The sequence below is a fragment of the Ochotona princeps genome, chromosome 24 (genome assembly GCF_030435755.1).
Source record: "Ochotona princeps isolate mOchPri1 chromosome 24, mOchPri1.hap1, whole genome shotgun sequence".
NCBI lineage: Eukaryota > Metazoa > Chordata > Mammalia > Lagomorpha > Ochotonidae > Ochotona > Ochotona princeps.
Window position 1 is genome coordinate 9222626 of NC_080855.1, and position 66660 is coordinate 9289285.

At 54.4% G+C, this 66660-nt stretch overlaps 6 protein-coding genes and 8 non-coding genes across 17 annotated transcripts; 13 read left to right on the top strand and 1 right to left on the bottom strand.

The window, feature by feature from the left end:
• Window positions 1–3141: 3141 nt before the first annotated feature.
• ZNF205 (zinc finger protein 205) lies at window positions 3142–8916 on the top strand. 3 transcript variants are annotated; one of them, XM_058680628.1, is made up of 7 exons: window positions 3142–3435; window positions 3843–3958; window positions 5114–5300; window positions 5562–5653; window positions 6170–6290; window positions 7248–7337; window positions 7526–8915. In XM_058680628.1, the coding sequence occupies exons 2-7, from the start codon at window positions 3902–3904 to the stop codon at window positions 8554–8556; spliced, it is 1578 nt and encodes a 525-aa protein (XP_058536611.1). In that variant the 5' UTR covers window positions 3142–3435; window positions 3843–3901; the 3' UTR covers window positions 8557–8915. The 3 variants fall into 3 exon arrangements, with proteins under 3 accessions (XP_058536611.1, XP_058536612.1, XP_058536613.1); XM_058680629.1 differs by having other exon boundaries at window positions 3423–3515; window positions 3844–3958; XM_058680630.1 differs by lacking the exons at window positions 3142–3435; window positions 3843–3958 and having other exon boundaries at window positions 5181–5300; window positions 5475–5653; window positions 7526–8916.
• Window positions 8917–15483: 6567 nt separating this feature from the next.
• Window positions 15484–19640, top strand: ZNF213 (zinc finger protein 213). Its single transcript, XM_058680637.1, is given in 7 exon segments — window positions 15484–16078; window positions 16152–16661; window positions 17274–17388; window positions 17568–17641; window positions 17790–17950; window positions 18252–18274; window positions 18797–19640. Coding segments are annotated over 7 exon segments (1554 nt in total). The 5' UTR covers window positions 15484–16012; the 3' UTR covers window positions 19402–19640.
• A 1234-nt stretch (window positions 19641–20874) lies between these two features.
• Window positions 20875–24621, top strand: LOC101532621 (caspase-2-like). 2 transcript variants are annotated; one of them, XM_036492965.2, is made up of 11 exons: window positions 20875–20949; window positions 21043–21183; window positions 21269–21464; window positions 21561–21649; window positions 21989–22099; window positions 22235–22402; window positions 22821–23043; window positions 23222–23338; window positions 23601–23675; window positions 24051–24154; window positions 24445–24621. In XM_036492965.2, exons 1-11 carry the CDS (start codon window positions 20875–20877, stop codon window positions 24556–24558), a joined length of 1413 nt encoding a protein of 470 aa, XP_036348858.2. In that variant the 3' UTR covers window positions 24559–24621. The 2 variants fall into 2 exon arrangements, 1 of the variants encoding a protein (XP_036348858.2); XR_009247566.1 differs by having other exon boundaries at window positions 23222–23675; window positions 23965–24154.
• Window positions 24622–25129: 508 nt separating this feature from the next.
• On the top strand, window positions 25130–25202 carry TRNAR-CCG (transfer RNA arginine (anticodon CCG)). The gene has a single exon. It is a non-coding gene; the product is annotated as a tRNA-Arg (tRNA).
• Window positions 25203–28220: 3018 nt separating this feature from the next.
• TRNAK-CUU (transfer RNA lysine (anticodon CUU)) lies at window positions 28221–28293 on the bottom strand. Its single transcript has one exon. It is a non-coding gene; the product is annotated as a tRNA-Lys (tRNA).
• Window positions 28294–28927: 634 nt separating this feature from the next.
• On the top strand, window positions 28928–29000 carry TRNAR-CCU (transfer RNA arginine (anticodon CCU)). Its single transcript has one exon. It is a non-coding gene; the product is annotated as a tRNA-Arg (tRNA).
• A 614-nt stretch (window positions 29001–29614) lies between these two features.
• On the top strand, window positions 29615–29686 carry TRNAP-UGG (transfer RNA proline (anticodon UGG)). The gene has a single exon. It is a non-coding gene; the product is annotated as a tRNA-Pro (tRNA).
• Window positions 29687–30778: 1092 nt separating this feature from the next.
• Window positions 30779–30850, top strand: TRNAP-AGG (transfer RNA proline (anticodon AGG)). Its single transcript has one exon. It is a non-coding gene; the product is annotated as a tRNA-Pro (tRNA).
• Window positions 30851–34606: 3756 nt separating this feature from the next.
• Window positions 34607–34678, top strand: TRNAP-CGG (transfer RNA proline (anticodon CGG)). The gene has a single exon. It is a non-coding gene; the product is annotated as a tRNA-Pro (tRNA).
• A 5452-nt stretch (window positions 34679–40130) lies between these two features.
• TRNAP-AGG (transfer RNA proline (anticodon AGG)) lies at window positions 40131–40202 on the top strand. The gene has a single exon. It is a non-coding gene; the product is annotated as a tRNA-Pro (tRNA).
• Window positions 40203–42400: 2198 nt separating this feature from the next.
• TRNAR-CCU (transfer RNA arginine (anticodon CCU)) lies at window positions 42401–42473 on the top strand. The gene has a single exon. It is a non-coding gene; the product is annotated as a tRNA-Arg (tRNA).
• Window positions 42474–46831: 4358 nt separating this feature from the next.
• On the top strand, window positions 46832–47782 carry LOC101532866 (olfactory receptor 1F1). Its single transcript, XM_004587048.3, has one exon. The coding sequence runs from the start codon at window positions 46832–46834 to the stop codon at window positions 47768–47770; it is 939 nt and encodes a 312-aa protein (XP_004587105.2). The 3' UTR covers window positions 47771–47782.
• A 6770-nt stretch (window positions 47783–54552) lies between these two features.
• Window positions 54553–57674, top strand: LOC101533102 (olfactory receptor 1F1-like). Its single transcript, XM_004587049.3, has 2 exons — window positions 54553–55471; window positions 57652–57674. The coding sequence occupies exons 1-2, from the start codon at window positions 54553–54555 to the stop codon at window positions 57672–57674; spliced, it is 942 nt and encodes a 313-aa protein (XP_004587106.3).
• Window positions 57675–65612: 7938 nt separating this feature from the next.
• LOC101533336 (olfactory receptor 1361-like) lies at window positions 65613–66551 on the top strand. Its single transcript, XM_012927446.2, has one exon. It carries the CDS (start codon window positions 65613–65615, stop codon window positions 66549–66551), a length of 939 nt encoding a protein of 312 aa, XP_012782900.2.
• The last annotated feature ends 109 nt before the right edge of the window (window positions 66552–66660 follow it).

The following is a 66660-nucleotide window of genomic DNA, read 5'->3' on the forward strand; positions in this document are numbered from 1 at the left end:
CCACACTATTACACAGTCATGGTTGGTCAGTTTCGCTGTTAACTTTGTTTTAAAAGACTTATTTTATTTTTGGGCTCGGCGCTGTGGCCTAGTGGTTAAAGTCCTCGCCTTGAACATACCAGGATCCCATATGGGTGCCAGTTCTAATCCCGGCAGCTCCACTTCTCATCCAGCTCCCTGCTTGTGGCCTGGGAAAGGATGGCCCAAAGCCTTGGGACCCTGCACCCATGTGGGAGACGTGGAAGAAGCTTCTGGCTCCTGGCTTTGGATCTGCGCAGCACTGGCCGTTGTGGTCACATGGGGAGTGAATCATCGTACAGATCTCCTCTATATCTGACTTTGCAATAAAAAAATATAAATATTTTTGAAGTGACTTAAGCACAAGATAAAGGTCAAATTTGGGGTTTTTTTTCTACTTTTTCTCTTCTTTTTTTTTAAAACATCAAATAATCTCTAAGATGTGTGTCACACACACATGAAAACCGCCCCCAATACGGTGGGCATGAGGTGAATGCGGGGTCCAGGGGTTCGTGTTGTATCCATCCGAATTCCGAGGCCTGGAGGCGGCCCCCCGCGCCCCGACTCCGGGTCCTGCAAGCAGCCTCAGGTTCCTCACGGGTGGGAACCGGCTCCAAGACTGGGGACTCCGACGGCCACCTCCCTCACCGCCCCAGCTGCCCGTGCGCCAAGCCGGACAGATGGGCACAGCGAGCGAACTGGGACAGCCGGAAGTTATGGTAGCCAGCCGGACTGGAAACGCGGGGACACCGGCCGGCTAAGTCACCCTCCCCCTTTTGCCGGCTGCCCCATGGGGGGGGAGTTGGCGGGAGCGCGCAGGTGAGGGCGGTGGGATGGACGGGGCGGGGCCTCAGAGGATCCAGCCAATCCCCGGCGTCCCCTGTGGGGCGCGAGGGCGAGGCCGGGTTGGGGGCGGGGCTGAGTCGTTGCCGGGACGACGGTTCCCGCGTCGCGTTCTGAGTCCTGGGCCTCGCGGGTTCAGCTGCTGTGGCTTGGACTTCGGGGCGCTGTGTGCTGCGAGGAGCAGCCCCGGCAAGCTGGGCTGCGGCGGCTCTGAGAGTTCTCGATTTTGTTTTGTCACATGTTTTTTATTCCCCGAGACGCTGACCTGTCGAATGCTTGTCTCGGCGCCCTTTCCTGTGGCCTCTTTCTTTCTGAAGGAAGAGACCTCCCTGCCTTGTCCGGCTCCTGCCCGGCTTGGCCGCCTGAGTTAGGACAAGTTTTTGTTCTCACCTCAAGTGTTTATTATCTCCTGGTTCTTTTCTCACTGTTCTTAAAGGCCAGCCGTGAGGATAGCGGTTTGTTTTGTTTTATTAAAAAGGCGTCCCCTCCTCACTCCAGCTTGGGCATGCTTCCAGGAACTGCAGCTCTCAGCTGTTGAGTGCCCTCGTCCACAGCTTGGGCAGGCGCACTCGCCCGTGGTGGTCCTTGTGACAGGCTCCTGAGGTAAGGGGGTCCCTGCAGGAGCACCTTTGAACTGGCTGCGTTCTGCTGGACTTTTTTGAGGATATTATTTTAGTGAGGAATTAAGTTTTTGTCTTTCCTTGGGGAAGAGTCCTTCTGGGTCAGTCCTTGGGGGATCTTAAGTTCTTTCGTTTATTTGAGTCAGGCAGAGAGAGCTGCTACCTGTGCTTCACTCCCCAGTTCCTACGGTCGGGAGTGGAACGGGGAGAGAGCTGGGCTTGAACCTGGGCACCTTGACGTGGGGCACAGAGTTCAGACCATTGCCTCAGCCACTGTGCCAGGTGCCTGTTCCCAAAGTTGTTTCTGGCATCGACTTCATTTGTTGCCTCACCTTGTCAGGTGCTTCTCTCAGCATCTGTGAGACCTGACTGTGTCCTCATGCCAGTGTGGCACTCCCACACAGAAGTTCCGTCTGCCCGCCGTGAACTCTCAGCAGGTCACTGAATGCACAGACATCCTTTGGTCTAGTTTAGGCCATTCTGTGGGAAGGTGGGGGTATCCTAACCTGCCCGCTCCCCCATTGTTCCTGCACTGTCACTTCTGCCCTGGAGTCAGGTCACTTTCTGGCGCCTTCATGCACTGCTGAGACCGTGTGCAGTGAAGGTGGCTGCTGCTTGCTGCTGCACACACTCAGTTGCCATCCATGCTGGCTGACCAAGGGCAGGCCTGGATGTCCTTCTTGTCCCCGCCCCCCACTCCTCCCCAACACCTGACTCTTGTAGACTTTCCCTACAATCGTGACGGTTCCTCTTCTCTTTGAGGCTTACAATGCCTAGAGATACTAGCCAGAGACGATCACCACAGGTCATTTTTCCTTCTTCAGATTGTTGAGAGAAGCAGGCCGAATCCTGGGGCTCCTAAAGGACACATGGCTCCAGAGCCAAGTTGTGAGATGCAGTGCTGCAGGAGCCAGCAGGGGCTGTGGGCACTTGCACGGCAGACCCGAGGGTGGAGAGCACGTATCCAGATATTTAGATGAAAAATTCCATGTTGATTTTATGAACAACTCCCTTAGATGTTTGCAACTAAGCTTTTGTTAAAAAAAAAAAAAAAAAAGAAAAGAAAAGAAATTAAGCCCATGCAAGGACCCTGGTGCACAGTGTGCCTGGCTTGCCAGATGCAGAGGTGCCCGCGGGGCAGTGGCTTCCACAGGCAGTGACTGGCAGTGTTTCCTGAACACACCATGCAGGACCTGACTCCGCTGAGTTGACTCCCTTACACTCTCAGCCCCATGGCACACTGGTAAGTGAAGTACAGTCTCCCACCTGCCCACCTTGGGCTTGAGGGGATGGAGCCTGAGTGGTGGGTGCTGAGGATCTGAGAGCCTGTGGAGGGCTGCCTGCCTCTCTGTCCCTCTGCCCCTGAGCTGAGAGGGTCCAGGCCAGCCGATGTACCCCACATCTCTGAGGATTGGGCTCCAGGGTCCCTGAGCCCGTTTCCCCTGTTCCTTCTTGAGAGAACATTCTCCCAGCTTTAAGGGGATCCAGGTTTTCCGGGTCCCTGCAGGGAGGCCTTACATCCCTTAGACACTGGTCCTGTCCATTGCCCCCAGCTAAGTGCCCATTCTCCTGTGGGGATGAACGCCATGCCCTTGGAAAGATAAAGTTACAGTATTTTTCCACAGCATGCGTCTCTTCCTTTTCCTGTTTTACTGGGATCATTGAGTACGTGCCAAGTACAGCCACGGGCATGAGCCTGTTTTGCAGACCTGAGGGTCAGTTTGTCATCCAGAGCCGGTGCAACCTCTACTGAGGACCCCAGGCCCGGAACCCTCAAAGCCAGGAACCCTGTTGGGCTGCAGCTGACGGGGGAATGGGATCAGGGAGGGACTTCCTGTTGTCCCTAATCCCAGTTTCCACCCAGCTCCCCCCACCCACCCCTGCAGGCTGCCGAGACTGCCTTCCCAGGGGAGGGGCTCCCTGCTACCCCAGGTGCCGGCTCTGCCTCCACTCTGCGAGAAGAGGATGCCGGGGAGGGGCCCTGGATGTTGAGACTGCCACAGCAGCCTGCGTGCAAGGGGGACGGGGTCTAAGGTGGAAGCTGCGGGCTGGCGGGAGAGAAGGGAGCCTGAAGCAGGGTTTGGGAAGGACACTCCCGCCTGAGTGAGGGAGTGGAGGGAGGGGGTGGGTCCAGTGCCAGGGAGGCAGTTGCTGGGAGTGGATCCCACGTGGGGCTCAGAGTCATGTGAATGGACCTGGGAGTAGGACAGGTGGCCCTCCCTCTCCCAGTACCCATCGAAAGCATCGCCTGCAAGAATTGCTGATTGCTGTGTAGTCCCAGCTTTCCCTACGGGCTGTGCTGAGATGTGGGGCTCTTGCTTCAGTAGCAGGGGGTTCATACAAAACAGGGATCTTCCCACAGGAGGTAGTGAAACTGTGTGAGAAACACCTCATTTGATTTTCCTGGTCTGACAGCAAAGATGTCTGTAGATGGCGGCGGCAGCCAGGCTGCCTGGGACCTGGAGGGGTGCCAGCAGGTATGATGGGGGCCCTGGTGAGGGAGGTGCATGCCGTGGAAGGGGGCGGTCAGGGCAGGCTGTCTGGACCCTGGGAGAGGAAGACTCGCTGTGGTTGGCATTGACAAGGAGGTGGCATGATGGGAACTACTTGATGGACTGGAATTTGCCATACAGCTGTTTAGCTTGACTTGTTGAATTCTGTCTTCAGTGGCCTGGAGGACAGCACAGGGGCTCCCTGTCGACCTGATGGGTAGGCATGTCTGTCTGAATAGTGCCCAGGGCACACAGAGAGGCCTCACGCCACCTCCCTAGTCCCTGCTACTTGGGACTGTATCTATCACCTCATCTCTTGCAGCGTGAGCTCCCAGCCCTTCCTGCACCATGGCTGCATGTGTGTCTGTGTAATTACCACCTTCAGGGACTGTGTGTGTGTGTAATTACCGCCTGCAGGGAACCCAGGTCTGCAGTCTTAGAGCCAGGAATCTAAGTCAGCTGCGGGCCAGGTATGTCATCTGTGAGATGTGGGCCATGCACCTGCTGCCCACCTGCCTGACCAGGTCCTTAAGGAGCCTGGAGGGAAGGACTGGGTCCAAGAGGCTGTGAGCAACAGCCCGTGGTGGCTGTGACTGTAATACAAGGAGCAAGAACACCCACAACAACAGGAAAGCAGTTGAGGATGGCCCAAATCCTTGGGACCCTGCACCCATGTGGGAGACATGGAAGAAGTTCCTGGCTCCTGGCTGTTGTGGTCACTTGGGGAGTGAATTATCGGATGGGAGCTCTTCCTCTCTGTCTCTCCTCCTCTCTGTATATCTGCCTTTCCAATAAAAGTAAATCTTAAAAAAAAAAAAAAAAAAAAGGAGAGAAAGAAAGGCAATGAGAGAGAACTGATTGCTGGTTCACTTCTCCAAGTGCCCATAACAGCCAGAATGGGGCCAGGTCCAGGTCAGGATGCAGGAACTTCGTCCCAGTCTCCCTTGTGGATGATGGGGACCCAGGTGCTGGGGCCAACCTCCACTGCCTGGGGATGCCTTGTCCTTGCCCTGTGGTGGCCTGGCATGAGCCTTGTGTTTGGGGGTGTGTCCACCAGACAGGGGTTCTACCCCTGCAGCCTCTGGGCTTTGCAGTTTCACCCACTCTCCCTCCAGTACTTACGGGAACTGTCATTGCTAGGAGCTCAATCAACAAATGCAGTCTGGGTCAGAGGAAACAGTACCTTTAGGAGCCACTGGGGAGTCGCCACACATCAAGGTGGAGCCTGAAGAGTCACGTCCTGAGGAGGCCTCCAAGGAGGGCCTGCAGGGCTGGGTGCCTCTGAGCCGTGGCTCTCAGGAGAAAGCCCTGTTTCTGCCTGGTACAGGTAGGTGAGGGTCCAGAGAAGGCGCTCCCCGGGGAGGCAGCTGTGGCTGAGCCCAGCTGAGGCTAAAGGTCCCTACCTTGGAGGGAAGGGGGCCTCTCACTGCAGCCAGGGGATCCGGGCAGACTAAGACAAGCCCAGGTCTGCCCACCTGACTGTCCGCCATGTCCTCCACAGCCTAGAACGCTTGGCCTCTTCCTGGGTGGGGCCGGGGTGGGATTAAAGGCAGCAGGGATCCTCTCTGAGGACGCCTTCTGCCTGCAGCCCTGCCCTCCCCCCTGCTCCCCGTGCTTTCCTGCGAGGGGAGAACCAGAGACCGGCAAATGGCTGCAGCACTCCTCACCGCCTGGTCCCAGGTGAGCACCCACCGCTGTCTCCCATTTACCCCAGGGGCCAGGCAGGGCCCTGACCTTGGCCCCTAAGTGGTGCCTAGCGCCTCCAGCACTGGCCCTATTTGTGAAGCGGGACGCTATCAAATTTCCCCGTCCCCCTGGCTTGGAGGTGGAGCCCATGCTGGAAAGGCCACTGGAGCCCCCCTGTCCTGGCTCAAGGCCCAGTCAGACCAGGGCAGGCTGAAGGAAATGGGTAAATGCAGATCCTGTGAAGGTCTTCCACTGTGACTCTGGGGTCTGAGCTGAGTGTGGAGCTCCTGTGCTTTGGCTGTGGTCCCTGAAATTCCACTTTGTTCTTGTCCTCCTCCCCACTTGACCCCCAAAAAGCCAGACTGTGAGTGGATGGCTCTCCACCTCAGCAGGCAAACCAAGGGGCAGGCCTTACTGGGGACAGCAGGGTTGGGTGGTGGGTCTTACCGTGTCTGGGCCTCGCTGGGCCCCTCCACAGCGTGTCCTGTAGGGTGGCCATTTTGTGTTCAGATGCCAGTGACTTTTGAGGATGTGGCCCTGTACCTGTCCCGGGAGGAGTGGGGTCAACTGGACAACACACAGCAGGACTTCTACAGGGACGTGCTACAGAAGAGGAATGGGCTAGCCCGGGGTAAGGGCTTGTCCTGGGGTTGCTCCCTTCGGCTCCTCCCCCACCTCCTGCATTACTCTCCAGAACTTTCTACAATGTTTGTATGGGCATGGGAGCTGCTAGCCCAGTGTGCCTGTGGAGCTCCTAAAGTGTGGCCAGAGCAGCTCAGACTCCAGTCTAGCTGCCACGTGTGGCTGCCGCGGTAGGGTTCTCTGAGGGTAAGCTTTGAAGTCCTAGGCCTTTTGATTCCCTTTCAGATTCATTTTCTGGGCAGTTTGTTGTGAATACTTATGTTGAAACAGAACAGAAAACAGTGTTAGTATCCAGGCCTTGATTCAGTATTTAGCCAGGCACATCTGTGCGTCCACACAGAACCACCAGGGGCTCGGTAGTTCTGCCTGTAGCCACCCTGGCAACCTCCAGTCCCCTGCTGGATCACACCATCTGCCCCACTCAGTCCTATAATTTTCTCTGGTTTCTTCACCAATTTGCTAACGCTCCCCAGGACTGAGATCCAGTCCAGGCATGTCCCAGGAGATCAGCGGGGGGACTTGGTACCTGTGTCCAGGTGCAGGTACTCTAAACCACTCCTGGCCCAAAGCCTTCCTTTCCTCCCCAGGGGTCCTGGAGGTCCGCTGCTGTCTTCCTGACCTGGCCACAGCTCCCCTCACAGCTCACGTGGGGCCTTGGTCCCTGACTTCCTGGTTGTCAGGTCTTTGGCCTCTTTGCCTGCCTGACCTGTCCTGTCCTGTTCCTGCGCTTGCTGGGCCCACCATCTGGTGCTGTTGCCAGAGGGAACCGTCTTCCCCTCACCTGGCCCAGCTCCCCTGTGTTCAGACAGACAGAAGCGTGAGCCCGCCTTCCGGCTGAGACCCTGGGTCTAGGGGAGTTTGGAGCCCACTTTGCCCCCTGGCTCCTGGGACTGCCCCCCTCTTTCATCTGGGACGGGTCAGCCTGAGTGCAGCTTGTGTCTCGCAGGCTTTTCCTTCAGCAGGCCTTTCTGGGCTGCCCACGTGCAGGGAAAGGGCGAGGCCTCCGGCTCTGGAGAGGAGAAAGACGCATGTGCAGGTGAGAACTCCTGAAGCCTTGGCTTGTTCTGAGGGTGCAAACCCACTCCAGACCCCTCCTCTGTAGACAAGTCTTGCTTCAGGGTCTCCCTCAGGGTCCTGCCCTCATCTCCCAGCATCCTGTTCTCACCTTTAGCCCTGCACCTCATATCCCTGCCAGTCCTTCTGTGACACCCTCTGTTTCTCCAGAACCCCTGGAGGCAGGGCAGGAGGCTTCTGCCCCCTTTGTGGCAGCCCCTGGTGATGTGAAGCCCTTCCGGAGCAGAGTGGCAGCCCCAGGGGGCATCCTGCAGGGCAGGCAGGAGGCAACTGGTGCTCCAGGTGCCGCGGAGCCTGGTCCCCTTGAAGAGACACAGCCAAAGCCAGGCCAGAAGCCCCAGGAAGGCCATATCCACGAGAAACCCAGCGAGGAGAAGGGCATCCCAGAGAGCGGCGAGGAGGGGCTGGGCCCTGACGGTGAGCTGGGCAAAAAGACCTACAGGTGTGAGCAGTGCGGCAAGGGCTTCAGCTGGCACTCACACCTGGTGACCCACCGGCGCACGCACACTGGCGAGAAGCCCTACGCCTGCACAGACTGCGGCAAGCGCTTCGGCCGCAGCTCACACCTCATCCAGCACCAGATCATCCACACCGGCGAGAAGCCCTACACCTGCCCAGCCTGCTGGAAGAGCTTCAGCCACCACTCAACTCTCATCCAGCACCAGCGCATCCACACCGGCGAGAAGCCCTATGTGTGTGACTGCTGTGCCAAGCGCTTCACGCGCCGCTCGGACCTGGTCACCCACCAAGGCACTCACACGGGTGCCAAGCCACACAAGTGCCCCGTCTGTGGCAAGTGCTTCACACAGAGCTCAGCGCTGGTCACCCACCAGCGCACCCACACAGGGGTCAAGCCCTACCCGTGCCCTGAGTGTGGCAAGTGCTTCAGCCAGCGCTCCAATCTCATTGCCCACAACCGCACACACACAGGTGAGAAGCCCTACCACTGCCTCGACTGTGGCAAGAGCTTCAGCCACAGCTCGCACCTCACTGCCCATCAGCGCACGCACCGAGGCGTGCGGCCCTTCTCTTGCCCACTGTGCGGCAAGAGCTTCAGCCGGCGCTCCAACCTGCACCGGCACGAGAAGATCCACACCACAGGGCCCAAGGCCCTGGCCATGCTGATGCTGGGTGCTGCGGCGGCAGGGGCACTGGCTGCACCTCTGCCTGCCCCCACCTAAGAGGCTAAGACAGAGGGACTGGGGGAACCTGGGACTGCCCAATTGGAGTTAATGTCCAGACAGGTGTGAGGGCCTTGACACCTGGTGGACAGGGGCATGGCAGGGAGCTGGGGAGGAACGGGCATGGGGTGGGGCATGGAGACAGAAGTGGAGTGAGGTACAGCAGGCCCTGGTGTTGTACATTAAAGGCCTTGGAATTCCTGCGATGGCCGCAGCTGTCTCGTTGAGCCCTGGAGGACAGGGGTCTTCTGGGCCAAGCTCCACAGACCCTGAGTCGTCTCCTGAATCTTCTAGGGTTTGGGTGCCTTTACTTAATTAAGGCTGGTCTCAGAGTGTTGGGGCCACAAGTCTACCAACAGGCTTAAGTCCCCGGGCTCAGAAGTGCACATCCTGCCGGTCACCTCTGAGTTCAGGGGCCACCACTGCTCTCTGCTGCTGATGCTGGTTCCAAGGGCACACCTCGACTTGGCCCCTCTCTGGGCACCAGGAGTAGGGCAGGGCCCGTATTTCCCCATCTCAGGTACTGTCTCAGAGTTCTGGTCCATTTTGCAGCTACCGCCTCCTCAGTGCTGCCTGTCACCTGTTTGGCACCTTGGCATATGCCCCTCATAATTTACCCCGCCTGTCCTTCCTGGCTGTTTTATTCCTGGTCTTCCATTGGCTTTTACTGTCTGGTTCCCATATCCCAATCTTATTCCACATTTCCCCCCACCCCAAGGGATGGGCTCAGCCTCTAAGAGGACATTCAGTGACCACTGGACTGCATCAGGGAGGCTGGACAGCCCATCCAGCTCCTGGAACCCACGGCGCTGGGCAGCCACAGCCCAGCTGCTCCCACCTCCTGCCATGGCTTGAAGTCAGTGGATGTCAGACTGAGAACCACAGTTACAGCTGCCAGGCAGGTTGGGACAGAGTTGGTCTAGACGGCACCTCTGCTGTGCACGGCTTTGGCTCTGACCAGTAGAGAAGTTAGCAAGGGGAGGCCCAGAGAGGAGCCCAAGACCCTGCCCAATGTGAAACACCTTTGACCCACATGTGGGCACAGTGTTCCCCGGGACATTGGGCCTGTTGCTCAGTCAGGGGAGGGGCATGGAAATAGCTGGACACCAGGGACCTGCTGCCAGGTGGGAGCGGAAGGATGTGTGAGAGGGCTCAGGACCTGCTGATGGGGAACAGGCAGAATGTGAGGTGTCGGGGTCGTTGGCTGTGGGGGATGGGCAGGATATGGGGTGTCTGAGAGGCCTTGCTGGCTGCTGTACTAGTTATTTTTTGAGTAAGCTAGAAGGAAGTAGATGCTGCCTTTTCACGGCCCCAGTGGTTCAGCCATAATTGGACTTTCCCCACTGGACTCTCGGCCTTTGTTTTTAAAGATTTATTTTATTTTTATTGTAAAGTCAGATATACAGAGAAGAGGAGAGACGGAGAGGAAGATCTTCCATCCGATGTTTCACTTCCCAAGTGACCGCAATGTCCGGTGCTGAGCTGATCTGAAGCCAGGAGCCAGGATCTTCTTCCAGGTGTCTTGCATGGGTGCAGGGTCCCAAGGCTTAGGGCCGCCTGCTTTCCCAGGCCACAAGCAGGGAGCTGGATGGGAAGCAGGGCTGCTGGGATTAGAACTGGCAGTCATATGGGATCCTGGTGCATTCAGGGCGAGGACTTTAGCTGCTAGGCCATGGTGCTGGACCCTCAGCCTTTTTTTCCCTATTGTAACTAACATACCTGGGAGTAATGGAGACTTGTGAAATGCTACCAGACACCGCAGAGCACAAACTTGCACCAGGGATATATTTGCTTTCTGGCTGTGTTGCCAGTCAAGTGGCAGGACTCAAAGCATTCAGAGGTCTGGCAGATGACCCAGGGAGCTATAAACTGCCCTCACTGTCTCCAGGGAGCTCAGAGATCAAATTATCCAGGAAGTTTGTCCTGCTTCAGCAGAGTCCACAGGCGCCTGGCTCCATTAGCCATGCCCACAGGTCACCCCCTCCCCCCAACTGTCTGTGCTTAAGGACCCTTCCAGAAATTACTATTCCCAGACAGATCTGGTGGGAAGCATTTTTTTTTTTAAAAGATTTTTTATTATTATTGGAAAGCCGGATATACAGAGGAGGAGAGACAGAGAGGAAAATCTTCCATCCGCTGTTTCACTCCCCAAGTGAGCCACAACGGGCCGGTACGCGCCAATCCGATGCCGGGAACCAGGAACCTCTTCCGGGTCTCCCACGCGGGTGCAGGGTCCCAAAGCTTTGGGCCGTCCTCGACTGCTTTCCCAGGCCACAAGCAGGAAGCTGGATGGGAAGTGGAGCTGCCGGGATTAGAACCGGCGCCCATATGGGATCCCGGGGCTTTCAAGGCGAGGACTTTAGCCGCTAGGCCACGCCGCCGGGCCCGGAAGCATTTGTTAAGATCAGAACCGGGCAACCTGACAGACACTGGACAAGAGCTCGTGGGGTTCTGTCATGGAAGGGCCTCGCTGTCAGACTGGGTGGTGCTTGCCTGCTGGTGGGTGAAGGGGTTCAGAGAGCAGAAACCCACCACCGAGGCGCCCCTGGGAGGAGGCTCAGGGGTTTGCCTTGGCCTGCCATGGGGTCCTGCTCCCACCTTACACCCCGCTTCTTGGGTCCACGTGAGCCTGACCATACTGAGTTACCGTGCACCTGTGCTGTCAGCAAGAGGGGGGGAGGAGGGAACGGTGTGCCTCCATCTCTGCTCCCACTCCCTTCCCTGCGGCCTGCGAGGGCCCTTGCTTGGAGCTTGCCTAGCTGCCCAGCGGGACCGTAGGATCAGCCACTGCGCTAGACTGCATCCCTCAAGCCCTGTTCTTCCAGCCGTCCCCAGCCAATCAAGTGTCGGGATGGAGCGAGGGGACAGATCTGGCAGAACTGGCCAATCATGGTTGACACTTGTGCTCCTAGGTCCTTCCATGCCCCAAGCCTTACGGTTGCCCAGGTAACTGCTCTGGGCTTCCCACTAGAAACTTCTCACAGTGTGGGTCCGCCACGCCACGGTAGCCTTTGTGGGGCTTCCTCTGAATCGCCGAGCCTCCTCCCTCTGGCCTCGGGTGAATGTTGTGCCAGACTTCTGAGATCCCCAGAAAATCATGGGGATTTGAAGTCTGAAGTCTGTGCTGAGGCATGAAGGCGGTTTATTCAGGTAAACTTAGGTCTCCCATACACCTGAAGCTGCAGCAGGAGTAACAGGGCAGAAAAAGAGAAGGGCCACGGGCCAACAGCATAGGGTTCTTACACATTTCAGGACAATTCAATATAATTATAGTCATGATTGATTGGTCAGTTTTAACTGTTAACTTTCACAAAGAGCAAGTTGGTAGACTTCTATTAGTGGGTTTGAAGCAAGCAACTTTCAAAAGGCACAAACGGATGAGCAATGGGGCACCTCGAGAATGAGTACAATCAGACCCATGTCCTGCAGGCCTGGGGTAGCGGCCACCACCCTTGGTGGCTGGGCTGTTCCCTCTGCTTGCTGGGTGTTTCAGGTCTCCTTCTTAACTAAACAGTGCCATAATTTTGGCATGACATCTTCGTGGAGGCTGTGAACTAAGTGGTCACTGCAACATGGTGACCTCACAATTGCAACTTTACAGCAGAGTTCCTGGGTTACTATCCTGTGGCCCTGCTGCCAGGAGATAGGAACTTAATCCCAGTATCCTATATGGATGTCAGAAATGCAGTGACTTGGACCATCACCTGCTACCCCCCAGGATCTCCATCAGTGGGAAGCTAGAACTGAGAACTAGAGTCAGAGGCAGGAGTTAAACCCAGGAATTCCAATACGAGATGTGAACATCTTAACCTATATTTTAATCAGCAGGCCAAATGCCTGCTTATCTTATGGCCCTTTGATTAGTAGATACACTGTTTTAACTATCTCTGTCATTATAATTTAAGTTTAATGAGAAATTGGAAAGATTGGGATTTTTTTTAAGATTGGGATTTTTTATAGATAGTATATGGTTGTATTTGTGTATTCATCCACTATGACAATTTCTTCCTTTTTTAATTTTTTAAAAGATTTATTTATTTTTATTGGAAAGTCAGATATACAGAGAGGAGGAGAGACAGAGAGGAAGATCTTCCGTCCTATGATTCACTCCCCAAGTGAGCACAACGGCCAGTGCTATGCTGATCTGAAACCAGGATCCAGGAACTTCTTCTAGGTCTCCCACACAGGTGCAGGATCCCAAGGCTTTGGGCCGCACTCAACTGCTTTCTCAGGCCACAAGCAGGGAGCTGGATGGGAAGCAGCGCCCATATCGGATCCCAGCACGTTTAAGGTGAGGACTGCTAACCTTTTTTTTTTTTTTTACGCGGTGTGGGACAGGCAGCTCCCAGGTAAGGTCTTCACAGGATCTTATTGGGGCTATTTGAAAGTGGTGGAATGTCCTAAGCAAGCATGCAAGCAAGCAAGCGCACACACAAAGATATCAATTATCTGCTTCGCTTAAAGAACAAATTGGCTTGTGGAAAAGGGACATTTGTTCAAGTGGCGGCTGCTGAGTGTGGCAGGGCTGGGCGCGTGGTACTGCAGCTGGAGAAACCTAGGCAGGTGTACACATGCTGAAGCTGCAGCCAATGGACTGTGGGCACTGGGGAAGCTCCCCGCACTCCCTCCACCTAACCTGTTCTTTGTGCTTCTGAAAACTATGTTTTGTCTGTTTCCTGCTTTTTGGGCCAGATCACTTAGGCTAGCATGCCCTGCTAGCAACCCTTGGTTCCAGGAAACAATACTGTACGATTTATTCACTCATTGTTCCTGTAACTGCCTCCTGTGGCTGCTTGAGTTCACCCGTTGTTCCCATGGCAGCCTCTCGTGGCTGTCCAACTCACTTGGTTCCTATGGCTGTATAACTAATTTTTGTATAAAAATCCATCTAACTCTTACCTTGGGGTCACCCTCTGAAGGAAAGGAGAGCTGACCCCAACCGGTTGGTTTACCTGCCTCCTCAATAAACTTTGATGTAACATGAGAACCCCGGCCCTGGATCCCTCTTTACCACTCAGTGAAACGTGGAAGAAGAGCACAGACGACGGTGCACGTCCAGCCACAAATCCTGGCCTTTCATCACCGGCGCCTGGCAGCAGACGCGCACAGCATCGCTTTCTCCTGATTTGTTGGCTCTGAGAACTCTCGCTGCTCCTTGGCTACGGACTGGGGGAACGGCAAGTCGCGAGTGAACGGCCTTCTGGGAGCTGTAGTTTCAAAGCCTTGACGTCCCGCCTGGTCTCCCGATTAGCCTCACGCGGACTTCCGGCGCCTTGGGAGGTGTGTTTCCGGGGGCTGGGCCTGGCGGGCTGAGGCAGCTTGGTTTCAAGGTGCGGGCGGAGACCGGAGGCCGGAGGGGGCGTGCTCCGCGGCTGCCCGGGCCGGCCCGCACCCGCACCGCGCTCCCCGCCCAGGGCAGACCCGCCTACCTGCCCCCTCGGCCCCGGTCGCCTCCCGCCGAGCGACCCTGGTGAGTCCCTGGCCCTCTCTGAGGGGACTCTTCAGAGGAGAGGATGGCGCGCGGCACCCTCCCGGGGTTTTGTGAGGAGCGGAAAACTAAGTCCTTGATGTGAAGTAAAGTGGACGCCAAGCCCGACGAGGCTGGGTGGAGAGAGCCCACGTCCAGCACACTCCCCATGCCCACTCCTGTGAATACCGTCTTGGGAAGACTGCACGGAAAGGGCCACGCGCACGTCGTGGCTCACACCGGGGGCAGGGACGGAGGACTCCACTGAGGAGGGATGTTGTCTAAATATACCTCTTACACTCTTAACGGCTATGGTGCGTGTCTCTTTGGCTCATAGGCTAATCTTTAGTGTTGACACACTATGTGGGAGTTGGTTTGTACCCCAGCTGCTCCACTTCCACCAGCTCCCTGCTTATATCCTGGGAAAGCAGTGGAGGACGGCCTAAAACCTCGGAACCCTGCACCTGCATGGGAGAGGAGACCTGGAGGAGGCTCCTGGCTTCTCCAATCAAAATCTTTTTTTTTCCCCCATTTTAAATTATATTTTTGACAATCTACATAGTTAATTAGGGTAAAAATGTTCAAGGGCTACAGGAAAGTGGGTAAGATGATCACTTCCTTATTGTTTCCTTCATGTATCTGAGGTAAAGGGGGATACTGAGGGAGAAGCCTCACCCCGTCTCCCACCTACCCCAGGTGCCCGATGTAGGGCATGCTCTGAGGTTCTTGCTCAAGTAGTTTGATAGTTCACCAGTAATGAATCACTGCCAGTCTCGCCACTCCAAGCACGATGAGGTTGTTGAAGAATCCACTGATTGGCATAATCCATCATAGAGTCTCCGTTTGCCCAGTTTTTCACTGCCAACATATAGCTGAGTCCAATGAAAATCTTTAATTTTTTTTTCTAATTAAAACTCCAACATGGGCTCGGCAGCGTGGCCTAGTGGCTAAGGCCCTCGCCTTGATCCCATATGGCCGCTGGTTCTAATCCCGGCAGCTCCACTTCCTCTCTGTCTCTCCTCCTCTCAGTATATCTGACTTTGTAATAAAAATAAAATAAATCTTTAAAAAAAACCAAAAAACAAAAAACTCCAACATACAGTTTCTAGAAGAGTTGTAAAGAACATGACCAAAGATGACAACGTATGGTACATTCAAATCCAGCTGTGGCTAAATGGCTTGGGGTGGTTTCTGTGAGCCCTTCTCTGACAGATGAATTTTGGAATACAATTTTCAGAATTTGAGCAAGACACTACAGGGCTCATGTGATCTATAAGATAAAACCTCCAGAGGAATCGAGGGCACCATTCAACCGTCACATACGTTCATGGCGTTTTTAACTTAATATACCATATGTGCTAAATATTGCACTGTGAATACAGCTCTGTGATATTTTCCAAGTAGTTTTACAGGTGTCACTGTTTGTATTACATGAAGCGGGATCTGTAGGACGATAACTATATTCCATCAGTTGTCAGTCCGGCCTTGGGTTTGGTGGTGTGGCAGCACCCTGAGTGAGGCTAAGTGCTGTTGCCATAGAAATTAGGCTGGTAGGCTGGGGGAATCATGGGAGCAAGGTTCTATAGTAATGGCCAATAAGGAGGGAAGCCACTGTGGCTGTCAGAGGTTGGAGACTGGGATGCTTGCAGCCTTGGGTTTACTCAAAAATTGGTGGAAAAATTGAATTAGAAGTTTTTATGTTGTTACAAACAGTTTTTAAAATTCCATACATAACTTTTTCTTTTAAAAAACATTTTATTCGTTTATTTGGAAGGCAGTTAGAGATGTCTTCTATCTGTTAGCTCATTCCCCAAACAGTCATAATAGCCGGGGCTGAGTCAGGCCAAAGCCAGGAATCTGCTGCTCCATCCAGGTCTCCAATTTGGGTGGTAGGGGCTCAAACACATGGTCTATCCTGCATTGCTTTCCCAGGCTGCCCCACAGGGAGCTGGATTGTAAGTGGAGCAGCTGGAACTGGAGCAGGTGGTCATGGGATGCCAGCATCACAGGTGGCGATTTAACCCACTGCACCACGATGCTGGCAATGTTTTCATAGTATGTGTTTTCCATGAATTTCCCACTCTGATTCCACACCACCCCCTGTCCTACTCTTTTCTTCTTTCCCCAGGAGTGTTCACATGCCAACCTGGCCATCAAGGGTGATCCCTCTGGGAGACTAAAAAGGGTAATCTCCGGGGCCAGGTTGAGGCTGGCCAGTCCTGAACCTCAGGTGGGGAGCATGGCAGCCCCCTTGGAGCCCCTGGAGCAGGCCCCTGGGGAGCGAGAAGGGCTTCTCATTTTGAAGGTGGAGGATCCATCCTGGGAGCAGGAGTCTATCCAGCAAGCAGACAGCAGGGATGTGGAGACATGCCGCCAGCGTTTTCAACAGTTCTGTTACAGGGAAGTAGGACGGCCTCATGAGGCCTTCAGCCGCCTCTGGGAGCTGTGTTGCCGCTGGCTGCGGCCGGAGCTGCGCACCAAGGATCAGATCCTTGAGCTGCTGGTGCTCGAGCAGTTCCTGACGGTGCTGCCAGGGCACATCCAGAGCTGGGTGCAGGAACAGTGCCCAGGGAGCGGCGAGGAGGCTGTCGCCTTAGTGGAGGATCTGCAGAAGCAGCCGGTGAAAGCCTGGCCGCAGGTGAGGTGCCCCTCCCATGTCCAGGGGTGTCCAGAGAACAGTGGGCTGAAGACAAGGGGTCATCTCCAAGGAGACAAGTCTCCAGAACACTCCTGGGCCAGGGGAGACACTGAACCAGAGGGAACATTAGCACAAGCATGATGAAGCATGGCATCAGGTGCTGAGAGGCGCCCTCCAGGGTACAGGAGGGTTGTTTCATAGAGCAAAGTGGACATATTCCAGCAGGGAGGTTTCAGTTCCACATGGGTTATGCTCTAGGCCAGAGGTGTGCACCCAGTGCCCAAGCATGAGTAGGAAGGCAGGCAGAGTGGTTCATGGGCCCCCTGATGCCTTGCAGGGTGCTGGGCCCTTCACTGCGGGAGCATCTTGCGGTGATGCTTGAGGGCAGAGGGGTTGTGAGGCTCTGCGCTTGGCAGCAGTATCGCCTTCCTCCTTCCTTGCTGAGTGCCTGTGACTCCTGGCCCATGGGGGCAGGTTCTGCTCAATGCTTGACAATGGCTTGCCGCATGTCCCAGCATCCTGAGAGACGTGTCCTGGGCCTCCTTCCCAGGGGTTAGAATTCTGTCTCTGTCTGGTCTCGGTGCTGACCGGCATGTTGTGGTTCCCGCACAGGATGTACCCTCTGAGGAGGTGGAATCTGAGGTGTTGGGCCAAGGGTCTCAGGACGAGGGGCCTCCTCCGATGGCAGGGGCACAGAGTGTGCCCCAGGAGCGGGTTACCTGTGGTGGTGAGTAAGCTTCCATTCTGGCAGGTGCTGGTGGCCAGGCAGGGGCCTGGTCCCTTCCCCAGTACTCCTGCAAGGTCAGTTCTTTTGGTGAGGCTTGGGCCCTGCGTGCAGCTGCGGGGAGGCTATGAGGTATGGCTCCTGGGCCTGGGCGGCTTCTCTGAATTGTTCTTTGCCTGTAGCCCAACTTCCTGTGCGTCTCAGAGAGGCGAGTACCAGAGAGAGGACGGATGCTGGCCTGGCCTCTGGGGTCTGTGTGAGTTTCTTTCCGTGACACCACCATCACCACCACCACAACCAACGCTGGCCCTGCCTCCTCTGTCATGGGCCTCTAAGCCTCTCTGGCTTCCTCCTGGGAGCCCGGAGCAAGGCAGCTCGATCCAGGCCCTCTCATCTTGTTCCAGGGACCTGTGGTGTTGGGAGACATTCCTTTCTATTTCTCTCGGGAGGAATGGGGCTCCCTAGACCCCGCTCAAAGGGATCTCTTCTGGGACATCAAGCGTGAGAACTCCCAGAACGCCACCCTGAGTGAGTATGTGTAGGACTTTTCTGGGGCCCTGATGCAGTGGGGTGAGGTGAGGCAGCTCACTTCCCCTTGGGAAATCCCTTAGTCTTCCCTCCTACAACCCTCAGCCAGTTCCGAAGGGGGCTTTCCTGTATGGTTCCTCTTGTGTTGGTGGGGCCAGGGTGTGCATGTGTAAGATGTGATGGTGTGGGCACGCATAAGGGAGTTTTTATCTTTGGTTCTCACACCTGGTGCGTCGAAATGTCGTCCCCATTTCACAGATAAGGGAGCTGAGACGAAGAGCGATCAGAGAGGTTAGGGCTGTAACTGATCAGACATGGTGGGGAGGTCGCCTCAGCAGGAGTAGGGTGCCCATCAAGCCTGGTCTTTGCTGCTGCCAGCCACAGGGTCCACCCCTCGCTCAGGCAGAGCCCCCTCTCAACACGATTAGACCTTTCACTGATATGGGTTGGCCAGGGCTCCTCCAGGTCCAAATATGAGGAATGTTCCGGAGATGAGCTCACTGGAGCCTTTGAGGGAGTCAGGTCAGCCAATCCTGATGGGCCCCTCTGCGGCCAGCAGGTATCAGGTTGGCCTGGGTGTAGTCAGAGCTGGGGTCTGAGCTAGCTGCAGTGTGAGCCCTTCAGCTTAGACAGACTTATAGGTGTCAGAATTAGCACGTGCCTCCCTGAGCAGGGTCAGCTGAGGTGGACTCCAGGCGCCGCCCTGGAGTTGCTTGGAATTGCTTGCATTTTATCATCATGCTAATGTTCTGCTGGCTGTCTGGGTCCAGGGGTTCTGAACTTGAAGCTGGGGTTCCCCCTTACCCCAGCCTGTGCCAGTGGGGCTCAGGACACTGCCCTGCTCTCTCCTTGCAGGTCCAGGGCTCCAGAGTCCCAGCAAGAGGTCGCAGCTAGTGGCAGCTGTGCGGGGCTCTGTCCTGGAGCTCGGAGGAGGCCGTAGCCTGGGAGAGCGAGAACCGGCCCAGAGTGACGTTGGGCGGCGGGTTGGCGGGGGCGCGGCGGGGTCGGCCTCCCACTAGCCGGCGGCAGTTCCAGGACCTGGCGGCAGAGAAGCCTCACAGCTGCGGGCAGTGCGGGAAGCGCTTCCGCTGGGGCTCGGACCTGGTGCGGCACCAGCGCACGCACACAGGCGAGAAGCCGCACAAGTGCGCCGAGTGCGACAAGAGCTTCCGCAGCTCCTCAGACCTGGTGCGGCATCAGGGCGTGCACACGGGTGAGAAGCCCTTCTCCTGCTCCGCATGCGGCAAGAGCTTCAGCCATAGTGCCTACCTGGCCGACCACCAGCGCATCCACACAGGCGAGAAGCCCTTTGGCTGCAGTGACTGCGGCAAAAGCTTCTCACTGCGCTCCTACCTGCTGGGCCACCGGCGTGTGCACACCGGGGAGCGGCCCTTCGGCTGCAGCGAGTGCGACAAGAGCTTTAAGCAGCGCGCGCACCTCATCACCCACCAGAGCCTGCACGCCAAGATGGCTCAGCCCGTGGGGTGAGCTGCCCTGGGAGGCCCCGTGCCATAGTGCAGCCTGATCCTCCACCCAACGGGCCTGTCCATGGACCCTGGGGATCATGGAGACTGACCCTAGGACTGCTCCAGGAGACCCCCGGCATTTCCCTGTAATCTTGCTGCCTCTTCTGCCTTCTCCCTGTGCCTGCTTCCCAGGCCCAAGATAGCTGGAGAGCGTGAGGACCCTATGGGAACCTCATGCCAGCACTCTTAGCTGCTGCCTATGTGCAGACTTTCAGTTCTGCCAGCCTGTGCAGATTGGCCCCATTTCAGGGGGCTGCCAGACCACTGGTCCCTACCCCTCCCAGCTCCAGGTCACAGCCGCTCTGGTCTGTCCTAGCTGTGAGGGTGTGGGCTGTCTTGTTCTCTGTCCCACATGAGCATCAGAGCCACCCCTGGCCTGTGCGTGCAGTGGCAGGTCAACCCTGGAGACTAACAGTCCAGTCAAGGCCAGCTGCCCTGGAAGCAAGGCTTGTACTTAACATTAGCACTCCATCTGCTCTTTTGTATTGCAGTCTGCAGGCTGGTTTCCATGAGCAGAGGCCGACTGTAGGCCCTGCACCAGAGGGTGTGGAATAAACGTGGAGACTTGCCTCCCACTGCTGTGTCCTTCACATCACTGCCATGGGCTCCTGAGGACCCAGAATTATTGTCTGCCTGGCACTGTGGTCCTATGGACTGGATCCCAAAGAGCAGCAGGAACCCTGGGGCACCAGCTTCTGTGCCCACTTTGCTCTCAGGCAGGACCTGCCCCCTGAAATGAGGAAAAGGGGCTCAGAGATGTGGCCTTTGGGAGTGGGGGCCCCTAGGCTGCTCTCTGTGGATCCAGAGATACAGGCTGCTGGAGACCCTGGCCCTCCTCCCCACCAGCCTGTCCTCTGGCCGGCCTTGGCTGCTGGTGCTCACGGAGGAAGGGCCCCTGCTTGCCACATGACTGAGTCCTTCCTACTTACCTGCTGGTGGCCTTCAGAGGCCCTGGCAGATACATGATGTCGCTTGGTGCCTGCTCTGTGAGCCAGACCCCTTGCCACCATCTAACATATTGCATGGTCCCTGTCACAGTTCCCGTGGGTCACCTTCTGTAGCCGGCACTGATTTGCCTTGGTGGCTTTTTCCCTCCAGGGCTGGGTACTGACATGTCCATCTGGGTGGGGCTGGGGTTGGGGCAGTGGAAGGGTCAGTACAAGGACTTCTTCCGAGCTGGGGACTGGCTTCTCAGAGAGGTACTCAGGTGTAACAAGATCAGATAGGAGTGTGGGCTGGGAGCTAAGAATAGGACTTGGCTCAGGTTCTTAGCTCAGGGAAAGGCTTGGCCCCAGTCAGGAAGTGACCTGCCAGGCCCAGGACCCAGGGTTCCAGAAGGGGACAGAGTCCAGTCTAGATCATAAAGCAAGCTGATAGCTGTGGCGGCTGGTGGAGGGAGAGGCACAGGAGAGCTCAGTGTGCAGAGGAAGCCCCCATGGCTTTCCTGGTGGCTGGGACCCTGCAGGCGGCTGCGCTACTGGCAGACACTCGCGACAGCTTGGGGAGAAAGGTAGCAGGAAGGACGCCCTGGCCCAACCTGCTTCTGACCGCCACCTGAGCCTGGCCCTGCCCTACCCACCTGTGGCCTTGTCTCCCTCCCCAGGGAGAGTACAGCGTGCAGGGCCCGAGGATGGCCCTGGTACTCAGCAGTCCCGGGGTGTCTGCCGCTACAATCACTGCCCTGGAGGACGTGTTCCAGGCCTTGGGCTTTGAAAGCTGCCAGAGGAGGGAGGCCTTGGTCCAGGTGAGCCCTTGCTCCTCCCCTCGACCCCAGTCCCCCCATTCCCACTGTGGTCTCCAGGTCTCAGCCAGCCTTTACTCTGTACCAGAACTTCCTGCAGCAGCTAACTTCATTCAGGAAGCACCTGGATGCCCTTGGAGGTCCTGTGAGCTGTGCCCTCGTGGCCTTGGTGGCCCCACGTGGGCAGCTCAAGCAACCCCAGAAGCTGATCTGGGAGCTGAGCTGTTGTGAGGTCCTCCAGGGCTGCCCCAAAGTCTTCCTGCTGCTTTCAAGTGGCCCTGAGGGTGAGTGGCCAGGATGGGGTGCCTGGCTTTGGGGTGGGCAGAGTAGGGGTGGGTGTCGGCCAGAGCTTTACTGTAGACTGGTGCTTCTCCATCCAGCCGCCCCAGTATCTGGGCCCTTCCTCGCCAGCCTCCGGGAGCTCTGTGGCCGCTGTCCTCACTGGTCACTGCTGCAGCTGCTGACAGAGGTGGGGGCGTTGGGCCCGTTACATTGGTTGGCAGGTGCTTTCCCCACCTGTTCGCTCTGCCCACATGGTACCAGCCTCCAAGCCTTGTTCTCCCTCACCCCCTGGGCACCAGCCAGCATGTCAGTGGTGCCCTTCTTTGCCTTCCTTGTGTATATTCTGGCTTCTCTCGCTGCCCACTTTAGCACCCACACTGGCAGTGGACATCTGCCCTGTTAGACTGTAGGACCCAGGGTGCTGGGGCAAGGTCTGACAGTCTTGAGGGTGGCTGAGGAGTCCCTAGATGACCCCGGAAGTGAGGGGACAGCCCCTCTGACATGGCCTTGGACTGTACCCTCCCAGCTGTTCTGCAGGGTGACTGATGAGTGTGGGGGGAATGTCTGCTGCCCAGTCTTCCGGAGCTCTTTGAGAGGGGCACTGTGCCTGGCAAGCGACGAGTCCTGGAGGCTGGAGGTGAGGGGCATGGTGTGATGCATCATGTGACTGCAGTGGCCCACAGGACAGAGAAGCTGGGAGCCCCAGGCAGAAGATGGTGCAGCGCTGAGTCCGCTGAGGCCATGTGGGCTGAGCCTGCGTACCTCTCCACAGGCAGAACCCGCTCCCAGTGCTCAGTACGACATGGCCGGGGCCAGGGCTGCCCTTCTTCTGGCTGTGACCCGAGGCCGGCCGGGAGCCGAGCATGATGTGGAGGCTCTAGGGGGCCTGTGTCGGACCCTGGGCTTCCAGACCACCTTGAGGATAGACCCCACGGTCCAGGTGAGGGGAAGCCCGGAACATGCGGTGGAGGCTCTGAAGGGATGCCCTAGGACGGGGAAGACTCTGGGCCACTTACCCTTCACAGGAAGTGAATTCTTGAGTCTAATCTGCAGTCGTCACTGCCCTGCTGCTGTCATGGCCATACGGTCACCTGGGTCTCTTTCCTGGCTCAGAGCTTTCCCTGCAAGGGTCTCCCATCAGCACCTGTCCTCTCCTCAGGCCATGTAACTTCCTTCTGGAGCTTCCCTGACAGAGCAAAAGCCCCAGCTCTAGGAGAATGGGCGGACCTCCACATTGCCACAACCCTGCTGGGTTGCTCCCTGGGCTCAGCTTGGCATGTGGAATCCCAGTGAGTGGGGCTGAGGAAGCCTTCCTGGCCCTTGGCCTGGCCCTAACCCTAACCTCACCCTCACTCTAGGCGTTTTGGGAGGAGCTAGCCCGGTTTCAGGAGCAGCTGGACTCCCACCAGGGCCCTGTGAGTTGTGTGCTTGTGGCCCTGATGGCCCATGGCGGGCCACGCGGGCAGCTGCTGGGGGCTGATGAGCAGGAGATACAGCCGGAGGCGCTAGTGCAGGAGCTATGCTGCTGCCCGGCACTGCGGAGCTGTCCCAAGATCATCCTGGTTCAGGCATGCCGTGGCGGTGAGTGGCACTCGGCCTTCTGCTGGCCTCCTCCTGCCCTGGTCAGCTGCCAGCTTTGCTGTTGGGGAATCTTGACCACCTGTCCCTGCCGCATGAACAAAGCCCTAAATCCTCCAGCATGGTGGGCCTACCCGGCCCCCTCTGCAGGCTGCTGTCCACCTCTCTCCTCTCCTCCCAGGGAACAGGGATGCTGGCAGGGGGTCGAGTGCTCTGCCCTGGTACCGGCGCTGGCTGTGGACACCCCCGACCCTCCCCTCCCATGCAGATGTGCTCCAGGTCCACGTTGATGCTCAAGGTGGGTCCCGTCTTGCAGAGCCGAGGCTCAGAAACCTCCAGAGATCATTCCAGGGGTGTCTGCAGAGATCCTGCTGCCGAGACACAGGAAAGGAAAAGTCTTCCTAGAACCCACGGGCCTCTCTCTGGGAAGGCCTAGCACCAAAGCTGGAATCAGCCAGGCAAACTGGCTCTCCTGAGCTCTCATGCCTGTCTCGCCTGCCCTGGAGCCAGATGTGGGGCACCCTGGGATGGAGGAGTCCCAGAGGTTACTCTTTCTGCAGGTGGCTGTCTCAGGGGTCCCACTTCAGGGAGCTGCAGCCAAGCAGACATGCTGATGGTCTACGCAGCCTCTGAGGGTGAGGACACAGCTTCTGGCCTCAGAGGCAACTGGGCTTGGGATTGGGGTGCCAGCTACAATGCAGCCTCCTTCACTCCTACATTTGCCGTGGCAGTGATGGTGAGCCCGTGTTCAGTGCTGACTTCTGTAGTGGGCACCTGTTCCCCCAGGCTGAGGTCTACCAGGGCAGGGCAGATCTGTTGGTTTCCTGGCCCTGCTCAGTGTCCGGCACATAGCAGGTCCACCTACTTGTTCCAGAAGCAGGAAGTCCAGTTCTTGGGACTGACCCAGGACTGCCCCCTTCTCAGCTTCCACCACCAATCGGCCCTTGGGAATCTGGGAAGGCGAAGGTAGGAGGCCTGGTCTGATCCAGACTCTGGGTCCTTTGGTGTAGGCTGTGTGGCCTATCGGGATGAGAAGGGCTCTGACTTCATCCAGACCCTGGTGGATGTCCTCAGGGCGGACCCCAGGAGAGACCTCCTGGAACTGCTGACTGAGGTGTGTTGGGTGGGGTGTGGGTGGGGCTAGGCTGGCCCTTCTCCTTGGCCCCAGTGTTCTGGTGACCCTCCAATGCCTTCAACAGCTGAGACTACCAGGGAAGCAGCGGGGTGGGGGTGGGGGGTGAGGGATGGTACTTCTCTTGAAGGGAGGGGGAGGGCATTGTGAGGGGCAGAGGAGGGTAGGGAGCAGGTGGGGGGAGAGTAGAACGGACTTTGGCGCCTTGGGGCTGAAAGATGTGAAGAGAGCACTTCCACTGGAGGACCTGGTGGGCTGGTGCGGCCCCACAGGTGAACAGGCGCGTGTGTGAGCTGGATGTGCTGGGGCCCGACAGCGAGGAGCTGCGCAAGGCCTGCCTGGAGATCCGGAGCTCGCTGCGGGGCCGGCTCTGCCTGCAGGTCTGATGGTAGCGGCTTGCCCCATCCAGCCCTGCTGTCCTCGCCTGCCGGTGGCCACCTAGGCCGGGTGCTCGGTTATCGTGCAATAAACTCTGTGAATGACTACCGTGGCTCCCGGGGATCTGTGACATAAGTGAGACATCGGGATGAAGCACCTGGAACGAAACAAGTGGGGAACGAAAGGCAGCCCTGGGGGCTGAGTCCGTGTCGAGGGACCCAAGCAACACAGCCAGGCGGGGAGACATGTCCTCACGTCCACGGGGGACTGGGTCATGCCTCTGGTCTCCGCTTCCTCCGGAGACACGGTCGGAAGTCAGCCTGCGGCTCGAAGGCCCCGAAATAGGTTGTTGCAGGGTGGCAGGTGCCCCGCGGCGGGAGGGCCGCCCGGTACCCGGACATGCAAGGGAGTTGCAGCTGAGCAGCCGACTCGCGGTGGTGGGGAAGTGGCTGGGGCTGCGGCAGCTCGGAGCCGCGAGGGGCGGAGCGCTACTCCAGACGGGGCATGCGCGTTGAAACAGGCAGCACGGACGCCTCCAAGAAGGCTTTATAGGAAAAACCGGAACCATCACTTCTGTGTGGCCGCGTGGCCTAATGGATAAGGCGTCTGATTCCGGATCAGAAGATTGAGGGTTCGAGTCCCTTCGTGGTCGCTGCAGGTTTGCATTTTCGTATCGCACAGAATTTTTTTCTTTCAAGACTGTACCTCTACGGACCCGGGCACTCTTCCGCAGCCCCGATACCGGCTCAGTGAACCCTGATCTATGCGAACGGGGGTGAGGCAATGAACTCAGAACTCAGTGCTGGAGTCTGGACGGACCTGTACTCTTAAAAACCCAATAGATGCTGGCGGTGAGGTGATGACTGTTGCCTTTGATGTCCCAGAACCTCACACTTGAACGTGATTAAAATGGCAACGTTTCTTTCTAACTGTATTTTCCATAGTTTTAAAAATGTAAACCGAAATCTAACAGGTGACTTAGACTTCTTGCCATGGGAACGCAACCCTTAAAAGTCTGGTAGTTGTGCGTGGGCCCTGAAGCGTTTGCGTGCTCCGGGACTGAGTTAACGTTTCACTGAGAAGACACGGCCGCTTGTTGAACGTGCTGCTCCGGGAGTCCCGGGAAGCGGCTCTTGGTGCTGAGCGCGGCCGGCATTCCCGCCTCGGGAGCCTCCGAGGAGGAGAGAACTGGCGAGGAGGGAGTGAGGGTCGCAGAGGAGGGCTGAGGGTCTCAGCTGAGGAGGGCTGAGTGAGGGTCGCAGCTGAGGAGGGCTGAGTGAGGGTCGCAGAGGAGGGCTGAGTGAGGGTCGCAGCTGAGGAGGGCTGAGTGAGGGTCGCTGAGGAGAGCTGAGTGAGGGTCGCAGAGGAGAGCTGAGTGAGGGTCGCTGAGGAGGGCTGAGTGAGGGTTGCAGAGGAGAGCTGAGTGAGGGTCGCAGAGGAGGGCTGAGTGAGGGTCTCAGCTGAGGAGGGCTGAGTGAGGGTCGCTGAGGAGGGCTGAGTGAGGGTCTCAGCTGAGGAGGGCTGAGTGAGGGTCTCAGCTGAGGAGGGCTGAGTGAGGGTCGCTGAGGAGGGCTGAGTGAGGGTCGCAGCTGAGGAGGGCTGAGTGAGGGTCTCAGCTGAGGAGGGCTGAGTGAGGGTCGCTGAGGAGGGCTGAGTGAGGGTCGCAGCTGAGGAGGGCTGAGTGAGGGTCGCTGAGGAGAGCTGAGTGAGGGTCGCTGAGGAGGGCTGAGTGAGGGTCGCTGAGGAGGGCTGAGTGAGGGTCGCTGAGGAGGGCTGAGTGAGGGTCTCAGCTGAGGAGGGCTGAGTGAGGGTCTCAGCTGAGGAGGGCTGAGTGAGGGTCTCAGCTGAGGAGGGCTGAGTGAGGGTCTCAGCTGAGGAGGGCTGAGTGAGGGTCTCAGCTGAGGAGGGCTGAGTGAGGGTCGCTGAGGAGGGCTGAGTGAGGGTCGCAGAGGAGGGCTGAGTGAGGGTCGCAGAGGAGAGCTGAGTGAGGGTCGCTGAGGAGGGCTGAGTGAGGGTTGCAGAGGAGAGCTGAGTGAGGGTCGCTGAGGAGGGCTGAGTGTCTCAGCTGAGGAGGGCTGAGTGAGGGTCGCAGCTGAGGAGGGCTGAGTGAGGGTCGCAGCTGAGGAGGGCTGAGTGAGGGTCGCAGCTGAGGAGGGCTGAGTGAGGGTCGCAGAGGAGGGCTGAGTGAGGGTCGCTGAGGAGGGCTGAGTGAGGGTCGCTGAGGAGAGCTGAGTGAGGGTCGCAGAGGAGAGCTGAGTGAGGGTCGCAGAGGAGGGCTGAGTGAGGGTCGCAGAGGAGGGCTGAGTGAGGGTCGCTGAGGAGAGCTGAGTGAGGGTCGCAGAGGAGAGCTGAGTGAGGGTCGCTGAGGAGGGCTGAGTGAGGGTCGCAGAGGAGGGCTGAGTGAGGGTCGCAGAGGAGGGCTGAGTGAGGGTCTCAGCTGAGGAGGGCTGAGTGAGGGTCGCTGAGGAGGGCTGAGTGAGGGTCTCAGCTGAGGAGGGCTGAGTGAGGGTCTCAGCTGAGGAGGGCTGAGTGAGGGTCGCTGAGGAGGGCTGAGTGAGGGTCGCAGCTGAGGAGGGCTGAGTGAGGGTCGCTGAGGAGAGCTGAGTGAGGGTCGCTGAGGAGGGCTGAGTGAGGGTCGCTGAGGAGGGCTGAGTGAGGGTCGCTGAGGAGGGCTGAGTGAGGGTCTCAGCTGAGGAGGGCTGAGTGAGGGTCTCAGCTGAGGAGGGCTGAGTGAGGGTCTCAGCTGAGGAGGGCTGAGTGAGGGTCTCAGCTGAGGAGGGCTGAGTGAGGGTCTCAGCTGAGGAGGGCTGAGTGAGGGTCTCAGCTGAGGAGGGCTGAGTGAGGGTCTCAGCTGAGGAGGGCTGAGTGAGGGTCGCTGAGTAGGGCTGAGTGAGGGTCGCAGAGGAGGGCTGAGTGAGGGTCGCAGAGGAGAGCTGAGTGAGGGTCGCTGAGGAGGGCTGAGTGAGGGTTGCAGAGGAGAGCTGAGTGAGGGTCGCTGAGGAGGGCTGAGTGTCTCAGCTGAGGAGGGCTGAGTGAGGGTCGCAGAGGAGGGCTGAGTGAGGGTCGCAGCTGAGGAGGGCTGAGTGAGGGTCGCAGAGGAGGGCTGAGTGAGGGTCGCTGAGGAGGGCTGAGTGAGGGTCGCTGAGGAGAGCTGAGTGAGGGTCGCAGAGGAGAGCTGAGTGAGGGTCGCAGAGGAGAGCTGAGTGAGGGTCGCTGAGGAGGGCTGAGTGAGGGTCGCAGAGGAGGGCTGAGTGAGGGTCGCAGAGGAGGGCTGAGTGAGGGTCGCTGAGGAGAGCTGAGTGAGGGTCGCTGAGGAGGGCTGAGTGAGGGTCGCAGCTGAGGAGGGCTGAGTGAGGGTCGCAGCTGAGGAGGACTGAGTGAGGGTCGCTGAGGAGGGCTGAGTGAGGGTCGCTGAGGAAAACCAGCTGAGGAGTGAGCACTGAGGCTGAGGGGGAAGGAGCAGAGCAGGGGAGGCTGGCGCTGAGGCGAACCGCGGGTGAAGCGCCGAGCTGAGGCTGAAGAGACCCCCGCGAGGGAGAGCCGGGGCGAGGACTGCAGCTGAGGAGAGGAAAAGAAGGGTCCCCGGCGGTGAGTGGCGCCTTGTACCTCTGCTGTCGGTCGTGTTTCTGGGGTTCACCAGGACAAGTCATCAAGAGGAAAGAAAAGCAGACGCCCAACGTGGGGCTCGAACCCACGACCCTGAGATTAAGAGTCTCATGCTCTACCGACTGAGCTAGCCGGGCGTGCTGCGGGAGGCGGCAGAGGTCATGAGGTTAGAGACCTGGGGCCACGTGGTTTGCGTCACTCGGAATCTGGTCCACCCCTGGGGACGAGTTCCTGGGGGGGCGGCGGCAGGCTGGGGAGGGCAGAGTGGACTCCGCTCACCCACGTCCGGTCGGGATGGTATCGCCGACGGCGTCAGGAATGTGCTTCCGTACACGCTAGCTACACCTGTTTATGATTTATTTATCTCTCCCGGGCTGGATCCCAGAGCCCCGCACCCGAGTCAGAAGCCCGGGCTGGACTGAGCTTTCCTGTCCCGGCCCCGGCCCCGCCGCTCCTGGGTGGCGGGAGGTGGCGGGAGGGGCGTGAGGGGGCGTGAGGGGCGGCAGGGGGCGTGAGGGGCGGCAGGGGGCGGCAGGGGCGGCAGGGGGCGGCAGGGGCGGGAGGGGGCGGGAGGGGGCGGGAGGGGGCGGGAGGGGGCGGCAGGGGGCGGGAGGGGCGGCAGGGGGCGGGAGGGGGCGGCAGGGGCGGCAGGGGCGGCAGGGGCGGGAGGGGGCCGCCAGCGTCCCTGGCCCGGAGCGAGACGCCTGCGCAGGGGACCCTGGGCGGGAAGGAGGGAGTCGTCTAGGACTCGCTGGAGGAGACCCCTTGTCAGCCCCGGTGGCCTAATGGATAAGGCATTGGCCTCCTAAGCCAGGGATTGTGGGTTCGAGTCCCACTCGGGGTAGAGAGAGCTAGCGTTTTAGGTATCATAGCAGAAGTGTGCAGGTGTGTCCCTCCTGGGCGGAAGTTCCACCAGGCCGGTTCTGCACCACACTGGTGTGTCCGAACGCTCCACGGTACCGGTTCTGACTAAAGCCAGATGATGCAAATTTGTTGTGAACTGCTGAATTGCGGTGTCTTTGAGCCAAGGACTGGGAATGGTATGCTTGTTTTTTTTTATTATTTTTAAAATTTATTTTTATTGGAAAGACACATATACCAAAAGGACAAAGAAATCTTCTGACTCCTCCCCCCCATTCAGGGGCCAGGTCTCCTTGCCAGGGTCCTGAGTTGTGGTCCCTGGGAGAGAACTCCGCACTCTCACTGGCTTACCCGACTCTCCCTCCCCAGTGGGCTGCAGCCCCTTGTCACCCGCCACGGAGCTTGAGCGTCGGAAGCCCGGGGCCGAAGCCGCAGTACCTGAGGAAAGACCGAGCGTCCCCAAAGTCAGGCCTGCGGCACTGCACCTCTACAAGAGAGACCGATATTCATGGCACACATTCCGGGGCGGGACCAGAGATGGAGGGTGGAACCGCCAGTCGGATCCCCAAAGACTTCACAGCAACGAAGGGTTCTGTCGGCTCGTTGGTCTAGGGGTATGATTCTCGCTTTGGGTGCGAGAGGTCCCGGGTTCAAATCCCGGACGAGCCCTTCCTTTTAATTGAGTGGAGAATCTCGTGCCAGTCCAGCTCAGGAAGCCAGGTACAACCCATTGAAAGCTTGTAATTAGCGCCTAATTCCTCGCATGTTTGTGGGCCCGGGTCCAACACCTCCACTTTTGCGTACAGCCTAATACCACGTCTCTAGTTTTTCCAATGCTTGTTTGCACCAGCTCCTCCCTCGGTGCTTTCTGTGTAACCCGATGTGAGGGTCTGTCCTTGCCTTGTGACTGTGCGGCACCTGTCACCCCTGTTGTGGGCCAAGAAATTAATAGCGTTTGTTAAGCTGGGCAGGAACAGGAACAGGAACTGGGCTTGTGGCTAAAAACACCTAGACTAATTGACCCATCTGTATCCAATTTCCTGGCTAAATTAGGACGGGGGTTGGGAATTATAGAAGGAGAAGTGAAGGAGCAATAAAGAGAGACTTCGGAGAGACTTCTACCATCACTGGTCTCCTGTCGGTGCTTCATCCCCAGACCTTCTCCCTGTCCGTGTTCCTGGCTCTGCTGGCCTGAGCGCTGCCTTGCTAGGCTCTGGTGACCGCAGGTGTAAGTTCACAAGAACTTTTCAGAACATCCACAGAGCCCAGTTCCTTCTTGAGGGACTGCCAGGGGCCCACAGTCGGGTGAGGGCAACCACAGGACCCCAGTGGTGGGGAGGGCCTGTGCCCCCAGCAAGCCCCGAATGGAATGGGTGTGACCAAGTGGTACACAGGGCCTCCTGGTTCCTTGGGCTTTCTTCTGGCGTGGGGTGGTGAGACCAACATGTGAGATGATTATCTTTGAAAGGAAGGAACGGCTAGCCTGTGGTGCTGGTCAGGGTGGGCCCATGGGAGGAGCCCACAGGGAGCCCACAGTGGAGCCCCCAGGCCTGCTGCGTTGCCCTGAGATGCCCTTCGTGACCCTGAGACCCTCCAGGGACAAGCAAGGTCACTAGGCTTCCTGCGAAGCTTTTTCTAGAATTATCGCATCTGGGTATTCCTGGATATTATTTCTTCAATGTGGTCATCCTATGGGATAGTTTCTGCCAGAGTAAAATCAATGGAGTTCAACTAAGATCATAAACACAATTCCAGCATGTTGGCTCGTTGGTCTAGGGGTATGATTCTCGCTTAGGGTGCGAGAGGTCCCGGGTTCAAATCCCGGACGAGCCCGAGGAGCTCTTTTAGGATGTGTGCATCCCCCAAAGTTTCTGTGATCTCCATCGTGTGCTACTGTTGTGCGGGTTTCTGATGAAGTCGGTGCTAAGGCAAAAAGGTGGTTTATTCAAACTAACCTAGGTCTCCCAGCCCAGCATGGCTGGGCGGGGGAGGGGCAGCCTGCAGGATCCACAGGACTACCCAATAGCAAGCCCGCGAGAGCCCAAGCCCCCCAGTTTTTATACATTTCAGGCTGTTAATTATACAGTCATGACCTAGCAGGCTTCTATTGGTGGGTTTGAAACTAGCAACTTTCAATCAGTACAAATCGATGAGCTATAGGATGGTGGATCTTATCAAACACCAGGTACCTCCTTCCTGAGGAGTGGTCTGCCAGGTGTCCTGCTGGGTGTCACCTAGGCTATTAGGGCTGGAGTTCACACAGCCCCCAGTCAAGCCATTAAGGCAGAATCACAAAAGGCAGAAAACTTCGTTTGTTCACTACCTTGCATTGTGGATTGGGCATCCTAAATGACTGGATAGGATTGTGTTTAGATTTTATGCCCAGTGGTACTTTGTAGATTCTTAGGTCCAGTGATAGTTGTGAGCGGAATGCCCCTACTCAGGAGGGATCACTGAAAAGGTTTGGTCGGCAGCCCGGTATTGAGGTTGTTCCGAAAACTTGCTGCCGGTGGGAGGACGGTGATAACACCATCGCGTTCTCCTACAGTGATTAGTGAGATCACTAAGCACTAACAATAATAGTACTGAGTTAAAAAGAATGCTCAAAATGGAGCTCGAACCCATGACCCTGAGACTAAGGACCTCATGCTCTACTGATTGAGATAGCCAGGATCCCCACAAGGAGGTGTTCCCCCTCCCCCCACCTGTTGATCCTGTTACTTCATACACGTGTCCTGGGGAAAAAGGCACAGCCATGCCCACGTCCCCCTACAGACACTCCGGCAGTCTGGCTTGAGGGGCTACATTTGTTAGTTATTTAAAAAGATTTTAGAGTTCTAGTTCCTAGGATGTTACGATATTATTATGCGCAGTTAATTCCCACAACCTGGTTCTTTACCGTGAGCTGAAACACACCAGACACAACGAGGTATCTTAGGAGGTTTATTCCAACGGGGCAGGAACAGGGTGGAGGGGAAGGGGAAGGGGAGGGGGGAAGGGAGGCCGGAGGAAGACGGGAGAGCAAAAAAAAAAAGCAAGAGAAGAGAGAGAGCAGAGAGACAGAGAGCAGAGGAGGAGGGATAAGAGAGCGGGCCGCACCTGGGGGGGGGGCCTTTTTGTCTTCCAGGTGTAGGGGGTGGGGATTGGGAGGATTGAGGCCAGGCCCCTAGGGGGTTGGCGCCTGCAGGTGAATGCCTAGGGATGATTGGCGAGTGGACGGAGTTGGGGAGGGGGCTGGAAGATTGGGAGGTGGGATTCAGGTGGAATGCCAGGTTACATCCGATTGGTGGATAGCTAGGCCGGCGCGAACTTCATGAGCTGTGAGAAGAAGGAATGGCGCCGGGTCCAGGGAAGGATATTGGAATAACTCCTTACAACATTCCCTGCGAGCTACCTAAGTAAGAGAAAAGGGCCAGACCCTGCAACAGATTTGGGGCCCTATAGTTCCCAACCGGATGTTTGGAAAGGAGAGGGGTGCCTAGGAAAAAGCCCAGGGAGGCCCTCCAGTGAGATGGGCTCTGCCCCAGCGCCCTTGGGTCAGTCCCCTGCGGCCCGTGGGAGGAGCAGTCCAGGCCCGTGGCCAAAGAAAGGGCCAGGCTAGAGGGCAGCTGCAGCGGTGGCCAAACCAGCCTGGGAGGGCCCATGGGTGTCTGAGGGCCTCGGAGCCGGCAGACCCCTTTCATCCCGGCTCCGGTTGGAGCTCGGGGGTCAGCTAGTCGTTCTGACGGAGCTAGCACATGGCTGGGGCAAGGAAGGTCACCGTACACCAAGGCCGGCTCCCTGCCCCAATCCAGCCCCAAGGATTTCACCGGATTCCAGGGCTGCACGGGAGGGAGCTGCGTCCGGCACTACTGACGCCCTAAGCAGATCACCTGCGAGCTCCCGCGCGGGAGGAGGGTCTTGGGGTTGGCAGATTCTGGGGGTGTTTCGCCTTCTGACCCAGCACCCGCATTTCCCGCGCTCTGCTGCTGGACAAGGCGCCGGGCACCAGGCGCTGGCCTTGAAGCGCTGGGATCGGGGACCCTAAAAGATGTTTCTCCATAAACAAAGAAAATTCCTGGTTTCCATAGTACCTGACCTTGGGACAAAAGGCCAGAAAGGTGTCACTGGCCAACTTTCTTGGTCCCTTGCTAATGATAAAGAGGCCAGTCTGAAGCCCTCCCCCTTGGCAATGGCTGGAGACAGAATCGGGCTGAGGCTTCAGGTGGGGAATTGATATGTTAATGTCGCCCTTGTCTCTTGGAGAAGCATTCCTGATAAGTTAAGATATGCACTTGTCTTGGGAGAGACGTGCTCTGGTGAATCCGAGACATGGTGGGGAAAATATCCCTTTATATTTGAGAAAAAAAAATGACTTGGGCACCCAGAATGCCATGCCTACTGCCCAGTCTACCTCCTCTCACATTAGGATGAATGCGCGTGTGTTTGTCTTGGGCTCAGACTGAACAAGGACCGTCACTCTCACTTCCTGTTCCACCAAAACATTGCTGCCCTGCTTGTCCTTCACCACAGAAACCGCAAGAAACTCAGTTCTGCAAAACACAGCAGCGTTCGAAGTTGAACGATAGTTCACAGGGAGTACTGTGGATGCCAAGCATTCTGTTTCCCTCAAGCATTTAATACATTTCTGCAAAAAGAAAAAAATTTTAATTTTTTTTAATTAAGAAAAAACATTTCTGGAAAGTGCTCAGTTTTCTGACAGGGCCAGCCTTCACACACTGCCGTATCTACAGTAGATGATTTGAAAGCTAAACCCCTAGAGCTTTCCTTGGAATTAACACTAACCTTAATCTCAGTTCCTCACAGCAAAATCAGGAGCCCAATAGGGGGCTTGAGCTGTTACCATGGAGATCTAAGAGTCTATCAACTGAGCTAGACAGGGAAGTGCAGCTGGGTTACAACCAGCTATTTAGGATCCTCAAAGTTGGAGCAGCAACGGGGGATATCATACAAAAAAAAAAAAAAAAAAAGGAAAACTGACTGTGATTCTGGAGAGGGACCTGGGCCAGTGCCCCGTTCCCCGGCATTGTCCAGCCGTAGCTACAGGCTTTTGGAGTCAGTGAGGCCATCAGCTTCTCTCTACCTCCCCGCCACTGCCCCCTCCCTCCTGTAGCCCAGACATTGATTGTCAACCCTTGGCCTCTCTGGCTGTGAGCTGTGAGTCCATGACGTTCACTTGGTCATCAGGGATGGGCAGCAGGGTTGCAAGGCTGACCTCCTGGACTCCTGGGCCCCCCTCTCCCAGACCTAGTGCTGGAGGATGGGGGAGGGACTGAGGAGGGCAGGACACAGGTGGCACCCCAGGGCCTGTGGTTCCTGCCGCCAAGGCATGCCTTTCAGCACGCACAGCTGATCCCATCCTGCTGCTGGCCCCCTCTCCTTCCTGGAGTCACAGAGCTCTCCTCCAGAGACTGAGCAGCTCTGTGCCCATCCTGCACAAGGACCTCAAGTCCAGCCAGAGCCCAGCCAGAGCCCAGCCAGAGCCCAGCCAGAGCCTAGCTTAGAATAGGTGTCCAATCCACTACAGAGCTAGAATATAAACTCAGTAATTACCTGATAGAAGATTAGTGGCCATTGTCTTCTGTTAGTGGCTCGTTGGTCTAGGGGTATGATTCTCGCTTCGGGTGCGAGAGGTCCCGGGTTCAAATCCCGGACGAGCCCTAGGGGGTTTATTTATTTTACTTACTTAAAATATCCTGACTCTTTAAGATAAATGAATACCGAGCTTTCTGATCTTAGAAAGCAGAGAAAGCACCGGGCGCACACGCCCTCGGCGCCATGCTGTGCTTCAGACGCACCCAGTTCCTCACAGCAAACGTGAGGGTTAGGAAGGAATCCTGGACGGGGTAGCCCCGGTGCACGCCAACTGGTCCTGGCCCCTGGAGTGCTCCTAACCCTCAAACCCCCTCCATCCCCGCACTCCGCTCGCTGCCCGCTTAACCACGGCCTGCGCAGGCGCAGCTGTAGATCATGCGACCCCCGCCAAGGTGGGTGTGCAGGACCCCGGGCGGCAATCACTAGCGCCCGACGGCTGGGGTCGCATGTGTCATTGCTTGTTGGAAACTTGTTGAATACATGTGGTTGAGTGAGATGCATGATTTTACAAAATCATACCTGTTTATGTACCCATCAGGCCATGTTAACTGGCAGCCTTGGTACACGCTTGGGGAGGGCAAGAGTGGACGTTGCTGGGCTGGGGACATGACCATCATGTGGGCGACAGAGGGCCTCGACCCAAATGCTGATGACCCCTAAGAAAGTTCCCCTCATTTGGGAGACCCTCGGCTGGGCTACCCTCTGAGAAGTTCTGCCATCTATTAAATGTGGGAGTGGCAGCAGGCGCCGCAGGCATCCTGGGGAAAAAACCCAGCCGAGTTGTGGGGCATTCTGTGAGTGCTCAGTTCAGTTTCGTAAAATTTTGCAATTCGAAGGTCAGGAACCTTTGACTGCTTGCCGGGTCTGTGAACCACAACGTTGCTTGGTGGTCGTGGGTCCTCTGGAGGGTAGTCTGCTGTTGTCCCGAGCTAGCCAGAGTGCCCATGCGCTCTCCCTGGGCTGTTCAGGAAGCTTTCTGGGGTTTCCAGTAGCCTGCTGGGGAGTACAACGGGTGGGGGGATTCAGTTCTGGGTCCCATTTTGGGACTCCTGTGGAAGGTTGGGGACAGAGCCAGTCCATGACATGTGGTCAAGGGCTTGGCTAGTGGCGTCTTGGGGTTCAAGCCCTACACTGGACTGAACTTTAATTTTGCTTAGGATTTACTTATTAAAAAAAAAGATTTACTTATTTCTCTGAAAGACAGAATGAGAAACAGAGGGTGAGAGACCTCTTCCATCTGTTGCCTCAATCCCCAGATTACTGCAACAGCCTGGTCCTGGCCAGGAGGCGGGAGTTGCAGGAGTCCTCCTTCGGCCACCCCCTACTGCTTACCCAGGCACCTTAACAGGGAGCTGATCTGGGAGTGGCACAGCTGGAATACCTTTGTTGCCAGTGGCAGCTTAACTTGCTTCACCACAGTGCTGGCCCCTGGGCTGAATTTAGAAAAGGCTTAGCATCATTCGTAATTTTTTTTTTTTTTAATGGCTAACATCCACACTTTCCCTTTGTGCTCTGGTGCCTGATAGGAGAGTAGGTCTTTTACCATCTTATAATTACCGTTTCTAACCTGGGGGCTTGACGTACAGATAGAACGCATTTGGGGCAAGTCCACTTGCTGCACGGCTCCCAAGATGAGTCCCCAGTACCTGAGCTGTCAGGGTGACCAGGCGGTTCTGGTGGCTCCCGGAGGCCCTGGATTTAAATCCGGATGAGCCCCTTCCTTTTCCTCCCGCATTTGCAGCAGAACAGAGAAAAGAAACCCCCTCTATGCTGCAGCGAGTCGCGCTCAGTGCCCCCCGCCTGGGCCTCTCTATGTGAAATGCCTCGCTGGGTGCTTGAGGGTAGCTGGACACCGACAAGGCCGGCGTGAAGAGCAGAGAAGGTCCAGCTCCCTTCCCTCATCCTGAGGTGGGTGTGAATTTGCCGGTGGCCCAGGCTCGGGTCTGGTAGGCATCCTGGCCCGACGCCCTCCTGGGCCATCCTTTACAGAAACCCGGCGGTCCTTGGCCCCCCAAGGCCACGGCGCACTATGCGGTCGGTGGAGACAAAGTCACCCAGATCTCACGTCTGATTTGGCCTTGCTCTGGCCTCTTCGGGGTTGGACGGGAGGAGCCGGCAGGGGCATGGCAGAGATGGGGCGGTTTTCTGCACGCACGCAGCAGGCGCTTACTGAGTGCTTGGCGACCTTTCCTAGTTGGCGTCCGGTGGTTGCCAGAAGGGACTCCAAAGATAGTCTCGACCCGGATGGTGGAATCGATCAGACCTGGAGCTCCTGGCAGCGGGGAACGACCGTGAAGTGAGACTTGTGGTCGGGTGATGCTCCTCACTTTGTGCGGCGCTGGCCCACAGGTCTGAAAACAGCCTTCTTGTGGCTGGATTTTGTCCGCCTGGCACTGCCCCTAGACACGGCCCAACCTCAAATAGAAACCTGCGGGTTCCACTTGCTTAGGGTGTGAGAGGTCCCAGATCCTGGACAAGCCTTTCGTTTTCAACCCGGAGATCTGAAAGAAAGCCCTTTATTTTGCAGTCACGGTATTACCCCTCTTGGGAGAGAATCTTTTTTTTTTTTTTTAAAGATTTATTCATTTTATTACAAAGTCAGATATACAGAGAGGAGGAGAGGCAGAGAGGAAGATCTTCCGTCTGATGATTCACTCCCCAAGTGAGCCGCAACGGGCTGCTGCGCGCCGATCCGATGCCGGGAACCAGGACCCTCTTCCTGGTCTCGGGTGCAGGGTCCCAAAGCTTTGGGCCGTCCTCTCCTGCTTTCCCAGGCCACAGTAGAGAGCTGGATGGGAAGTGGAGCTGCCGGGATTAGAACCGGCGCCCATATGGGATCCCGGTGCGTTCAAGGCGAGGACTTTAGCCACTAGGCCACGCCGCCGGGCCCGGGAGAGAATCTTGAAAAAGCTCCCAGGCTGTCTAAGGGTCACCTACAGTGGCCATCCCTAGCTAAATGTATCAGACTGACTTCCAGGCCCCTGGAGGAGCCAAGTCCATCCTGGGTCTGCCCAGAGAGGGGTCTTGTAGGATCCCAGGCATCAGCCTGTTTGCAAGCCTGCGACCCGCAGCACGCCCCTTCCTTGTCCGCCGTACCTGGACAGAGCCTCAATGGCTTCTCTGAAAGCCTCTACAGGGCTGGGTCTCTTGTGCTTTACTCCAAGGATTGAGGACGCACACTCTTAGCCAGGTCTTTCGATTTATCAGGGGTCCTGGGTCTGCGAATGTGCCATGAATCGAGGATACAGAATCACCCTGATCTCCAGTCCTTGAGGTCCAGTTGGTAAAATTCACCACAAAGATTAACGTGACCTTGCACTCCTGGCAGAAGAAACCAAATCTTTTTTTTTTTTTTTTTTTTTTGTGGAAAATGAGATCACACTGATTTATTGATTCTTGCATGGTAAGACACAAACTGTACCACGGGTATCCTTATGTATCTAAAAAGATGGAGGACAATTATGACATTATCATCATATAAAATGTTCTTTTAATCTAAATTAAAAAAAAAAAGAATCAAGTACTGGTGCATATTGGAACAGAACAACTGGAGGTTTAGAATGCCATGCAAATGGTTAGCTGTGGGCCAGTGGCTAAGACGCCACTGGGCACCCACATTGCACATCGGAGTGCCTGGGTGCCTCTGGAAAGTCCAGCTGCCCGTGGATAGGCACCCTGGGGGGCAGCAGGTGAAGGCTCCAGCATGTGAGTCCCTGCTTCCCACGTGGAAGAGTCAGTCCAAGTCAGGGTCTGCCTGGGAAGGGCAATTGTGTTTGTGGTTTCTTGATGCTCCAACAAATTGCTGCAAAAGTTAGTGGCTCAAAATCACTCACTTACAAAGAGCAAATTGTGCCAAGAGTGAGCCCGACTCCAGATTTGCTGTCTGGCTTGCTCTTTTAAGATGTTGCCTCACTGTCTCACCCATGCTCCTGCTAGGCCAGGAGCGAGCCAGAGGCTGGACCCACGAGGCAGATATTTCACAAAGCCAGCCTGCCTCCTGCAGGTCCTCACGGCCAGAAAGGCGGACCAGTGCTGGAGGCTGCTGCAATGCAAGTGGTGCTTGGCTCAGGGCCCTATCTTCCCCTTCACCAGGAACTGGGACCATCTAGTTGCCTCACCAGTTCTCCTCCACGTTGAAGGGCCCTGGGGCGCACCTCCTGATGGGGAGACCCTGGGGCTCTGTACTCTTCCTCCTCTCCAGGACCCTGGCACCTTGTCTCGGGCGATGTGAGATACAGTGAGTTCCTGGTTTGCAGAAGGAACAGCTGCCTGAATGTCCCAGAGTGGGGGGCTCAAGGGGGCTTACACAGACTGGCAGGGTGCCACAGCCTCCCCCCACCAATCTCTACACCTCACAGTGGCTTTCTTGCACCCTGGCCCCCTCAGGTCCTCCCCCTGGATGTGGCATTGCTGCCCAGCAAGCCTGGGTGGGGTGGACCTGTTGGGGCTTCCAGAAGGAGGAGGGGTGAAGGGCTTGGGTGTGGGCCACAGGCCCTACTCGAACCATGTTGGAACCTGGTAAGAGCTCTGCTCACCACACCAGGGGTCTGGCCTGGTCCGGCTCACTGCCTTCCCTCCAGGGTGTCAGGTATGATTCCAGCCCTCCTGGTCATCCTCTTTTTAAGGGTTGGTTTTGCAGAAACTGGGCCAGAGACCAAGAAGCCTGTATCTTTCAACAAGCACTTGCCTTGTGCTGGGTCCCTGGTGGGCACCGCCGGGACAGGGACTGGCGAAGAGTGTGGTTTTGGTTTCTACAGCGCTGCCCCAGTGGCCGAGCCAGGTGCCGGTTTGTCCCAAGTTCTGGGCTCGGTGGATGTGAGCCGGGCAGATTTCGCGCAGGCTCTTGCTTTGCGCGGTTAGGCGGTTAGGTAACGCGGAGAACCCAAAGGCTCCGGCTGGAGATCCCGGGAAGGGGCCGATGGCCCTGCGCTGGACGGGCTCTCCCAGCTTGCGGGAGACCCGGGCTCCGGCTCTGCGTGGGGTGGGGGGCGCCGAGGTGGGGAGCCCCCTCAGGCTTAGGAAGCTGCGCTCGTGAGGCGATCTGATTGTCACTTTGCACTCGGGACACCTCTCCCATATCCACACCTCGCACCGGCCAGCTCTGTCGGCAGTGCCGGCTGCCGTCAACCCCAGCCCTGGGTTGCTTTGGTTTGGGCTTTGGAATCCTGAACATCTCGGCGGGCCTGTCTGAGCACCCACGCGTGGCCGCATGCCCAAGAGGGGCGGCCTTGGCCTCTGCTTGCTCCTGGGGGGCGTAGCCGTGCATCCGCCCCCAAAACCCTCTGCCGACTTCTGTTCCCTGTGCACTCCAGGCAGCGAAGGGTGCGGAGGCTGATGACCAGAGGCGATGACCTGCGAGGACCACCGCAGTCACCGAGTTATGGACGGGGAGGTTGCCTTCTTCCTAAAGGGGGTGTGGGTGGCTCCATTCTTGTTCAGGAGAAACTTGGACTTCGCTCCGAGTGCTTACGGGGTCTTCCGATGGTCACAAGAGCACAGTGGGAGCACCTACTTATGTGGCTCGTTGGTCTAGGGGTATGATTCTCGCTTAGGGTGCGAGAGGTCCCGGGTTCAAATCCCGGACGAGCCCTTCCTTTTAGACCAAGACCTTCTTTCTCTTTGCGACCTTCCCCGCGACGCATTCTGTCCCTGAGATCCCGACCGCAGGAGGAAATGAGGGAGAAATCTTTGGAACTCGCGGACTGTATTCCAAGGTCAATATTTTAACTGGGTGATTTGAGCTGTGGGCTGCGGTTTCTCTGGCTCCAGACCGGAAGGGAGGGGAGTTAGCGAGGTTCCAGGGCGGCCGTTACCACACGGTTGTCTTGCCCTAACTCAGGCGGGGAGCCGGCGCCGCCCTGGGTCGGGACCGGCGCATTTTGGGGTCGGTGAGCCCGTGGCTGGCCGGGCTGCCCTAGGCCCTTGCTCGGCGTTGGACTCTGGCCCCACCGCCCTGAGCTGCGCGGTGACGGGTGGTGGTCCTGGGTCCTCCGCACCCTCGTCGGAGTCGCCTCTTTCCCGCCTGCTCTGTGTGATAGCGAGCAGTTCCTGGCATAACCATTTCTCTCCTAAGATGATTATTATTATTTTAACTTGGCTTTCTGGGTAAAAGAAAAAAAAAGTATGCTTAAAGGAAAATACGCTAGCCGACATCTTCGTTTTCTCTTAGCGCTAATAGGTGGGGTGACTGGCACCAGCTGTCTTGCTATAATACTGGACATTTTTTAAAAAGAAAAGAAGAAGAAAAAAAAACCCCAAACCTTAAAAGCAGCGAGGAGCTTTCAGGATGGTGAGGAAGCCAAATGTAATCTTGGGCGTGGGACCCCAGAGAGTGCGGCAGAGCCCCCAAGTTACAGGCTTTTGGAGAACATTTACCAGTGTGGAAAAAGGAGAGAATTTGTGGGGGTGGCAGGGCCTCTCGAATCTGTGACCCTAAAACACAAATGTCTCCAGCTTAGCTGAGTCTGTAAAGAGGGTGTCCTAGGCGTGGGGACCCTAGGGGTGTCTCCAGGGCTTCCCCAAGCCCACCTCCACTCCCGCTGTCAGAATCTGGTCGGGTGGTTTTACGACAGATCCCTCCGCAGGAGCGCTGGAGAATGGCTCTAAGAAACCTGGGGGAGGGGAGCCTCACGGCCTGCTGAGTGCACCTTAGCCAGGTGATGGTTGTGCCCCAGGACCGCTGCCAGTGGCCTCCTGTAGGTCTGAGGGGGTGTGGGGCTCACCCCGACTGCGTTACCTTCCTTGCAAAAATGTTTTAACCTGGATGAAATATAAGAAAAACTAGAAAAATTCAGACTGGGGAACACTCTCCGAGGCAGCCTGGCCAGACCCTTTCACCAACATCAGTCTGCTGTTCAGGGTAGGCGCGGCTCTGTGTCCTCTGACCCGGGAAACCCTGCTCCATCTAGCCTGTTTCTCGCAGGGCCTGGACAGGAGAGATGGGGTGCGGGTGGAGGCTGCGCGCCGCAGCCAGCCAGGACCTGAGCTCCACCTGCAGCGCCCTGGAACCCCCGCACGTCCTGGAACCAGAGCTGCCTGCCCGGTGCCTTCGGAGGCGTCGGGGTGAGGGAGTCTCGGGCCCCTGCAGGCGGCCCTCGAGGAACTCTGAAGACCGGTCCCCGGTTCGGTCCTTTTTTTAAAGCCACAAAACGCATTCGTTATTTGGGGGGAAAATCTAGTATGGGACGCATGAGAGATCATCTCATAGCGCGGAGGAAAAGGGTAAATGGGAACGCCAAGGGGTGTCTGCAGACCCAGAAGTACTCTTGAGCTAAGGAGCGGATAGCGAGCAAAGTTCGTAAGGAGGTGGCCTCACCTTGGGGACAGTGTGGGTTCGGCAAGGAAGCCTGGGTGGGGGGATGGGGAGGGAGGGTCTTTTCGGCGCGTTACCGGAACCGCGTGCTGCGGGGTGGACACCACAGGCCGCCCCCGGTCCAGGGCGTCCTGGCGTCCAGCGGCGAGCTCTGGCTTCGGCCTGTAGCTCAGCGTCAGAGGACGCCACCCGGGGCGCTGTCTGCGCGACATCGTCCACCTCGGCAGCACCGGCCTGTCGGGTCTGGGCCCCCGGGTCTCTGCCGTCGCTCGTGGAGGGAGCCGGCGAGCCGGGGCCACCCTGCCGGCAGCGCGGAGCTCGCAGGAGCGGCGGCGGGCGGTGGCTGGTCCCTTGTTCCCGGGGACTTCAATAGAGGGCATCACGTCTGAGGAACCCAATCTCCTCATCAAATGCATACCCCAATCAGTCTTCAGGTGGCTTCACAGGCACCAGTCACCAGCTTCCTTCTGCTGTCTGCCCCAGTGGCCTAATGGATAAGGCACTGGCCTCCTAAGCCAGGGATTGTGGGTTCGAGTCCCACCTGGGGTAGTTACTGTCATCTAGTGATGAACATATTTTGAAATATGGCACAGTCAGACAAAAGGATCTATCAGAACAACAATCTAATCTGCTCAATATAAAATGTTGGCATTGGCTGTTTAGGACCTGGTCATGGTTTGCACATTTGATCCTCCAATTACACTCCTGTGAACCCAAGTGCAAGAGGAAGTTTCCTTTGAGGGCTTACAGTAACAGGTCTTGGTTGTGTTTATTCAACAGATTATCTGTAGATCTATGTATCCATCCACCTATCTGAAAGTGCAGAGACTGGTGGAAACTGGGGAGGAGCCTTGAAGGCTTAGGAGGGGGACGGTGTTCTGACCCTGGGTGATAGTGTTACTGAATTTTCACTTTGAACGCAGTATCCTTTAATAAAAGTATTGTGGGGGCTCAAGAGTGAGACACAGCAGTCCTGGATATGTGGCTAGGGTGCATGGGGTGCCCCTCCCCATCCCAGGGGCCCCAGGTTTGGGGCTCCCACACGCAGCCGCTGCCTGTGGCATCAATGACCTCCGCAACTTTCTCAGTACAAGGAGTGGCTGTCTGTTCACCTCCTTGCTGTCCAATGTGGCACTGTACAGTCTTACTGTTAAAATGATCAGCAGGAACTAGAATCGTTTTTATCCCCCACCCCCCGACCTGACCTGAGATTTGGAAAATGTAAATTCACCAAGGGAAGAATGTCCGGGCGGAAGTGTTAGTTCTGGGATCTGGTGCTGGGTTCCTCTGAGAATCCTTCACCCTAGGGACCCATTTCTCAGGAGAGTCTGCATCCACTTGTAACTCTTTTGTAAATACAGTTTTTTTCCTTTTTAAAAAATGACTTTTATTTAAAAACAAAAGTTATTGAAAAACAGACAAAGAGAAAGAGATTGCCCATCTTCCGATTCGCTCTTCAAATGTCTGTAGTGGCTTGGGCTGGACCAGGCCAAAGCTGATCAGGTCTGCCAGATCAGTGGCAGTAACTCAGCTACCTGGACTATCACTTGCTACAGCCAGCATGCACATTCGTAGAGAGCTGGCATTGGGGCTGGAACCCAGGCACTCTGACATGGATGCAGGTGTCCCGTGCAGTATCTGCACTGTGTCCCTAAGCTCTATCTCTGTAAGAGACAGGCGTCTTTGTGGGTGTGTTACCGAGCTATTTTTTTTTTTAATTAATTACGTTGCATTATGTGACACAGTTTCTTAGGCTCTGGGAGTAAGTACAGTTCTTAATCTACTCTGCCATTTTCTCTTTTTTGGCTGTTGTTACTGTGTTGCCATACACACCTAAGCAGACACACACAGCCATCTTCATCAACTCACCTCCTGGGCTGCTTTTTTTGTTGTTTTTCCTTTGAAGTGTTTTATCTATACAGGTAAACTGAGTTGACACACCTCACACACTCTGGGGAGCGCAGAGTGACACGTCGCTGGGCTGCTTCTTCTGAGTCACATTATGTTTCCCTTTCAACTTGAAGGTCTTCACTTATTTACTGTCCTGTGCCAGCGATTTACAGAACCTTTTCCCCATCCTGTAGCTGGGTGGACTGCAAGAGACTAGGCTTTGTCTGGGCATTGTCTTTCTCAGTCTAGAGGCTCCACATCATTGGATTCTCAGAGCGCCCTGGCAGCAAGTGCTGGCCATGTGATGCAATATTTAGTAACAAACTTTGGGTGCTAAGATGATCGTTGATCATAAGGTTTTCTTCAGTTCACTGGAAAAGTGATTAAAGCAGTTGACTAATTTCTCTGTGTACTTTGGGATTCCTTCTATCCTGCTGTGGAGGCAACTGATGTTTTCAGGTCCCGGAACTGAGCCCTGCTGGAAACACACAGACTTTGCCAGATTTTTTTAAGATTTATTTATTTTGGGCCGGGCGGTGTGGCCTAGCGGCTAAAGTCCTCGCCTTGAAAGCCCCAGGATCCCATATGGGCGCCGGTTCTAATCCCGGCAGCTCCACTTCACATCCAGCTCCCTGCTTGTGGCCTGGGAAAGCAGGAGAGGACGGCCCAAAGCTTTGGGACCCTGCACCCGCGTGGGAGGCCTGGAAGAGGTTCCAGGTTCCCGGCTTCGGATCGGCGCAGCACTGGCCGTTGTGGTCACTTGGGCAGTGAATCATAGGACGGAAGATCTTCCTCTCTGTCTCTCCTCCTCTGTGTATATCTGGCTGTAATAAAATGAATAAATCTTTTTTTAAAAAAGATTTATTTGTTTTATCTGAGAGGCAGGTTTACAGAGAGAAGTTGATGAAGCAAGAGTAGGAGGAGAAGGAAAAGGAGAGGAAGAGGAAAAAGGAGGAGGAGGAGGAGGAAGAGAGAGAGATCCTCAATCCACTGACATACTCCTCAAATGGCCACAAAGGCTGGAGCTGAGCCATTCTGGAGCCAGGAGCCTCCTTCAGGTTCCCTACATGGGTTCAGGGGCCCAAGGCTTTATGCACATTTTGCTATTTTCCCGGGTGTAAAGCAGGGAGCCAGATGGGAATTGGAGCAGCTGGGACACGAACCAGCACCTAAATAAGATGCTGACATTTGAAAAGTGGAGGATTAGCCTGTTGAACCACAGCACCAGTCTTTGGCTGTACAGTTTTTTTTTTTTTTATGATTTATCTACTTTTATTGGAAAGTCAGATATACAGAGAGGAGGAGAGACAGAGAGGAAGATCTTCCATCCAATGATTCACTTGCCAAGTGAGCACAACAGCCTGTGCTATGTCAATCCGAAGCCAGGAGCGAGTAACTTCCTCCAGGTCTCCCAGTGGGTGCAGGGTCCCAAGGCTTTGGGCCATCCTCGACTGCTTTCTCTCTGTATCTCCTTCTCTCTTTAAATCTGACTTTCCAATAAAAAAATAAATCCTTAAAAAAAAAGAAATGACTTGTCATCTGGCCTGTTATAAAAATGACAATTGACCCATGAAGCACTGCGTGGGATGCTATGTGCAAATAGTATTTATCCAGTATAGGAGCTTGATGGAACACAATTACAGATGTAATAGTGTTTTGTAGCTCAAGCCTCCTTTGAGTAGACACGGTCCTAGCCTGAAGCACTGATGAGGTTAGCGTTCATGAACCCATAAAATTAACACAGCTGGGTGGTGTTAACACTCTCCACTGCAGTAATGATGAAACCCTGTGATTCAGTAGGTAGTTCCCCAGGGTCAGACAATGGCAGTAGCAGACGCAGGAATCCAAAGATTATTTTCCTAATCCCTAGGCAGATTCAACAGGACATCCTTAGCTTGGGTGGGTGTTAACTCCAGCAGGCTTCTCCTTGGCTTCGTGTTTGCTGATGGTTACCACTAGTATTGCGTCATCTTCAAGCAGGAAGCAGGTGACTCTGGTGACTCCTCTCCAAAGAGGAGAAGGGCGATTGCTCTCTGCTTGTCTCTAATGAGGCTCACAGGGAACAGGACCCTAGTGGCCGTGGCTTGTTCTGGGATTATCTCAAGTGCTCTCCTGCACCGAGAGCCCAGTCGGTGTCCTCCACCTCCTTCTGAGTGCAGACTCAACTTGCAACCCTCAAGGCGACCCCACTCCCTCAGACTCTGGCTGTGTCTGAAGAGGTTGAGCATGTCCAGGACCTGTGGCGACATCGAGGATATCCATTCACACCTGCTTGTCAGGCAGCAAAGGCTCATGCGGCCATAACTCATTGCCTTGTACACTGAGTCCTGGAGATAGCCCTGCGGTCAGCAGCAGCTTAAATGCCATCCCCTGGTCACTCCCAGAGTCTGCCTGGTCCGGCAGGGACACAGACTGGCTGTCTCTGCTTGCACCTCCGGTTGTTCTGCTGGTTCCACAAGTGAGACTCAGGGTGCTCAGCAGGATCCTCAGGAGGCCCCATTTGGACCCCGAAAGGTGCTTGGTAAATGGAGACTGACAGCAGCCACAGGTTAATCACAGCATTCCCTACCCCAGAACTGGGGAGCATTATTGGCTGACTGGACACAGTCCCCAAAGTAGACGTGCCTGGGTGTGAGGGCTGGGGACATTTTCTGACCCTGGTCATCAGAGGGGTGTTGTGTTAGCCTCTCACTGTCCACTTGTCTTTATGAAAACCGCTGGATGTTGTGTTTGCTTGCCCTCACTACAAGCAGCAAAGTTTCAATTTTATTTACAGATCTAAATGAAAAATCACTGTCAGTTTCTCGGGGGTCCTTTGAGAGGTTCTGTGTGATCACCCTAGGCAGATAATCTTATTTGCCAATGAAGGTGTGGAGGCCCATGGAGACATGGGTGGCAAATATGCACAAGGAGCAAAATCCTGACGTCTTCCCCATGTCCTGTGGTTGTCTATGTGGCCTACCTGACTCAAGTTTTTGAACTAAGAGTACCGTGGCTCTGCATCCGTGCTCAGCCCCATGAGCGGGGCCAACCAGTCGAGCGTCTCCGAGTTCCTCCTCCTGGGGCTCTCCCGGCAGCCGCAGCAGCAGCAGCTGCTGTTCGTGCTCTTCCTGAGCATGTACCTGGCCACGGTCCTGGGCAACCTGCTCATCCTCCTGGCCATCAGCACCGACGCGCGCCTGCACACCCCCATGTACTTCTTCCTCAGCAACCTGTCCTTCGTGGACGTCTGCTTCTCCTCCACCACCGTCCCCAAGATGCTGGCCAATCACGTCCTTGGGTCTCAGGCCATCTCCTTCTCTGGCTGTCTCACTCAGATGTACTTTGTTTTCTTGTTTGTGGACATGGACAATTTCCTCCTGGCTGTGATGGCCTATGACCGCTTTGTGGCTGTGTGCCACCCCCTGCATTACACAACAAAGATGACCCGTCAGCTCTGTGTCCTCATGGTTGCTGGGTCGTGGATTGTTGGCAACTTAAATGTCTTGTTGCACACCCTGCTGATGGCGCAACTCTCATTTTGTGGGGACAATGCCATCCCCCACTTCTTCTGTGATGTCACTCCTCTCCTGAAACTCTCCTGCTCGGACACACACCTCAATGAGATGATGATTCTTACCGAGGGGGCCCTGGTCATGATCGCCCCGTTTGTTTGCATCCTGGTGTCCTATGTCTTCATTGCTGGTGCTGTGCTGAGAGTGCCCTCCCTTGGGGGCAGGTGGAAAGCCTTCTCCACCTGCGGCTCCCACCTGGCCGTGGTTTCCCTCTTCTATGGGACCATCATTGCTGTGTATTTCAACCCTTCCTCCTCACACTCAGCCGAGCGGGACACGGCGGCCACTGTGCTGTACACGGTGGTGACGCCTCTGTTGAATCCTTTCATCTACAGCCTGAGGAACCGGGACTTGAAGGGGGCTCTCAGAAGGGTGGTCGGCCAGAAGCCATTTCCTGCCTGACAAGAGATGCAAGATGGAATCTCCCTGTCAGGGCTCAGTGCAGTGGTTGTTGAATCAAAGGTGGACGCAGCCAGCCGGGCTGATCTCTCACAGGTAGCCCTGTTGCTTCTGCTTAGTGACTCATTTCTGACTTGTACGGCCAGGTCAAGTGTTTCCTTTGTAAGTGGTTTGTTTGTAGGATGCAATCACCAAGGAAGTGTTCGTGATTCACTCGTGTCTGGTCCCCAGGGCTGAGTCAATAAATGAGCATCTCTGGTGGTAAGATCTCACTGGGTCAGAAACCACTGCCGGTGTGTCCCTCTGCTGTCAGGTGGACAAGAGGTTGGCACACAAAAATCCCCAGAAATTCAGTATAATGAATCATAACAGGAACGGTGGATGAGTTGTCTCATTCAAATGAGACTGCCTGGTGGACATGAGAGCCTGGCTAAGGAGGTAAGGAGCATCTTATGGTCACAGTCCTTAAACTGTTGCTGGAATTGTGTGCATCACATTCTGAGTACCTGGGTGAGTCCTGGCTCTGTCTCCTGCTAATGCAGACCCTGGGGGGCAGGTGATGACGGTTGGGTCACTGCCTCCCTCCTGAAGACTCAGAGTTCCTTGCTCCTGCCTGTGGTGGATACTTGGGGAGTGGACCAGCAGACAGGAGGTCCCTGTTCTGTCTCTGGATGAAGCCAAAGGTCCTCTGCCTTTCACGGATAGAAAGGACTGAGGGACACGTCCCCTCTGCCTCTGCAGAGCCCTTAAGCCTGCTCGTGGTGTATCTACTGCAGTCTGCTGCCTTGGTCCATATTGTTTGGGGATGACACGGAGACTGTTGTAAGGTTCGGGTTACAGGTTTTCTGTGTTCAGGTTCATGTGGCTGTTCAGTGAAGTGACTCTGGACCATGGAGGGTATGCCTGCTGTGGCTGCCAGCTCTCCGTGTCAGGTCAGTGCTCCCCAGGAACACCCAGCTCAGATGTGCCCTTCTCCCTTTGAGAGCCCCTCTGGGTCCTTGGGGTACTTTAACATTCAATGAACTCCAATAAAAATTTTCCCTACTATGTATTGCTGTATTTCTAAAATAGAATTCAAACAGGTGTATAAGAAGATGATAGCATTGAGATACTGACTGATTTTTCTCATTGTAAAACTCAATTTATGAAGTCTAATATTTAATATTTGAAATCTCTAAAAATATTTTATTCATTTATTTGAAAGAGCAAATAAGAAAAAGCATTTCATTCTCCAAATGGTCACCATGGCTGAGGCTAGTCTAGGCCCAAGTCAGGGCTCTCCCACGTGGGTGTTAGCGATGCAGGTTCTTGAGCCACTCTGCTGCTTTCTCAGGTGTATTAGCAGGGAGCTTCATGGGAAGTGCAGAGGACTCAAGCTGGTCACAGGTGTCATCTTGGCCCACTGTGCCACAGTGCCCGTCCATTCCCTTTCGTTGTGTAAACAGTTTGTGGTTTGTGAATTGCGGGGAGATGATAGAGGATGTGGAGGCTCATGGATGTTACATACCTGTTACACAGTGTGCTTTCTGGGAGCACAATGATCTTTGTCCTGTTTAAGCCTTTTTCCCCTGATACACACTTTGGTTACCATGCATATTGCTACTCTACATTCTTTTGACACAGATTGCTCATTCTCCTAGACTTTCTACAAGTTTTCTCGAGTGAAGATTCGCTTTTTTTTTTTTGGTCAGGATCTTATGTATTTGTAGGGGGAAGATGAGGGAGAGCAGTGGAAGGAGGAAGGGAAGAATTAGAGCACCCCCATCTGCTGGTCCACTATTTGCTGGGCTGGATGAAGCCAAAGCTGGCAGCTGGGAACTTCATCCAGGTCTCCAGGTGGCCAGCAGGAACGGAAGCTGAGTCGTCCTCTGTTGCTTCCCTAGGTACGTGTTAGCAGGAAGCTGACATAGACACAGAATCAGGACTCAGTCTCATCACTCTGCTGTGGCCTGCCAACAGCTTAAAGAAATATCTCAACTGCTGTGACTAAGCCTGAATTCAGATCTTCTTATTAAACAGGCTGCTAGGTCTCCCAGAGCGATGGTCTAGAGGCTAAATCCTCACCTTGCAGAATCCCATGTGTGTGTTGGTTCGTGTCCCCGCTGCTCCACTTCTAATACAGCTCCCTGTTTGTGGCCTGTGAAAGCAGCAGAGAATGGCCCAAAGCCTTGGAACCCAGCACCTGCGTTGGGGACAGAGAGGAGGCTCTTGCTTTTAACTCCTGGCTTCGGGTTGAGCTCAGCTCTGCTGTTGAGGCCACTTAGGGATTGAACCAGTGGATGAAAGATCTTTCTGTCTCGTTTCTGTAAATCTGACTTTCCAGTAAAAGTATAAATAGATGTCTTAAAAAATATACTCCTGGGGGGCTGGCACCATGGCATTGTAGGCAAGCTTCCACCCCATTGGGCATTGGTTAGTGTCCCTGCTGCCCCATGTCTGATCCAGTTCCTTGCTTGTGTCCTGGGAGAGCAGAGGAGGACAACTCAAGTCCTTGGGCCTTTGTACGTACATGGGAGACCCTGAGGAGGCTGCTGGCTCAGCTCTGGCCATTGTGGCTTTTGGGTGAATGAAACAGTGAATATAAGGGCTCTCTCTGCGTGTTATTCTCTCTGTAGCTCTGTCTTTCACATAGAAATGTAAAGAACTTAAAAAAACTTTAACATCTGTGGACAGTGGAGAAAAATTAGAGTGTGATCTTATTCTGTGAATATTCTATGATGGGTTTTTCTGACTCCATTTCCTATTAAAGATGAAACTGTGTGTATGCAATTAAGGTGTGCTAGTTGAGAGATCATTCCCCATGGGTGTCAGCCCCCCGTAAAGCACTCTTGCGAGGGGAGTTACTGACATTGCTCTAGGAGGTGCTGAGCTGACAACAGAAGGTCCACCCATTCAATCCATTCTGGGCGCCTGCTGCTCTGTGCTTGTTTCTGCTTCCCAGCCTAATCTCCGCCCTGGCCATTTGCTACTTCCTGCGAAGCAAAGGCTGTTTCATTGTGCTACCTGCCACCCACCTGCCTGGAGCAGTCTCACGCACTCACCTCTTCACTCGTCTCCTGTGTGCACAGGTCACCCGCCACTGCTAGGATTTCTTCAGCTCCTTCTATACCTTTACGTCTGGAAAGCAGTGCTGTAGTAGGCAGCATGGGGTGCCTGCTGGACCCCTTATCAAGCGGGAAAGCCTTACACCCAGGCAGATGGGGCTGTTCCTGGGAGAGGCTATCACTTCCTGGAGTGTCAGGATGTTGTCTTACTTAATTCCAGGTCATAGGTCCTCCCCAGGAAGCCTGCACCCAAGGCTGTCAGTGCCTTCTGCCTCTCCCTCTCCACTCCTCTGCCTCCCTCTCTCCTTTTCTTTCTCTTCTCTCTCTCTCTCCCTCCCTCCTCCTTTCTCTCCCCCTGTCTCTCTTTCCTCTCCTCTTCCTTCCTCTAAGGATGTTCAAATTTCAGGGAACTGACTTGTGTGATTGGATAGGCTTGCCACGTTGGGAATCCTTGGGGTGACCTGAGACTTGGGGCAGTAGGTGCTGTGGTTTGGCTCCGCTGACCTCTCTCCTGCAGGAGGCAGTCTTTTGCTGCTTTCTGACTACACAAGGCCCGCCCCCATGCTGCGGCAATGTGCTTACCCCTAAGTCTGCTGTTTGGAATGTGTGTCTCATCTGAAAAGCACATTTATAAGACACTTAAAACCATGTTCCACCAAGGATCTTGTACTCTGGTCCAGCAAATTCACCATCGCACCTGCTATTAGGCCTGCAGTGATTCTGACAGGTGCTCAGTATTTCCTATTCTTACATTTTACTGAAGTTCCCATCATGTAAAAGGAATAATTTTAAAGCAAATGATCCCATGGCCCTGGGCTCATTCAGTGTGGGGCAAGCCCCAGTGCTGCCCAGGACTGAGACATTTTAATCTCCCATAGGAAGTCCTGTAGCTGGTAGAAGCTGTGCATTTCCTGCCCTCTAGTCCCTGGCAGCTGCCAGTCTGCTCTCTGTCTTCATGAAGTTGACGAGCCTTCCTATTTCATAGAACAGGATCTATGCAAAAATGATCGTGTCACAGGCTGCATGCTGTTGTTTTAGGTTGTTCCATGTTATGACATGAATTAGAGGTTGTTTCAGTTTTTTGGCCAAATCAAATGCCGTGCTATGTATGCAGCACAATTTGTTTATCTACTAATCGACTTGTTGTTCTGTTTTAAATAAATTCCTTTCTGTTAAAACCACGTAAGTGTGTGGCTTAACAAGTTAAAGCCCTGCTTGAGATGCCCTTGGCCCACATGGAAGTACCTGGTTGGAGTCCTGGCTTGTTCCTTCCTTTTTTCCTCCCTTCCTTCCTTTATTTATTTTTTAAGATTTATTTTATTTTTTTGGGCCCGGCGCGATAGCGTAGCGGTTAAAGTCCTCACCTTGCACCCCTGGGATCCCATATGGGCGCCGGTTCTAATCCTGGCGGTCCTGCTTCCCGTCCAGCTCCCTGCTTGTGGCCTGGGAAAAGCAGTTGAGGACAGTGCAAGGCCTTGGGACCCTGTACCCGCGTGTGAGACCCGGAAGAGCTCCTGGCTTTGGATTGGCTCAGTTGCGGTCACTTGGAGAGTAAACCATCAGAAGCAAGATCTTCCTGTCTGTCCCCTCCTCCTCTCTGTATATTCACCTTTCAATTAAAAAAAAAGATTTATTTTATTTTTATTGGATAGACAGATATGCAGAGAGGAGGAGAGACAGAGAGGAAGATCTTCCTTCTGATGGTTCACTCTGCAAGCAGCTGCAGTGACTAGAGCTGAGCCAATCTGAAGCCAGGAGCTTCTTCCAGGTCTCCCACATGAGTGCAAGGTCCCAAAGCTTTGGGCCGTCCTCCACTGCTTTCCCAGGCCACAGGCAGGGAGCTGGATGGGAACCGGGACCACCGGGCTTAGAACTGGTGCTCATATGGGATCCCGGGAGCGTTCAAGGAGAGGACTTTAACTGCAACGCTATTGTGCTGGGCCCTCCTTCCTTATTTTTATTAGAAAGGCAGGTTTACAGAAAGAGAGACAGAAAAAAAGATCTTGTATGTGCTAATTCTCCCCAAAGCCACAATGACTAGAGCTGAGCCAATTCAAAGCCAGGAGCTGGGAGCTTCTTTCGGGTCTTCCACATAGGTACAGGGGCTTAGGACTGAAGTCACTCTCCACTGCTTTTCCAGGCCTTTAGCAGGGAGTTGGATTATCCAGGACATGAACTGGTGCTGTATGAACTGGTGCTCATATAGGATGCTGGTTCTTCAAGATTGAGGGTTAGTCAGTTGAGCCATTGTGCTGGGTCCACTACTCTCTTTCTCGCTACTCTGATTCAGGTTCCTGCTACTCTGTCTGGGAAGGGATCTTTGGCAGCTGTCACCCATGGTGGGGAGTCAGATGAAGTTCTGGACTCCTGGCTTTCATCTGGTCTAGCCCTGAGCCCATCTCAGCTCTGCCCAGGAAGAAGATATAGCAGACAGAAGTCTGTTGTGTTCATATTCTAGCTGAGCTATATGGTGACTTGAGATGGGCTGTCTCTCTCCTGCTTGTGAAGCGCCTGGTGCTGCCAGCTACAGTGCAGGGGATGGGATGTGGTGTGTACATGGCTCCTGTGTGGATTCAGGAGTTGCCACTGGGGAAGGAGCCAGCCTTTGAGTGGGTGAGGCATCCTTGAGTGGCCTGATGCTTAGATCACATAGGGTGCTGGGTTCTCCCAACCAGATTCTCTTTATTGCCAATATGGTCATGGATTAAAGCCATGTGTCCTGTCAACTGGAGGAGCTATGTCACCTCTAAACCTCTCTCCAGATGAGCAGACACAGGAGCTCAGGGTTTCAAGGGAAACACAGAAATAGCCCGAGGTCTGAACAAGGACGTAGGGAGGAGAAAGGAGTAGCCGAGTTTCCACCTTTATGGGCGCGGGCCCTGAAGAGCCCGCGATGAGGTTAGAGGCCCTATGAAACTCCGTCAGGGAACGTTGGCGTCAAGGTGTCTTCAGGTCTAATGTCTTACCATTTAGGCCCAGAGCCACATCTGAACTGCAGGTAATGGTCTGTGCCCTCACTGTGGGTCCAAAGGGGACAGAGAGCGGAAGGAAGTCTTTGCTTCTCCTCTCTAACGAGGTGCTTGGGGAGTCTGCTCCCAGGGGTGGAGGGAATCCTGTAAAGGCTGCGCTGTGTTGCCCCAAGCGCTGTTGCTGCTTGCTGGGCTGAGAGCATGAGGCCTTGCTCCTCACCACTCAGGACCTGCCTGTGTTTCCAGAACCTCCAGATTGCTGCAGGAAAAAGTGGTGCTGCCCAGGTGTGCTGGGGGACAGGGAAGGACGGCAGCAGCACCAGCCTGGCCGGGGCGGCCTTAGGAGGTGGAGGTGTTAGTCTTTGCTTGTTAAGACACGAGTCCTACTGCAAAACTTTGTGCTTCTCCCAGATACAGTGAGCACCAGTGGGAGCCCCGAGTTCCTTGGTTGTCCCTTGAACCCAGCAATAATCATCAACCATGTCTCTTGCCTTTTTATGAGCCACTGGGGAGTTGGATGCGAGTGAGTAGAGCAGAAGTGCAACTGGAGACCCTCAGCAAGGGTCAGTGTGCTTTCCAGTGTCAAACACAAGAGAGCCAAGTAGGCTAGCAGGAAACACAGTGGAGTTGAGTGTAGGGAGAGTGGGAAGTCCAGGTTAGCAGCTCTTAGAACTACCTTGCAGGCATGGTCCTGCCTGGAGCCAGAAACACCTCAACCTCCCTTGTGTACGCTTCTGAATCTGCTGTTTTCTGTTCACCTGGGCTCAGCCCCATGAGCGGGGCCAACCAGTCGAGCGTCTCCGAGTTCCTCCTCCTGGGGCTCTCCCGGCAGCCGCAGCAGCAGCAGCTGCTGTTCGTGCTCTTCCTGAGCATGTACCTGGCCACGGTCCTGGGCAACCTGCTCATCCTCCTGGCCATCAGCACCGACGCGCGCCTGCACACCCCCATGTACTTCTTCCTCAGCAACCTGTCCTTCGTGGACGTCTGCTTCTCCTCCACCACCGTCCCCAAGATGCTGGCCAATCACGTCCTTGGGTCTCAGGCCATCTCCTTCTCTGGCTGTCTCACTCAGATGTACTTTGTTTTCTTGTTTGTGGACATGGACAATTTCCTCCTGGCTGTGATGGCCTATGACCGCTTTGTGGCTGTGTGCCACCCCCTGCATTACACAACAAAGATGACCCGTCAGCTCTGTGTCCTCATGGTTGCTGGGTCGTGGATCGTGGCCAACCTTAATTCTCTGTTGCACACCCTGCTGATGGCACAACTCTCATTTTGTGGGGACAATGCCATCCCCCACTTCTTCTGTGATGTCACTCCTCTCCTGAAACTCTCCTGCTCGGACACACACCTCAATGAGATGATGATTCTTACCGAGGGGGCCCTGGTCATGATCGCCCCGTTTGTTTGCATCCTGGTGTCCTATGTCTTCATTGCTGGTGCTGTGCTGAGAGTGCCCTCCCTTGGGGGCAGGTGGAAAGCCTTCTCCACCTGCGGCTCCCACCTGGCCGTGGTTTCCCTCTTCTATGGGACCATCATTGCTGTGTATTTCAGCCCTTCCTCCTCACACTCAGCCGAGCGGGACACGGCGGCCACTGTGCTGTACACGGTGGTGACGCCTCTGTTGAATCCTTTCATCTACAGCCTGAGGAACCGGGACTTGAAGGGGGCTCTCAGAAGGGTGGTCGGCAGTTGCTGTTCATGATGACAGTGCAATGGATTTGCAGCATTCCCAGGAGTAAATATCTTTTCCAACTCACTGAAATGCAACAAGTGCCTTTAATAACTCAGAACCAATAAGCTCTATCTTGGGAACTTTACATTACAGGGAACTCTGCATTATAACCCCACATCCTTGAACAGGTAATAGCATTTGTTACTTATTCCATTTTACCATTCTCCCCAACAGCCAAGCCTGTCCTGAGCCGTTACTCAGACTCCCATTAAATGTAAGTCTGTGCCTCACTTCTAGAAACTCTCTTAGCATTCGAGCAGTGGTGTTCATTCCTGGGCACGTGTTGGTTGCACCTCCCAGGAACCCTTGAACCATGAGCAAACCCCAGTCAGTTACCTCAGACGTGCTGGGTAGAGACCTCTATCCTCGGTTCCCTGGCAGGCTCTAACATACCTTCCTAGTGCCAGTTGCACTGCCATGCACCCTGGAAGTGCTCAGAGAAACTTTGAGGCCCCTTGTGGCAAGCACAGTCCTTGGACGTTCTCTCTGGGCCCACAAGTTGTGCTGAGAAGGCTGTGTCTTGGTCCTTCATCCAGATGCCTGGTTCCCAAACAGAATCATAAGAACACTTCAGGGTTGTCTGGGGCCTCATCCACTAAGACTCTCACCTTGGGGGGACCTATGCAGTGTCAGGGTGCCTCTGGTTTGTAAGAGTTGTCTCCCCAGGATGTCTCGCCTGTTGTCTCCTTGTATTGCAAGCCCCCCACCCCCTTAGCCTTCAGGACCCGGGCCCAGGTCTCCTGCTCTGTGGAGACTGGTGACTCTTGTCAGTTAACACTGATGGTCCCTGTCCCAGGTTCTCTCAGAAACTCCTCTAGGACTTATTATCCACGTGAAGCCAGCTGCTTGCCTGTTCTTTCCTCTCCACATCTCCATTCCTGCTTCACCCTCAAGACCCTCAACTGGTGTGAGATGCTTGGGACTCAGCCATGCACTGTGTGCCTTGGCTGACCTGTGCAAAGCCAGGCCCCCCGAACAAGCTGTGTGTGAACCCATTTCTACTAGTTCAGTGAACAAACAAAAATGGTCTTAATACACGCTGCCAAAAATTCCATGTAAGAAAGTTAGAGTCCCCTGTAAAACACTGCTAAATATCTGTAAGGAGGGGTGGACATGGGCACAGCGGTTGAGTGGCCACTTGGGATGTCCACAGCAGGGTGCCTGTATTCAAGTTTTGACTCAGTTCTTCCTCTGTTCCAGTCTGCTGCTGATGTGCACCCAGGAGGTGGCAGTTGATCACTCAAGCACTGGGTCCCTGACACCCATGTGGAGATTTGCATTGAGTTTGTGGTTCTTGGCTTTATGCTGGCCCAGCTGTGGCTGTTGCAAGCATTTGGCAAGAGAACTAACAGATGAAGATTTGTTGTCGAATGGTTTCTTTGCCTTTCAAATACAATAGATAAATAAGAAGTTGAAAATATAGGAAAAAATTTTAACCAAAGCTGGTCTGCAAGTATGCATACAATCTTACACATTGATTTTTCCATTTACTGTTTCCCATGATATTAAATATGTTAGAAATGTGATATTTACAATTGTGTGGTATAACATGACATGGATGTATTATAGTTTATTGGGATAATCTTGGATTTTGGCAGATTCCTTGTGTGATTGTATCTGATTGCAGCAGACACCAGGCTCACACTGCTTTGTCTGCTTCATGAACATTTCCGCAGGGTGACTGGTGTGTCACTTTAGCAACAGGGACAAGAATTGGGTCCTGTTCCTTTGTTCAACTCTTCTTTTCTAAGAGGTGAAGTCACCTCTCCCGCTTGTGGACAAAGTTTCCAAAGCTCACTCCAGTGGTGTCATCCGTGGCCCAGGTGCGACCAGGTCATGTGTTCATTCATGGGTGCTGCATGTGCTACCTTTGCCCTTTCAATCTGTTCTTTGCTTAAATTCTAATTGCTAAATTCTAAATTAAATTAAATTCTAAATTCTAATTGCTCAAGTAAAAGCCATTGCCTGGGCTACTTGTACTGTGGACTTGTCAGCTATATGCTTGGTATTCTCTTCAGTGGATTCTGTGGCTTGAGGGTTCTTGTCTTCAGTGTCAGATGGTTCCTTTTTATAATATCTTTCTTGCTGTGTCTAATTCTGTTAGAAAAGTTAGAGCTCAGATGATCTGCTGGAAAGAAGAGTTGTCCTCCACTTCATAATCATTTTTGTAAACATTTATTTTTATTGGAAAGGTAGATTTTTAAAACAGACTTATTTTTTATTGTAAAGATAGATCAGATTTATAGACAGGAGAGACAGAAAGATTTTCTATCTCCTGGTTCACTTCCCAAATGGCCACAACTGGAGTTGAGCTGATCCTAAGCCAGGAGCCTGGAGTTCCCTCTGGATCTCCCACACAGGTGCAGGGTCCCAAGGCTTTGTGCCGTCCTCGACTGCTTTCCCAGGTCACAGGCGGGGAGCTGGATGGGAAGTGGAGCAGTCGGGACATGAGCAGCACCCATATTGGATGCTGGTACTTGTAGGTCGAGTATTAGCCAGTTGAACCAATGCACCAGCCCCTCACATTAATTTTTTTAAAAAGAATTATTTATGTATTTGAAAGCCAGAGTTACAGAGAGAGAGAGAGGGAGAGAGAGAGAGAGACAGAGACAGAGACAGAGACAGAGACAGAGAAAGAGAAAGAGAAAGAGAAAGAGAAAGAGAAAGAGAAAGAGAAAGAGAAAGAGAAAGAGAAAGAGAAAGAGATGAGACAGAGAGGTTTCCCATCTGCTGGTTCACTTCCTTGATGGCCACAACAGCTGGAGGCGGGCCTGTCTAAAGCCAGGAGCCAGGAGCTTCTTCAGAATCTACCACATGGGAGTGGGGGCCTAAGCACGTGGGTCACATTTCACTGCTTTCCAAGGCTGTTAGCAGGAGCTGGATGGAAAGTGGAGCAGCCAGGACTTGAACTGGTGCCCATGCAGGATGCTGGCACCACAGGTGGCAGGTTTACCTGCTATATCATAAAACCAGCCATCTCACATTCATTCTTAAAGCTTTTGTGCATTTATACATTTAACATATCCTTATTGTGGAATGGTTTAGAAAATGCAGATAATTATATCGAAGAAAGGGTAAACTTCAAATAATCCCACCATTCACTTGATGATCTTCAATAATAGTTTGCACATTTCTTTGTTTTTTTTGTGTGTGGGGGGGGGGCGGCGAGGTTTTTTTTTAATCATCAGATCCATAACCCTCAAAACCCAGCCCCATGGTGGGCAGTCCTCCTTGCTCTGCTCTACCCCACAGCCAGGGTAGACAAGTCGTCTGGAGGACCTCTGCAGGGCAGGCTGGCCTAGATGCGTGGTGTGAGCAGTGCAACTCTGGCTGCCACAGGCCTCTCCTGCAGCCAGAGTTGAGGGACAGGTGCCTGTGGAAGGGAGGCCTGCCTGGTCTCAGAAGAAAGCTCTCTGGCTCCCAGCCAAGGAATGGTTCAAGCACACCGGTCAGGGACCGGAAGGCCAGAGGGAAGAAGAGAGGCATGGGAAGGGGGTGTTACCTCAAGGGAAAAGGGTCAGCTGGTCTCCTTCTGTTGGAAGTAGGAAAGGGAACACATTGAAATTACACATAATGGGCCCGACGCGATGGCCTAGCAGCTAAAGTCCTCACCTTGAACGCGCCGGGATCCCATATAGGCACCGCTTCTAATCCCAGCAGCTCCACTTCCCATCCAGCTCCCTGCTTGTGGCCTGGGAAGGCAGTTGAGGATGGCCCAAAGTCTTGGGACCCTGCACCCATGTGGGAGACCTGGAGCAAGTTCCTGGCTCCTGGCTTTGGATCAGCACAGCTCTGGCCATTGCAGTTACTTGGGGAGTGAAACATCAGACGGAAGATCTTCCTCTCTGTCTCTCCTCCTCTCTGTATATCTGACTTTCTAATATAAATAAATTAAAAAATTACATATAATACATAAATTGTGTATAATGCTACATTTTTTTGGGGGGGTTGACAGTCCATATGTGAAAATTTCACACTTATTATTAAAAACCCTTCAAAAATTATCTTTCAAAATACTACGAAGGGGCATTTAAGATCTGAACAATAATACATGATCACTATAGAAAAGTTGAAATGGAAATGAAACACAGAACTGAAAATGATGTGTAGGCACACAAAGTATCACCTTCCTCACAACTTCAAAAAAAAAACCAGACTTATTTATTTTCACTGGAAAGACAGATATACAGAGGGAAGGAGAGACAGGGAGGAACTTCTTCCACCTGCTGGTTCACTTCCCAAGTGGCTGCAACAGCCAGAGCTGCACCAATCCAAAGCCAGGAGCCAGGAACATCCTCCAGGTCTCCCACGCAGGTGCAGGGTCCCAAGGCTTTGGGCCGTCCTTGACTGCCTTCCCAGGCCACAAGCAGGGAGCTGGATGGGAAGTGGAGCTGCCGGGATATGAACTGGTGCCCATATGGGACCCCGGTGCATGCAAGACGAGCACTTTAGCTACTAGGCTACTGCACTGGGTCCAACTATCTGGCTTTTTGAAGAAAAAATACTGGAGTCAGAAGTGGGCATTTAGTCTAGTGATTCAGATGTCCTACATTTTAGGTGTGTGACACTTGTATCCAGCTTCCAACTCCAGTTTTTTTTAAAGATTTATTTTTATTGAAAGGCAGATATACAGAGAGGACGAGAAACAGGAAGATCTTCCATCCGATGGTTCACTCCCCAAGTGACCGCAGTGGCTGGAGCTGAGACAATCCAAAGCCAGGAGCCAGGAGCTCTTCTGGGTCTCCCACACGGGTGCAGGATCCAAGGCTTTGGGCCGTCCTCAACTTGCTTTTCCCAGACCACAAGCAGGGAGCTGGATGGGAAGCAGGACCGCCAGGATTAGAACCGGCGACCATATGGGATCCTAGGTGTGCAAGGCGAGGACTTTAGCCACTACGCTATCGCACCGGGCCCTCCAACTCCCGTTTCTTGATAATGCAGATATACGGAGGCAGCGGGCGATGGCTCAAGTAATGGATGTGGGAGGCCTGAGTGGAGCCTTCAATTTGCAGCTTAGATCTGGTCCAACCCTGGCCATTACAGAGTGAGCCGGCAGCTGAGTTTCAGCCTGCTTGCCTGTTCATCACGTTATACATGAAATGAAAAATTGAAGTCATCCAGTCAGCAATCTTGGATGTGCCTTGTCAGTCATGTTAATTGCTCAGCTTTTCAGATAGCTACGGCATAGTAGCCTAGTGGCTAAAGTCCTCGCCTTGTATGCACCGGGGTCCCATATGGGCACCAGTTCATATCCCGGCAGCTCCACTTCCCATCCAGCTCCCTGCTTGTGGCCTGGGAAAGCAGTTGAGGACGGCCCAAAGCCTTGGGACCCTGCACCTGCGTGGGAGACCTGGAGGATGTTCCTGGCTCCTGGCTTTGGATTGGTGCAGCTCTGGCTGTTGCAGCCACTTGGGAAGTGAACCAACAGATGGAAGAGCTGTCTTTCTCTCTGTGTTTCCTTCTCTCTGGTGGACAACATTCTGTGACTGGGCAGGGAAGCATAAAGGTTCTGACACTTTGTCCTACCCCAGGCCAGTCCTGATGGGCACAGACCTTCTGGTGCTGGACACAGCTGCCTTTCACTCTCACTTTCGCCACTGCGCAGTTCTGCGTCTGCTGCTTTCCTCCCCCAGGTGTAACGGCAAGCAAACATCTGAGATTCCAAACTTGGCCTTTGCCTGTGGCAACTGCGGAAAAAAGAGAACAGCCAAACCATGTTGCCTGACCAAAGGTTACATACTAGGACAAAGTCCATTTGCTTTGTTAGTTGACTATTCCTTAAAAAATCTCCTTGTGTTTTATTTGTAGATATTACTTTGGGAAATGTGACTGTGGCAACCTGCAACTTTGCTGCCTGCCTTTCAATATCTATTGGAAATGAAAAACTCATGTCATTCAGTTACTACTCTTTGCACTTGGCACTGCTAGCATGGGTTTCTCTTGGAAGGTCACAGATGCCATCAGCTTCTGAAACACCCTCCTCTGCCTATTTCCTGTCTCCATGCCCGTCTGGTGTTATCTCTTCCTCCTCCATCATCCTAGGCTTGTTCCTGGACTTCTTCAAGATCCGCAGGGTCCCACCTCTGACCCCTCTGCCTGGCTGCCTGCATGTTCACACCCAACATGTCCTAAGTGTAAGTCGTTATCTCTTCACGCCACCACTAGCTCTATGACATTGCTTGACACGCAGGAACACACATGCCCATGCTGTGCACCCCAGCTCATGGAATCCCCTACACTCTCCATCATCCCATGTATCCCTTCAGACACACGGTGCTCTGCATGTTACCTCCTTATGATTCCTCAAATAATTCCATATTGTAGCGGGTGGAGTTGTATCCTCTCTACCCCAAATAAAATAGAACTTCAGGTCCTAACTCCCACGACCTAGGGCTGTGACCTTAATTTGAAACAGACGTTTGTAGATATAGTCAAGAAGAGGTGGAGGATGAAAATGTGCCTATTCCAATGACTGATTTTCCATTTCATTATTATTATTATTTCTGTTAATATTTATTACAAAGTTGAGGAGGCTACAGATCCATGTGGGCCTCCGAGTTCAATTAAGTTGGCCGGCGGGGCGGGGGGAATGGGAAGGTGGGTGCGATAAATATTTCAGTTTTCTCCCTGTGTCTGCAGGGAAGGGGTTGGGGGGAGTAATACAAGACTCTTGTTGTCATACTGTTTGATCCCCACTTTAAAGAATTGGGAGACATGGGGGACATTTGGAGACACAGACAGACAAGGAGGAGGATACTGTGAAAATACTTAGGGATCCTTGCGGCATACCAGAAGCTTCTTCAGGGTCTTCCACATGAGTACAGGGTCCCAAGACTTTGGGCTGTGCTCCACTGCTTTCCCAGGGCACAGGCCGGGAGCTGAATGGGAAGTAGAGCAGCGGGGACATGAAGTGGTGCCCATATAGGATCCCAGAGCACTTGTAAGGGAAGGATTAGCCAACTGAGGCATTGTGTTGGGCCCTCTGTGCAAAGTTCTACTGCAGATATGAGGCACTGGGTCTGGGTGATGGAAAGTGTGTGATGTTTCACCAGCAACAAAGAAGTAGTGGCATTCAGTATCTGGAAGATGTTATCTTGTGTTTTTCTCCTTATCTTCCCCTCACCCCTCAACTAGGCTGTAGCTCTGCACATGCGTACCCAGTTTGATTAGTATCACCCAGGATGTACTAGTTGCTACAATGATTGGATGAATAAGTGAGTATATAACGGGATCAGTATGATGGAGAAGATCCTGCAGGGGAGAGCTCCCATCATGTTCTGTCACCAAGTACTGAAGCCTGAGGCAGAAGGAGAAGCAGCTACCCCATACACATATTGCACTATTTTAACTGTAAATTTTCCAGACCACTAAAGGTTGTTGAAAAACAAATAGTAGGTATGTTGAAATTCACGTTATTTTATTTATAAGCAAGAATTTTAAAATATTACTTTCCCAGCTTTAGTTAAAGTAAAATTCCATACTGTTGTCAAAATCCACTTCTTGTCCTGCCTGGGTTTTAGCTGAATTGCCTCGTTCAGTGACTTCCTTTCAGCAGCTAAAGGTTTGAAGTAATATGAACTAGCATCTTACTGGTTTTGTCTTTAAATATTTGATAATTTTGCTCATTTAAAATGATTTATTTATTTGAGAGAGATTTTCCAAATGCTGGTTCACTCCCAGATAGCTGCGAGGGTGGGGTCTGGTCTAGGATGAAGCCAGGAGCTTCCTCCAGGCCTCGAACAGGTGCCCAGATGGAATGCCTGTGTCGCAGGGGGTGGCCTTACATGCTATGCCACAGCTGGGGACCTCGTGCAGCCTACTTTATTAATTACGCTTTTCTGAGACTCGCTACATTCTGCACTGCGTCTAGGTGCTACCTGGAGCTGCTGGGAGACTTGGAACAGCAGCAGTTTCCAGCGGATGTGCCACGCGCAAGCGCAAGTCCCAGAAGCTCTCCAGTTGCCAGCGTAGCTTCCTCCCGGAAATGGACCTATCAGAGGTTGCATTGCCCGGCTTTCTTCGCCCCGCCTCTCCGCTTTATGCAATAATAGCAATTCTTTCTTCTGGTTGGTGTTCTCCCACCCAATTAGACGGGAGGGACGGGGCCTCATTCGGCAGGGCTCTGAGGCGCTGGCGCCGGCTCTCAGAAGGTCTGCAGGATGGGTGCGTGCGGCTAAACTACGTGTTTTTACCGCCGAGAAGCAGGTATAGAACACCAACCTTGGGCGTTTGGCAGGTCCCAGGAACCCTCCCTGCGCGGCTTGCTGTGAATCCTCTAGGTATCCCTCCACCTGTTTTACTACACTGTGTTTCACACTTCCATCTGCCAGTTACACACTTTGGAGACATTTGTGGCTTCCACCGAGTGTCGCTGAACCACTGGCTCTGGGGACAGCAGCTGTGAGGACCCCTCGCGTAGCTCTGTGACAAGGCTCAGTGCAGCCCGAATCAGCCTCCGGTCTGAACGCCGCTGCCCACTTAGATTCCATCCCCTCAGGAAGCCTGACCCAAAACCACTCAGCTAAACTACTACCAGAGTTTTGACCCAGAGGAGCTGTTCACAGATTTGTATTTTGGGTCTCTGGGGGTCCAGGAACTGGAGGCCCCCCTCAGAACTGGGAAGACGTCTCCAGAGAAGTCCGCTCTGGGAGCCTGGGCTTCCTCAGACCCAACATGCTGTGAACTCGCTCAGGGACCATCCCTCAGTGACACTATGGGATGCTTAAAGGATCAAGCAAGGCTCCGAAAAGTACCCTGCCATCCTTATTTGTAGATATATCCCTAGCTATGTGTTGTAAATGGGAAGATAGAAACTGAAAGATTCATTCAAATAACGATGAAATACCCAAGGTGTTTAAGCTTACAAAGGTACGAGGGCCAGTGTTGTGGCTAATTGGGTAAACCACTGCTTGGGACAGCAACATCCCATATCAGAGTCCTGGTTGAGTCTCAGCAACTGTTAGCCAATTCCTGCCTGATGCAAATGGGAAAGTGGAAGATGGCTCAAGATTTGACCCTGCTATCAATGGTGAATAAATGGATAGAGTTTCTGGGTCCTGGCTTTGGTTTGACCAGAGTTGGCTGCTGTAGCCATTTGGAGAGTGACCAGAGGATAGAAGATTTCTGTCTCCCCTTCAGTTGCTCAGCCTTTCAAATTATACACACACACACACACACACACATATGATTAAATGCATATTTGTAGTAAGAAGATAGCAATAAAAAGTGTAACCGACTAAAAACCTGTAAAAATGGGCCTGGAGGAACAGGATGAGGTCTTAGGGAATTTTCCCTGGGACTGTGTCCCATTGCTTTCTATCCCAGGGCTGATGCAGGAGTTAGGTCACATACTCTACCATCATTGCCAAGTCTACAGGGATTGGGAGAGATGTGGGACACTTACACCGAGCTCTTCGTAATGAGACTCTGAGGGAGTCTGGTCCCAGGGGCCACAGAAGCTACTGTAAACACCTGTCTGTGACTCCCCAAAACGTCTTCCTGCACGGAGGGTGAAGGCTGTGAAGATCTCTTCCCTCATGGAGCAGCTGTCTGTATTTCCAAGACTTTCCCATCCTTAGACCGAAGGGGAATATTGGTCAGTTCCTCCAAGGTGACATGTGCTTGACATCACCGGTGCCAGTGTGTGCAGGTACTGCAGCCACAATGGGGATGTCAGTGCTTGCTGTAATGAGTGCAGGTCTTTGAGGAAGGCCCTTGCTAAATCTTCCCCATATAGGCAGCTCTACTGTGTCTCTTCTCTCTATGAGCTGTTAAGGCCAGAGAGAAGGTTCAGTGAGACTCAGCTTGGGAATGGTATGAGACCTCCACAGTGGCAGAGCAGGACTGTGTGTGCCTGCCTGTGGGCTTCATGTGAACGTTGAGAACATGGAAAGCTCAAGTGCAAAGCCAGCATCATAATCGAGGACTGGGGTGGGGATGGAGGCTGTAGGGACCAGGGATGGACTCTGACTTAGCAACTCAAACACAGGCTCCACTAGCATGTGCATGACTGGATCTTGCCTTGCTGAATTGAGTCCCTCAGCTTCAGCTTTACTGTCCTGTGTTTCTCTTCTCTGTCTGCATCCGTGCTCAGCCCCATGAGCGGGGCCAACCAGTCGAGCGTCTCCGAGTTCCTCCTCCTGGGGCTCTCCCGGCAGCCGCAGCAGCAGCAGCTGCTGTTCGTGCTCTTCCTGAGCATGTACCTGGCCACGGTCCTGGGCAACCTGCTCATCCTCCTGGCCATCAGCACCGACGCGCGCCTGCACACCCCCATGTACTTCTTCCTCAGCAACCTGTCCTTCGTGGACGTCTGCTTCTCCTCCACCACCGTCCCCAAGATGCTGGCCAATCACGTCCTTGGGTCTCAGGCCATCTCCTTCTCTGGCTGTCTCACTCAGATGTACTTTGTTTTCTTGTTTGTGGACATGGACAATTTCCTCCTGGCTGTGATGGCCTATGACCGCTTTGTGGCTGTGTGCCACCCCCTGCATTACACAACAAAGATGACCCGTCAGCTCTGTGTCCTCATGGTTGCTGGGTCGTGGATCGTTGGCAACTTAAATGTCTTGTTGCACACCCTGCTGATGGCGCAACTCTCGTTTTGTGGGGACAATGCCATCCCCCACTTCTTCTGTGAAATCGCTGCTCTCCTGAAACTCTCCTGCTCGGACACACAGCTCAACGAGATGATGATTCTTGTTGAAGCAGGGCTGGTCATGATCGCCCCGTTTGTTTGCATCCTGGTGTCCTATGTCTTCATTGCTGGTGCTGTGCTGAGAGTGCCCTCCCTTGGGGGCAGGTGGAAAGCCTTCTCCACCTGCGGCTCCCACCTGGCCGTGGTTTCCCTCTTCTATGGGACCATCATATTTCTGTACTTCAGCCCATCAGCCTCACACTCATCTGAGAACGTTATAGCATCTGCTGTGCTGTTCACAGTGGTGACCCCCATGCTGAACCCTTTTATTTACAGCCTGAGGAATAAAGACATAAAAATTGCTCTTGGAAAAGTAGTTACCATGAGATTTTTCTTCACTTAATAATGACATAGGCCAGGAAAATCTCCAGAGAAAGCAAATAATTCATCACTAAGAAGTTAAAGTTTTTATTTTTCTCCAGTGGGAAGTTTATATTTTGTAAAGGAAACCG

Bases quoted from the DNA above. Each gene is read 5' to 3' on its own strand.
- ZNF205 (XM_058680628.1), top strand. From the start codon at position 3,902: ATGTCTGTAGATGGCGGCGGCAGCCAGGCTGCCTGGGACCTGGAGGGG. The intron at 3,959-5,113 runs GTATGATGGGGG...TGTCATTGCTAG, and splicing joins ACCTGGAGGGGTGCCAGCAG to GAGCTCAATCAACAAATGCA. The intron at 7,338-7,525 runs GTGAGAACTCCT...CTGTTTCTCCAG, and splicing joins GGAGAAAGACGCATGTGCAG to AACCCCTGGAGGCAGGGCAG.
- LOC101532621 (XM_036492965.2), top strand. From the start codon at position 20,875: ATGGCTTTCCTGGTGGCTGGGACCCTGCAGGCGGCTGCGCTACTGGCA. The intron at 20,950-21,042 runs GTAGCAGGAAGG...CTCCCTCCCCAG, and splicing joins GCGACAGCTTGGGGAGAAAG to GGAGAGTACAGCGTGCAGGG. The intron at 23,676-24,050 runs GTGAGGACACAG...CCTTTGGTGTAG, and splicing joins GGTCTACGCAGCCTCTGAGG to GCTGTGTGGCCTATCGGGAT.
- LOC101532866 (XM_004587048.3), top strand. From the start codon at position 46,832: ATGAGCGGGGCCAACCAGTCGAGCGTCTCCGAGTTCCTCCTCCTGGGG.
- LOC101533102 (XM_004587049.3), top strand. From the start codon at position 54,553: ATGAGCGGGGCCAACCAGTCGAGCGTCTCCGAGTTCCTCCTCCTGGGG. The intron at 55,472-57,651 runs GTTGCTGTTCAT...TCTGCTGGAAAG, and splicing joins TCTCAGAAGGGTGGTCGGCA to AAGAGTTGTCCTCCACTTCA.
- LOC101533336 (XM_012927446.2), top strand. From the start codon at position 65,613: ATGAGCGGGGCCAACCAGTCGAGCGTCTCCGAGTTCCTCCTCCTGGGG.